Source organism: Phaseolus vulgaris, chromosome 8 (genome assembly GCF_000499845.2).
Source record: "Phaseolus vulgaris cultivar G19833 chromosome 8, P. vulgaris v2.0, whole genome shotgun sequence".
Classification (NCBI taxonomy): Eukaryota; Viridiplantae; Streptophyta; class Magnoliopsida; order Fabales; family Fabaceae; genus Phaseolus; species Phaseolus vulgaris.
The window spans coordinates 47,742,036-47,814,124 of NC_023752.2; the positions used below are offsets into that span (position 1 = coordinate 47,742,036).

Sequence of the window (72,089 nt, forward strand, 5' to 3'; positions counted from 1 at the left end):
AATTCCATGTTAATTTGGTGAATAAGTTAGTTTACACTATGATATAATTCTTACAGTATAAAGTTTTTCTCATTTCTAATACAACCTTGTCCAGTTATATCTCTTTTTAAGCGTTAACCCACAGGAAAACTTCAATGAAAAATTAATGTTATCTCAGATATTAATACAGAAAATTCTCATTCATAGCCATGATTGTAAAGAATATTTTAAAACTATGTATACAAAGAGTGAGTGCTTTCAAGGAATATGAGGTGGTTCAACTATTTTTAATCGTCGAGGTATTCATATATCACTTGACATTTTATTGAAGATGAGGCTTTTATTTTTTGAAGATATGTTATCATTGGAATCATTCATTTTATTTTAATTTTGCACAAAAATTATGTTTTTGGTTGATGCTCAGAAGTTTAAACAACATACACAATACTCTTATCATTTTAGTATGCTATAAGATTAATTTTGCTGCACAACTTCGTATATTTTTCATTCAAATGTGAATGCTTTCTTGTGTATCAGTTTTTTCTTAGCTTCAATTATCTTGTATCTAACACCACTAATGCCATTATTTTGTATTGGTGTTTTATTATTCATTGTAATTCATAAGCAGACAATCAAGGAAAGACCTGCATTACCACCAGCTCTTCTGAGTGATTCTACTGTTAACTCAAACAGGGCATGGAACCCTATGTGGTGCTAATTCAGTACCTTTACGCATCCATTTTTATAATAATTTATAATTTGTATATGCTCTTTATGCTGTTATGGCATTTACAATACTGTGTTTCTTGAATCGCAGGCTCCAACAGAACCAATTATCTGCTGCTGATACTAATGGTTCACAGTACTATCCGAATTACCTGCAGTATGATTCTTGTACTTATGTGGAATACATTATGTTAATCAGTGATCCATTAATTAATAAGTAAACAAGTAATACCTACATAAACCTTTCTTTTTTGGGATACCTTGACAATTCACCACTTTAATGAATCAAAACTATTCACATATACTACACATACGTAGATGTATTCTAACTTATTTACCAAATGAAATCCTAGGTATTCTATGTAGTATGTGTCCAATTCTTTCATTAAATTGAATCTGCTGCATTTTTTTGTATTATGAAAAAATTGGTATGTTTACATGCAAAAAGAAGTTATTATTATTTTGTGTAACTCAAGTCTTGATTCAATTTAATATCTAATCCAGTTATAATTGAGGTCAAATTTTGTGATTTAAATTCTGTAAATAGAAATGTATTATCATCCATAACAGTTAAAAAAATGCCTTTTAATTGAAAGACTCCTAGGTATCAAATCAAGCTATATATGGTTATCTCGTTGTAGGTATGCCCCTGCATATAATCCAAACAACCAATACCATGTCCCTGTCCATCATGCTTATGGGGATCAAGTTGTTGGTCCTGCTCAAATCCCCAGGTAAGCAATCTTTAGCTGTGACTGTTATATATTCGTTCTCATAAAGCAAGATATGACATTTTATGCCAATTTCATATTTGGAATTGCTAGGAAAAGTGGGTCCTTTGTAAGTGATTCCATATCAAGAACATGAATAATATCCATTATTGTAGTGGTCCACTATGCATTGACCTATATATTTGTCCGTATAAATAAGTTTGCAAATATTAATAACAGGGGTTTTGGAGACCTATTTAACTGTAGTCTCTGAAGACATATTTAAAACAACTTTTCAATCTTTTGTCTTGCAATACTTACTTTTACTATTTACAGTTTCCCTGCACAGCAAATTATGAGTGTTAGCACTGTGCTTCTTTTTTCGTTTAACTGAGACATTCAATCGTTTAGGTTTCATTTTTCTAATAGCTATATCGTTTTAATGTGTTTATTTTCTGGATTGATGTAGGCTGGAACAATCAATGCCTTTACAGATGCGTCAACTTGCCCCTGCTAATGCCAACAAGAGCACCACACCCTTTCAGCAGGCAACATTTCCTGAATTTTCAACTCCAAGGTAAGCATTTACTTGAACTAGTTTAAAAAACTTTCCAACTACGTGGTTCTTTTAATAGTATATTGTTGTCTTCTTATAAACATGTACCATTTTGGTTTTAGAAAATTTAATAGCAAAATATATTTTTATTTATTTGCTCCAAAAGTTGTACTTTATTACTTATTCTAGAGCTGACACTGAAGATATGTGTGAACAATAACTTAATTGTTTGGGTCATAGCTATCATGATATAGTATTAATCTCTACTGTTGCATTGTTCATGTTTCTAACTCAAATAATTCTTAATTAGGTGAAGAGATATATTTGATAAATAGTATTTTTTTTATACCACCACTTATCTTGATCCGTAGTTCAATAAGTTATAAGACATAAATTGTAAGTACGTGAATTTTGATTTCTTATAACATGTCTACCTCTTAATTTCTTTATTTCCTTATAACTTGGGTTGAAATTATTGAAATCTAGGGTGGGATACTTGATATTTTTATTCATTTGTATGGTTGATTTCTGCATAGGGCACATTTTCCAAATCCATTTGCGAATCAGAATGCCAGAGGACTTCATTCAGCTGAGCAACATCAGGCTATGCTTTCTCTGCAAAACCAGACACAAAACTTGCTGGGAAGGGTAAAATTTTCGAAATCACCTTTTATAATTCTTAAGCCTTTGATGTTGAGATACAATCAGTGTTAAAATATCCGATTCTATGGTTCTAACACACAAAACAAGGATTATGGAACTTGAGAGGATCTGAGGAGAGAAGGATCAATCGAAACAGAAAAGAAATGAAAATATAGCTTTGGTTAAAATATAGAATTTAAAATGAAACTTGCACTGCAGGGACGAGTAGAACGACCATGGGATGCTACAAGTTTCGAAAGTGGGAAAGGTTCATCTTCCAAACGTCAGAGGGTACCTAATTTTATTGTTCATGCATGTAGGATAGGAACCATAGTATGATTGGAAGTAGCCATAAAGTTTATAAATTTAACATATATATATATATATTATGATTTGTAGTTGGATAAAATTATAAAAAATAAGTTATAATGTTTGAACATATCCCTTTCTCAATTAAATTATTCACGTCTTAATATTTTTTTCTTTCTTTAATATTTTAGAGTTTATAACTTCTATGTAATCATGGTGAGAACTCTAAATCAATTAAAAATCAATAAATATATCATATACAAGTATAATTGTAACTAAACGTTTAGTTTGATTTTCCTGATAAATATTTTCCATACTCAGTCATCTTTTGACTTTATTGCTTCATTTTCCTGTTGCAATGGCGTTAGAGGTTGTTAATTAGTTAAGAGGATTAGTTGATTAATTAATTACTAAAAAGGTTGTGTAGAAACATGTACCTTTGGGCTCATTTAATTAATGAAATTGGGTTTTTTTTTTTCTTAGTTTTCTATTAATCTCTCTTTGGGCTTAACCCTAGCTGGGATTTTTGAGGTTCTTATGTTTGGTTTGTTTTTCTATTGCAGCAGACAAATTCATCTCCACCAAACCAAGGACCTAATGCAGGGCTTGCACTCCCGGGACCAAGCAATGCACCTGCTGAAAATCCAAGGCTTCTGGATCTGATTAATAGCTCTGGAAATAATCGGGAATTTATGAGGTTTGGTTTTCCAATCCTCATAGTTCTCAGCTCCCTTATTTCTTACAATATCTCTTGTGATTTTAACAGTCATGTTTTTGTGAGTTTCAGTAATTCTCTCTATGACCCTGCTTATGAGACTCTTGGCCTACCAGTTGACCCTCATCTCAGAATGTTTCAAGCAATGGCTGGTAATTACAATCAACTTCCTTTTTTAAGCTATCATGATTATAACCTGCACAAATTCATAGCAGTTCACTTACTTTTCACTGTCACATGTCAAAGAAAATTTACAATACTACATGCAAGCATTACACTCATCTTAAGCCAAAAATCTTCAAGTTTCTTAAAAGAATCTTCTTGTTCTGAATGCAGCTCGCGGGGAGAAAGGGTATCGCATGTACGATTGAAAAGTGCGTGGGATTCTCATGTGGATTCTGCTGTTCAATCAAATCCTCAAACTTGAGACTTTGTTGGCTTGCTTTTAGTATACATCAAGAGTGTTCTTGATGAGACTTATCTTTCTTATTTCTGTTTGGTAGAGACATAAAACTGCTTAGTTGTTGTGGTGTGTTTAATCATTAACGTACTATTATACCTGCATGGATCCCATATTAACTTATATGGCTTGGTTTATAAAAGTAAACAATCATTAGACTATTATATTGGGCTTATATGGTTTCAATTATTTATTGATAGATATGTGGTAAAGTTAAACTATTTACAACCTTTATATCATATAGTGTTTTTTTCAAATCTTTTTTTTTTTAAATTTATGCAAGGTTAACAATTTCAACTTACGAAAACAATTTTTAACTTCTACGTCTGCTTCTTCTTCTTCCTCATCTTCCCTCTTCTTCCTCTTCTTCTTCCTCTTCCTTTTCTTCTTTCTTCTTCTTCTCTTCCTCTGAATTCTTCTTCTAAAATCTTCTTCTGAAATCTTTTTTTTAATTTATTCAGAGGTTAACAATTTCAACTTAGGAACACAATTTTTAACTTTTACTTCTACTTCTACTTCTTCTACTTATTCTTTTACTTCTTCTTCTACTTTTTTTGAAATCTTCTTCTGTAATCTTCTTCTAAATTCTTCTGAAATCTTCTTCTTCTACTTGAATCTTCTTCTTCTTATGAAATATTCTTCTGAAATCTTCTTCTAAAATCTTTTTCTTCTTTTGAAATCTTCTTCTTATGAGATCTTCTTCTTCTGAAATCTTCTTCATCTTCTTATGAAATCTTCTTCTTAAATCTTCTCCTTCTTCTTCCTCTGATTCTTCTTCTTCTCAAATCTTCATCTGAAATCTTTTACTTCTTCTTTTGAGATCTTTTTCTTCTTCTGAAATCTTCACAAATCTCCTTCTTCTGAAATCATCTGAAATATTCCACTTCTTTTGAAATTTTTCTCTTCTTCTTCTAAAATCTTCTTCTTCTGAAATCTTATTTTTCTTTCAAAATCTTCTTCTTCTTCTGAAATCATCTTCATCTTCTGAAATCTTCTTCTTCTTTTGAAATATTTTTCTTCTTCGTCTTTTCTGAAATTTTCTTCTTCTTCTAAAATCTCCTTTTTTCTGAAAACTTCTTCTTCCAAAATCTTCAGAAATCCTCAAAAATCTTCTTCTTTTAAAATCTTCTTCTTCTTCTTATAAAATCTTCTTCTTCTTCTGAAATTTTCCTCTTCTACTGAAACTTTCTTCTTCTGATTCTAAGATCTTCTTCTTCTTCCGAAATCTTCTTCTTCTGAAATCTTCTTCATATTCTTATGAAATTTTCTTCTGAAATCTTCATCTTCTAAAATCTTATTCTTCTTCTTCCTACAATTCTTTTTCTTCTTCTTCTTCTTCTTCTTCCTTCTTCTTCTTCTTCTTCCATCTTCTTCTTCTTCCATCTTCTTCTTCTTCCTTCTTCTTCTTCTTCTTCTTCCTTCTTCTTCTTCTTCCTTCTTCTTCTTCTTCTTCCTTCTTCTTCTTCCTTCTTCTTCCTCTTCTTCATCTTCTTCTTCTGAATTCTTCTGAAATCTTCTTCTTCTGAAATCTTCTTCTTCTTAAATCTTATCAAAACTTCTTCTTCTGAAATCTTCTTCTGAAAAGTCCTTTTTCTGAAATCTTCTTCTTCTTCTGAAATCATCATCATCATCTTCTTCTTAAATTTTCTTCTTCTTAAATCTCCTTTTTTTGAAAACTTCTTCTTCTTCTGAAATCTTTTGGAGGAAGGGAATGATGCGGACATCCAAGTTCAAGGGCAGTTAATCTTTTAAAGGCCCACCAGTTTAAAAAGACTAAGTTAATTACACGCACAACAAGTTTGGAATATTAAAATAAACTAATATTATTATTTTATTTGGAATTGGGATTTGAACTGAAGACCAAGTACAAAGTATCTAACCACTGGAACAAATGATCATTCTTGAAGTATAAAGATTGTAGTTTCGTCTTATTTTCTTACAAACAAGAAAAGACCTCTAGCTAAATTTGTAATTTATACACTATTGGAACTCAGAATAGGGGACAGATATTTTGACAATTTTAGAGAGAGTGTTTATCTGCTAGGATTTTTCCCTGCATCTTGCGATCTTATCAAGAATCCACCAATTCTTGTGGCGATCATCCTTAGGCTTATCAAACTTTGTTTGTGGCGCCTTCCTTTATCTAGGTTTCTATTGTTACTGTTTTGAATTTATTCCGTTCCGTAACCCTAAATTCCCAATTTTAATGTCATTTCTATTTGGATTCATATCAATTGGTATTTAGAGCAAAGGTTTGAGTCATAATATAATTGTGCATCCTGTTTTTGTTTTTTTTTTCCTCATTATTGTTCACGGATACTGTTCACGGCGCTACTGTTCATGGTATTGTTCATTTTTTTTTTTAAAGAAGAAACAGAAAAAAAAATAGAAAAAAAAAGAAAAGAAAAAAAAAGGAAGAAGAAGAGGAAAACAAAAATAGAAAAAAAAAAGAACAAGAGGAGAGATATGAGGAGGAGAAGAAAAAATGAGGGAGAACAAAGAACTCTGAGAATTGATGGAATAAAAGTAAATATTCCCACATTCAATGGGAAAAGTGATCTTGATGCTTACTTGGAGTGAGATATTAAAGTAGAGCATGTGTTTGCTTGCAATGAGTATAATGTGGAGCAGAATATGATCATAAGTGTCTTAATTTTATCACAATAGATACTACAAGAAACAAGGTAAATAGCATGGGTTTGAAGTTGACACAAATAGCCAAAAACCTACGAAAATCATTATTAGTGTAGGCTTAGCATCTTCCAAAAAATAGAAGCTAATACCCTGGATGCTAACATTTTCGTGGGTCCCTGACACAATTTGTGTAGGCTAAACCTACTAATGTGGACGCAATTAGACTTATTGTCATTTTGGCCGCCACAAAGTTAAAACTATTATTTTAAACTAGTGTAGGTTTTAGCCTACACTTCTTGGATGTTAAATTAAAGTTATGAATGAGGTTGACCAACACTAAGTGGATATAATTTAAAATGTTAATGTCTGCTAAACCCACACAAAATGTGAAATAAAAGAAAATGTTAGTGTGGGTTAGACCCACACAAATTGTGAAATAAAAAGAAAATATTCAGACTATAACATTCTGATTATTTGTACCTATAAATGTATTTAAAAGTGAATTTAAATCTATTTTTCTAAATTCATACTAAATTAAATTTGAATTAATTTTCAATGAATCCAAATCCAATTTAAATGAATGTAATATCTCTAATTCATTGTAATAATAAATAAATAAATTTACCAATAACATTAAATTCAAAATTGAAATGAATATTAAAATAATAATAAAAAATTTACAAATAACACTAAATTCCAAACTGAAATCAATATTAAAATTGAATTATAACATATACTCACTAATTGAAATCCACATCAAATTTGAATTAAGCATAACAGGAAATTAAGAAATAAATTTACAAACACCAAATTTACAAATTACACCAAATTAAAGTTTTGAAACGTAGCTGGAAACATCAATTGGAATTTGAACAAATTTCAAGAACCTGCAAACAAAATTAAAAATAAAATAAATTTAGCATTCCTGGCATTAAAACTAATGAATAAAATATTATATAAATCAAAATATAGTTAAATTAAAACTCACAATTCGTATTACATTTATATTTTGTTAATATATAACACTTTTTTAGGCTCAATTCCCTATTTAGCACCATTTGCATCTTTATTTTCCTATCTAGCACCCTTTTGTTTTTATTTCCCTATCTAGCACCCTTTTGTTTTTATTTCCCTATCTAGCACTCTTTTATTTTTTATTTCCCTATCTAGCACCATTTTAAAAATAAATAAATAAATAAATAATAAATTATTATTTTTTTAATAATTTTAATTTTGAATGCATTAAAAAATAAATATTTTTAATGTTTAAAATAATTAGAAATATAATTAATGAATAAATAAATGAATTTTTACAAAATAAAAATAAAAAAGTAATAAATTAAAAATGTTTAGTTTAAAATTATTTTTTTAAAAAATGAAGAAAATTAAAAATTAAACTATACAACAACATAAAAGTTGAATCTATAAACATAAATTAGTATTTATTTTTATTATTATTGATGATATAATCATGTTAATTTCAAGTAAAAAATACAGGACATAATTATTAAAAAACCAAAGTCAATTCGTATTAATTAATAGTGAACACATAAATAATATTGAAGTGTCTACCCTAAATGCAAAATTCTAAAAAAAAAGTTAATGCAAATGCTACACTTAATGCATTAAAAAATAAATATTTTTAATGTTTAAAATAATTAGAAATATAATGAATGAATAAATAAATGAGTTTTTACAAAATAAAAACAAAAAAGTAATAAATTAAAAATGTTTAGTTTAAAATTATTTTTTTTTTAAATGAAGAAAATAAAAAATTAAACTCTACAACAACATAAAAGTTGAATCTATAAACATACATTAGTATTTATTTTTATTATTATTGATGATGTAATCATGTTAATTTCAAGTAAAATATACAGGACATATTTATAAAAAAAACCAAAGTCAATTAGTATTAATTAATAGTGGACACATAAATAATATTGAAGTGTTTACCTAAATGCAAAATTCTAAAAAAACTAATACAAATGTTACACTTAATGCTTAGAAATGAGAAGAAAAAAATGCAAAAATAAATAAGTCTAGAAAATAAAAACAACAACAATAAAATAAAAACAAAAACCATAAATAAATAAATAAAGATTGCAGAAAAAATAATAATAACTAAAAACATAAAAAGGTATAAAATAAAGGAAAAACAAAATAAGATAAAGATAAAAGATATAAAAAAAATCAAATAAATCAAAACAAGATAAATATAAGAGATATAAGACGATACTAAATAAGTATATGTTGATCATAAAAAGGAAAATAAATGAGAGATGATCATTCATTTAATATGTTTCTAGTTATTATTATTTTTTCTGCCATTCTTTATTTATTTCTATTTATGTTTTTATTCATTAATTATATTTCTAACTATTTTAAATACTAAAAATATTTTTTTAAATGCATTCAAAATTAAAATTATAAAAAAAATTACTGGATTGTGCAATTCTCGTCATTAATTATGTTTCATTTTGCACAAACTATTTAATGTACCACTGAAGAAAATATCAAATTAATGATCATCTTTTATTTATTTTTCTTTTTATGATCAACATATACTTATTTAATATCGCCTTATATCTCTTATCTTTATCTTGTTTGAATTTTTTTTATATCTTTTATCTTTATCTTATTTTATTTTGCCTTTATTTTATATCTTTTATGTTTTTAGTTGTTATTTTTTTCTGTCATTCTTTATTTATATTTATTTTTGTTTTTATTTTATTGTTGTTGTTTTTATTTTCTATACTTATTTTTTTGTCTCATTTTTAAGCATTAAGTGTAACATTTGTATTAGTTGTTTTTAGAATTTTGCATTTAGGTAAACACTTCAATATTATTTATGTGTCCACTATTAATTAATACTAATTGACTTTGTTTTTTTTTTATAAATATGTCCTGTATTTTTTACTTGAAATTAACATGATTACATCATCAATAATAATAAAAATAAATACTAATTTATGTTTATAGATTCAACTTTTATGTTGTTGTAGAGTTTAATTTTTTATTTTCTTCATTTTTAAAAATAATAATTTTAAACTAAACATTTTTAATTTATTACTTTTTTATTTTTATTTTGTAAAAACTCATTTATTTATTCATTAATTATATTTCTAATTATTTTAAACATTAAAAATATTTATTTTTTAATGCATTCAAAATTAAAATTATTAAAAAAATAATAATTTATTATTTATTTATTTATTTTTAAAATGGTGCTAGATAGGGAAATAAAAAATAAAAGAGTGCTAGATAGGAAAATAAAAACAAAAGGGTGTTAAATAGGAAAATAAAAACAAAAGATGCTAGATAGGGAAATAAAAATGTAAATGATTCTAAATTGAGTTCACTTTTTTATCAACAAAATATAACACTTAAATTAAAACCTTATATTAAAAAAAATTGATATCACTGGGAGCATGATGATAGTGTGTTTGACTAAGACATGTGTGCCTCACTCTCTCTCACGTGTGTCCACTTTCACTCAACTCATGCAGTATATAACTCATTAACTTACCAATTTCTCTTACAAAAAACATAATTATTTTATTCCATCACTTACCAAAAATTCCACAATGTGTTCTCACTTTTCTTCTTTTCAACATAATTTGACGCACTATATATAAGCAAATGTTTTCTTTCCAGGTTTCTATGTCTGTATTTTTTTCTTTACAATATAATATAAAGCACCTAATTGATTAAGAGCAGTGGATTGTGATTCTTTGGTGGAATCATCGTCTTCCTCATTCAACCAATTATTAGACAAAGATTGACCTTGACTGGATTCTGAATCGCCATTAGGGCATTCAAGTGAAGATGAATTTGATGCATTCACCTCTGACATTGCTTGCGGAACAGAATTGTACTAAATACCCTATTTATCAGTTAGGTGGGTCTATAAATAAAATTGTTTCTGCAGACAATGAGCATGAGACTAAGTGGTATTTTGAATGCCAAATCCTCATATTTTATCTTATAGACCCATTTTTTATATTCTTTTTAATTGCAGAAAGCTCTGACCCCCTTATTTTGGTTGCTTAGTTAAAACTACACTATAAGTGAGCATCTTTTTAACACCAATACCCTCTTTATAAAAGCTTTTTGTGTTAATCATGGTTTTAATCATAGCCAGCAAATGTTTTCACTTTCTACCACCATATTCTACATCTTCATACATACATGTATATACATAACATACTACATAATAGAGTTTAACAGATATGTGGTAAAAGATAGTTGTTATAAAAGTAAAAAAAATTCTACTTGTACAGAATAATATTAAGGATATATACTGAAATAGAATGTATATAGTAACTCCTAAAATTTGGTGTAAAAATTTAATAATGTATAAAGTGTGTTGTGTTTATAAGAGTGACACCTGAAAACTTACTAGAATAAAGCACATATATAGTTTGATAGAGTTGTATACCTGATAGTGGAGAGAGTCACAGCGACAGAAACAAGTTGACAGCAATCAGATTAGCAGAAAGAGAAAGCATATGAAGGCTACTCATATTCATATATCCTTGACATGCACATGCACCCCATCTTTACATTTTCCAGGTGAGTGAATGGGTTCCCATCTCTTATGTTTTTTCACCTGCAGCAGATACAGTGATGTTTATGAATAGATGTCAAAGAACAAGTTTGAGAGAGAAACATAATGCACAAAAGCTCATCTTATTCTCTTATTATTCATATATATTCTCTTCCTAAAGAATGGCATTTCATTGTAACAGGGGTATTCGGGGAAATGTTGTGGGAATGGAAAGTTAGGGAGTTGACATAAGTCTTTGGGAAGATGGAGTTTTAGTCTGTCGTAGGTACGTTTTTGCCTCAGTGAGGCTATGCATTCAGCTCTTTCGAGAACCATGTGGGGTACCCCTTGTTCTTTTAGACATGCTGGTGTGGTTAGTCCTGAAGGACCTGCAACTACGATCACAAGACCGTTCACCCAAAATATCTCTTCGCAATTAACTAGGCGAAACATGTCTTCCATTTTTGTTTCTGAGTTGTGGCCTCTTGGATCTGAGATAGAAAAAGGAATAGGTTTTAAGAGTTGAGAGAAATGATTGTTTTTAAGGTTTTGAAAGATGAGTTTGGATTGTTGGAAGAGAGGAGTTGGAGAGGCTCAAATAGAGGATTTGAATCTGTGATGAAAGCAGGGGAGTTAATGAGCTTTTTCACTAGACAGTTAAATAAAAAATAATAGTTCAGAATTTATAAATGGCCTCCAATTTTGAGTTGTAGAATTTTGCTATACAGTGCTTTCCAAGTTATGTGTAACTACCAGCTTGGTCTTTAGTCTTTTTCTGAGCTATATTGCTTTCATCTTTCCGCTGCATAATTATGACAATAGTTTTAACTGGACAATAAGAACTAAGTTAATCATGGATAACTTCAAATTTGAAGTTTTTTACTACACCCTTAGTATCTCTTCATTCTTTTGCTACTTGTCTATGTTGTGCATTAATAACACATATGTCTTAACTTGTTTACTAGGTATTGATGGGGTTAAGCTTAGACATGGTCCCTTATTGATTGCTTATAATACTAAATCAAGGGTGTGCTTAAAGTGGCACAACTTGGATGCATCAAAATATGGTGACTTGGTCAGATGTTTATATTCTAACTAGCCTAAACCAATAAATAATGGTCAAGATAGAGGAAGAGAAAAACTTTTCCCAAGAAAACATTCACTATGCCACACTTACAACTCCTTAAGAAAAATAAAACTAGGTTTAAAGGTGTCTAGTGAGTGTAGCCCATATGGTTAAGGTACTCAGGAGCAACAGAAGAGGAGATTTTGGTGTGTTAAAGTCAAAAGTGATCGTTATCTATACATAATACAAATAGAGAGAACTCTCAGGGTAAGTTTAAACACGTGTCCTCTTCACAAAATTTTGAAAAAAAAAATTAAAAACATTTAATACTAAAAGTAGAAAAACTTCCACCAATCAACACAACACATCCGGGCCAACCAGAACGTGCCACGTAGCACATTTTCAAACTCACTTTTTTTTTTTCTCTCTCATCCCGTTTAATTTCCTCATTCTCTCTCATTTTGCTTTCTCAATCCTCTTTCTTTAAAACCTTTTTCCTCTCTCATCCCGTTTTTTTTTTCTCAAACCCTAATCACATCTCAATCTTTTGCCCCCTTCTCTCATTTTTCCCTGTACTCTTTTTCAACATTTCGGCAACTGCAGAGCTGCTGTATTGGAAAGCATTTTTGCCTAAAATCACCATTAGACATCTGTAGAAATGGCGCCTTCTTTTGAAATTTGAAATGGGAATGACGATTGTTTTTTACTATATATATATATATATATATACGTTGTTGTATAAATCAATTTTTCATTTTTGTTCGGTTTTCTTATTTTCATTCTCCATGGAGCAGGTAATCTTTTATATTTTTGTTCCTCTCAATCTCACATTTCTGGTGCATTTTTTATACTTTTTGTACTCTGTTTGTTACGTTTTTGCATTTTTTGGGATTTTCTGATTAAAGTTGCTTGCTTTTATCTTTTCGACCGATACTCTTGATCTGTTTTATGGTTTCTGGCTTTTCTAGGTTTTCCTGATCGAAGTTTCTGATGGAGTTTTGTATTGTTTTATGTTCAACATTTTAGCTCATCCTTAATCTCCATTTTTTATTTTTGTTCGAGCTATGTTCGAGCCATTTTTTATTTCTTCGTTTTTCTTCTTTTCATTGTCCATGATTCAGGTGATCCATTCTATCATTTGTTCATCTCCTTCTCACATTTCTGTTGTGTTTTGATACTTTTTGTCTATTATCTTTTCGAAACGATACTCTTCATCTGTTTTATGGTTTGTTTCTCCACTATTTTTGACATTCTTCGTTTTCTGTTAAAAGTTTCAGGCATTTATGTTCAAAGTTACTGGCTTTTCTAGGTTTTTCCCATCGAAGTTTCTGATGGAGTTTTGTATTGTCTTTTATCTTTTTGACGGATGTTGTTTATTGGTTTGTTTTCTCCTTCTCACATTCCTGTTGTGTTTTGAAATTTTGTGTCTATTATCTTTTCGAACGATACTCTTTATTTGTTTTATGGTTTGTTTTCTCCACTATTTTTTACATTCTTCATTTTCTGTTCAAAGTTTCAGGCTTTTTTTTCAAAGTTTCTGGCTTTTATAAGTTATTCCGATCGAAGTTTCTGATGGAGTTTTGTATTGTCTTTTATCTTTTTGGCGGATGCTGTTTATTGGTTTGTTTTCTCCAATTTCTTTTCTCCATTCTTTTTTACATTCTTCGTTTTCTGTTCAAAGTTTCTGACTTTTTTAGGTTTTTTTTAATCGAAGTTTCTGATGGAGTTTTGTAGTGTTTTCTGTTCAAGATTTTCTGTCCTGTTCAAAGTTTTCTTGATGCATTCTGTTCATCTCATTTAGGGTTTATTGGTGACTTTGTCATTTTTTTTTCTTCATCTAATTTGTGCATTTGATCCAACTTTAAAAAGGTATTTTTTGTTTCCACCCATTTATATTATTTAATTATTATTATTATTATTATTATTTAATCTGAGCAGCGTAATTACCTTTTTGCATTATATATTCTGAATGTCCTTATAACATGTTATTATTGTTTTATATTTTCAATGGTTCATTTCTAATTCCAATATAATCTATAATTATGTGTAATGATGATCTCTGATTCTTAGTCTTTTATGTCATATCACTCCATTATATATTTTGAATGTCATTATAACATGTTATTATTGTTTTATATTTTCAATGGTTCATTTGTAATTCCAATATAATCTATAATTATGTGTAATGATGATTTCTGATTCTTACTCTTTTATGTCATATCACTCCATTATATATTCTAAATGTCATTATAACATGTTATTATTGTTTTATATTTTCAATGGTTCATTTCTAATTCTAATATAATCTATAATTATGTGTAATGATGATTTCTGATTCTTACTCTTTTATGTCATATCACTCCATTTTAATTTAATGTATTAATATTTTAAATTTTAATATATGTATATTTGTAATTTATTTTGTTAATATATTTTAAGTTAACATATTTAAATATTTAATATATTTAAATATTTCATATATTTTAATATATCAATATTAATATATTTAATTTAATTAGTAATTAAATTTAATTAGTAATATATATCGGTAATTAGTAAATAATAATTTTTTTTTCTAAATTCTAAACAAATACGAATCCTAAATTATTTTATTTTCTACTTACATAATAATTTTAAAAAAATAATTTTTTTTACTTAATTTAATTTTTTCAAGCTTATTTAATTTAATCATATTAGCAGATATTATTTCCAATTTCCAGACTATTATTATTATTATTATTATTAATCTTCAAATATTTAATTTTTCATATTTTCAAATTTTACAATTCCAAGATCATTAATTACCTTTTGATTCATATCTTCTTTTGCTGACTTTTTTCTGCACACTTATAATTTCAATATTATTATTATTACTAATAATCTTCAAATATTTAATTTTTCAGATTTTCAAATTTTCAAATTTTCAAATTTCAACAACATTAATAACATTAATTACCTTTGTGATTCTTATCTTCCTTTTCTGACTTCTTCTGCTACGCACTATTTCCAATTCCAAGATTATTATTATTATTACAAATGTTCAAATATTTAATTTTTCAGAATTTCAAATTTTAAATTTTAAATTTTAACAACATTAATTACCTTTCTGATTCATATAAAATGTTCAAGATTACTATTATTTAGCATTTCATTCAAATTCTTAAATAAATACAAAAATTAAATGATTTAATGTTTTACACAAATAAAAGTTATTTTAGTTTATAAAAGTTAATTGAAAATTTATAAATATCAAATACCATTAAATAAATGAAGTTTTCACTCATTTAGATTTTTCAACTCATGAATAGTTTATTAATTGGGATTTCTCTGTACTTCTTTGATTGTGTTTTTTTCAGCTCCATGTAAACACATTAAAAAAAATCAATTTTTGAATAGAACTAAAGAAATGATAAAATTAATTTGTGTATTATGTATTTTAGTTTAGGATTTAGCTTTAAAAAATACACATAGTAATAAAAAAAATAGAAATACACATGTTAATAATGTATATTTTTAAAATACATGTACAGAGATTATACTTATAATAATATGAAATTATAATTTAATGTTTACGTTAAAATAATGTAATAGTTAATTTTTTATTCTTATAGTTGTTTAAGGTAATTATTTCGTCATTTGTCTTCTCATAGTATAATCTTTTATGTGTATGCGTTTAGGTTTTGTCAATTGAAACAAATTTAATTACAATAGTAAATATTTGCAGTCTTTTTATTAGCGGAAGATTTTCTAATATTTTTTGCACAATTTATAATAATAAATAAAACAATAATAAATAAAAGAAACAAATCAATTTTAAAATAAATAAATATTAAATATCAAGATATAAAAATAAATTTAAATATAAATATTAAATAATTAAATAAATAAAATAATTAAAATTAATTAGATTAAATATTAAATTAAATATGAAATATACCCTATATGAATGGATATTTGAATTGGAATTGATTGAAATTACAGTGATTATGATGTGTATTGATATGGGTAATGTTTATGTGTATTGGTATTTAGAAAAAATTGTAAAATAAAATTATAGGTATAGGTAAAGATAAAATAATTACAGTGCATATAAAATAAAAAAATAACAATAATAATAATAATAATAATAATAATAATAAATATTAATAATAGTAATAATAAAAATAATAATCTCTTAATACATACTAGCACAATTGAATAATAAATAAAATTTTAAATAAATAAAACTTTTAAGTTTTTCAAAATTTTAAATAAGTACAAAATCTTAAATTACTTTATTTTTAATTTAAAAAAATATTAACTGAATAAAATTTATAAAATTTTCAAAATCTTAAATAAATATAAATCCATAATTTTTTAACATTCCTACTTAAATAATAATCTAAAATAAATACCAAATCTAAATTTTACTTAAATAAAAATCCAAAATCAATAAATTTTCTAAATTATTCAAATTTTAACGGAATACATATCCTAAATTATTTAATGTCATTATTAACTAAAAATATAAATTAATTAAATTTCTAAGTTTTCCAAATTTTTAAACAAATAAAAATCCTAATTTATTTTATTCCCTACTTAAATAAAAATGTAAAATAAATATAAAATCTAAATGATTTAATGTTTTAGTTAAATAAAAATCTGAAATAAGGTTCATAAAAAAAGAAACCTACATTTTTATTCATTCAATTTAATTTAATGTATTTAATTTTATTTTTACACTAACATTATAAGATTATATTGCTGGAAATACTACGAGATATATTAAACTCTCATATAATAATGTACTGGACATACTTGCTTGCTAAGAGACGAATATAATTCTATTATTTTTTGGAAACATTTAATTAAATAGTACATGAGACATTTGGAAATTATTTTAATCTTCACTTGAGAAAATTAATTCGGTTTACTTTGGTTTAGTTATAAAGTTTTGTTTACCTACATGAAAACATGTTAAATGTTATTATGGAATGTTATTTTATATTTTTTTATTTCAATATATTATTTTTATAATAGTTGTATTATATGTATTATAATTTGTTTAATTTAATAAAAAATATTTCAAAATTTATAAATGTCAAATATTTCTGAATGATTATTATGTCAACTATTTTTTACGTAAACTCTTTCTTTTATTTTTTTTTTATGTAGAATAATAATAAAAATAATAATCTCTTACTACATACTACCTTATCACAATCGTATAATAAATAAAAAAAATTTGCACAACCATATAATAATAAATAAAATAAACAAATAAATTTTAAATTAAATGAATATTAAATATAAAGATAAAAATATAAAAGAAATAAATAAATATCAAGATATAAAGATAAATTTAAATATAAATATTAAAGAAGTAAATAATTAAAATCAATTAGATTAAATATTAAATTAAATATGAAATATTAAATAAGCAAGGTATGAATCAACATTTGAATTGAAATTGACTGAAATGACAATTGTTAAGGTTATGATGTGTATTGGTATGTGTAATGTTTATGTATATGTGTATATATGTGATGTGTATTGGTATTAAAAAAAATTGTAAAATAAAGCTATAAGTATAGGTATAGGTAAATTAATTAGAATGCAGTGTAAAATAAAAAATAACAATAATAATAATAATAAAATATTAATAATAGTAATAATAAAATATTAATCTGTTAGCACGTACTGTCACAATCGTTAATAAATAAAATTTTAAATATATAAAATTTAAAGGTTTTTCAAAATTTTAAATAAATAAAAATCTTAAATTACTTTATTTTTAATTTAAAAAATATTAAATAAATATAATTTATAAAATTTTCAAAATCTTAAATAAATATAAATCCATAATTTTTTAACATTCCTACTTAAATAATAATCTAAAATAAATACCAAATCTAAATTTTACTTAAATAAAAATATGAAATAAATTAAATTTCTAAATTATTCAAAATATGAAATAAAAAAAAATCAAAAAATTTATAATGTCATTCTTAAATAAAAATCCAAAATCAATAAAATTTCTAAATTAATCAAATTTTAACTAAATACATATCCTAAATTATTTAATGTTATTATTAACTAAAAATCTAAATTAATTAAATTTCTAAGTTTTCCAAAGTTTTAAACAAATAAAAATCCTAATTTATTTTATTCCCTAATGTAAAATAAATATAAAATCTAAATGATTTGATGTTTTAGTTAAATAAAAATCTGAAATAAGGTTCATAAAAAAAACCTACATTTTTATTCATTTAATTTAATTTAATGTATTTAATTTTACTTTTACATTAATATTATTTATTTACACTAACATTATAAGATTATATTGCAGGAAGTACTACGAGATATATTAAACTCTCATATAATGTACTGAATATACTTGCTTGCTAAGAGACGAATATAATTCTATTATTTTTTTGGAAACATTTAATTAAATAGTACATGGGACATTTGGAAATTATTGTAATCTTCACTAGAGAAAAATAATTTTGTTTACTTTGGTTTAGTTATGAAGTTTTGTTTACCTACATGCTAAAGTTATGTAATTTAATGTTAAATGTTATTTTGTATTTTTTATTTCAATATGATACTTTATAATTGTTGTATTGTATGAATTATTATAATTTGTTTAATTTAATAAAAAATAATTCAAAATTTATAAATGTCAAATATTTGTGAATGATTATTATGTCAACTATTTTTTTACGTAAAGTCTTTTTTTTTTGTTTAGAATAATAATTAGTAATAATAATTATAATAGTAAAGTATTAATAATAGTAATAATAAAAATAATAATCTCTTACCACATACTATCTTATCACAATGGTATAATAAATAAAAGGAATTTGCACAATCATCCAATAATAAATAAAATAAACAAATAAATTTTAAATTAAATGAATATTAAATATAAAGATAAAGATATAAAAGAAATAAATAAATATCAAGATATAAAGATAGATTTAAATATAAATATTAAATAATTAAAATCAATTAGATTAAATATTAAATTAAATATGAAATATTGAATAAGTAGGTATGAATGGACATTTGAAGGAAATTGATTGAAATGACAATTGTTATGCTTATGATGTGTATTGGTATATGTTTATATATGTGTATTGGTATTCAGAAAAAATTGTAAAATAAAGCTATAAGTATAGGTATAGGTAAATTAATTACAATGCAGTGTGTCGAATAATGTAAAGTTGGAATAGTGTCTAATTTAATTATAACAGATATTTAATCTAAGTATACAATACATAATGAGAAAAATATACACTAGATCTTTAAAATGATGAGTTATCTTTAATCTATTATTTTTTTTGGAACATTTAATTAAATAGTACATGGGACATTTTGTAATTGTTATAATCTTCACTGGAGAAAATTAATTATGTTCCGTTTAGTTTAGTTTTGAAGTTTTGTTTACCTACATGGTAAAATTATGTAATTTCATGTTAAATGTTATTATGAAATGTTATTTTGTATTTTTTTATTTCAATCTGTTACTTTATAAGTTTTGCATTATATGAGCTATTATAATTTGTTTAATTTAATAAAAAATAATTTAAAATTTATAAATGTAAAATATCATAAAATAAATATGTAAGAACTTTGAAAAAAGACATAAAATGTGTGTTATTTTTTTAAATAAAAAAAATTCCAGAGCTGAATCAAATTGTAACTTTAAAGTTCAAACCCATTTTTATTGAATAGAACACGTGATTGACTAACAATCCAATTACCTATGTCTCTGTCATCGTAGAAACAAACAACAGAGCTGAGCTCAACCTTGTGAACCAAAGACCTTGCAACTTGCAGATTACTTTTTATTAGGAGAAATGGGGTGTTTTAATCATATGCAATAGACAACCAAAATACGACCACAAGAAACATAAATTCGCATAGATTTTGTCCAATCATTATTCAAGCTTAGAACAAGATATGGAACGATTCAATAGTTCATCGATTCAAACATGCATGGATTTTTACCAAGATTAGATACTTACAAGCTAGGTTTTGGCGATGACGACCGCTTTTGAGAGGGGATTTGGGACAGAAGAACGCGCGCCAAAGTTAGGGATTATGTTCATATGAGAAAGAATCCGCCATTTGAAGTGCCTCCACCTTGAACATTCCAGCTTCGAACTCCCACCAATTACAAAAGCCTCACCTGCACATATTGGGGTTTCTTAATACTTCACTAACTCAAACATGCACCATTTGAAAAATTACTCACCAAGTTCCGAACCTCCCAACAACGATGAAGGATTTGGGAACAACGACGAGGACGAGGGATTTGGGGAGAGATTATTGGAAACAAGGTTAGGGGTTTTGAGAGGGGAGCATGGGTTCTGAGCACTGATTCGTGAGTTACTTATTTCAATTGGTACTTTATTTTTATTTTCTTTTTTCTTTTTCCTTTATTTAATAGGTGTCGGCTATGCCAACAAAACATAACCATTTTATTTATGTGTCCTCGTTTGTGTTTTCCACATGTAAGATAATTATTATTATTAAAAAAAAATTCAACTATTAGGTGGGCTTATTGTGTCTTTAACGGACATTAAAATATTTGTGAATCTTTTTTGTCCAAATAGCATGGGTTTAACCTACACAAATAATGTTCATGTGTTTGGCTTAAGCTTTTTATGGCAGCTAATCTTCAAATTTCTTGTAGTGAGATCTTAGGTTGAGAAGTAGGAACTCTCAACTCTTGAAGCAAAGACTAGATCTAAGTTTGATTCAAGGTAAACACAATAATCATTAGTTGATTTTGTATCATCTTTGTCATTTCCTCTAATTATTTGTCTATTCATTTGTTGCAGAGGCCATAATAGTTTCTTGTAGATACCTTAGAAATTGTGAAATTCTCTATCCAAACACAATAATCATTAGTTGATAATATGTTTAGTTAAGAAATTTTAAGAGGGTGATCAATACTTTTTAAAGAACTTGAAATGTTTTATGACAAAATATTTTGTTTAGGAATTTAAAACAAAATAGAAATTCTTAAATTTTATTAAAGTAATTAGATTGCATAAAATTAGAGAACTTTAAATTTCACCTAAAAATTAAGAATTTGAAATTTCTCATATTTTCAAATTATATTTTGTTCTTTGCGGATTTTCCTTTGCTCAATTTTGATAGAGATGTCATCGACTTGACTAAAACTTAGAAATTAACATGATGACTACTTTTTGGTTTATGTTGACTAGAGTTTTTTTTATTTATGTTAATAGGAGTTATTTTGTGAGTGAAGTTGTTAGAATTCTATTGTTGTAGACCACTATTATTTCTTACTCGATTTTGGTTAGAGTTTTATTGACCAATCAAGGAGACTAATTTTTTGCAAATGTGAATTAGATTTTTTTCAACAATCGTATTTCGTGATTACTTTTATCAATATCTAGAGTGATTTTTTTAGCATCAACATATATGTTATTTTTTGTCAGTAGTTTTCTAGGATTTCATTTCTAATGAGGATTTCATTTAGCCAACATCAAATAGGATTGTTATTTTTCCCATTGTCAATTGGGAAATTTTGTCAATCAACATTGATAAAAAAAGACAGCAAAAATCCCTCCAACCATTAACATCGTAAAAATAACCTTGATTGTTGTCAAACTTAAATAATTGTAGTAAAACTAAAAGCAATCTCGTTTAACATTCATTCAGACAATGATTTGTAAATATATGATGAATTTTTTTTGAAGAACTTTAATTGCCTTGTCGAAACGAAATATTTGAAAATGAAACAATTTGAAATGAGATCAATTCAAATTCAATGTTTTTGAATGACATAGAAATTGTAAAATTCTCTATCCAAACATAAGGTAAAGAAAAACATTTGGAAATTTCTCTCAAGGAATTTCTTCCTACACCCTCATAAGTTCAACCCATACCCTCATAAATTTGAAAATTTCAAATTTACCCTTTGATTTAGAATTTTCAGTTTTAGTTCTAGATTCTGTACTCCCAAAAAATTCTAGATTATACAATCTGAAACGATAAACATACATATTTTTGTATTTCAGAATGTACAATCCGAAATACAATTTCTATTAAAAATTGTACATTTTGCAATACAAAATTTATATTTCAAATTGTATATTGTGGAATAAAATATTTATATTTCACCATATACATTCCAAAATATTAAAAAGTAAAAAATGCATTCGGGAATTCCGCTATACGACCATATGTTTCTCTTGATAATGCATTTCAGAATACCATTGGATCCTAAAACGATATGATGCCTTTATTTTCTTAAATAGTTTCTAAAGGAGCATGGCCAATAGCATATAAACCTTTTTTTTTATAGATGCTACTAGCCTATTGGATATGAACATGTCTTGTCTAACATGAATGCTCCAATTGTATTTTCATGAACTCCACTACACAACTGTCACATCAAATTGCACAATAACTAAAAATCATTATAGAAACAGTAGTAAATTCTTTCTTAAATAAGATAAAAATGGCTAATAGAGCGTATCCTCTCGTACACATGAAAGGGGTCTGATAGTTTGAAACATCTATGGATTGGCTTGGTTCTTGGCTTGATGGAGTGATGGGTGAAAGCAATGGAGAATGGAGATCAAGGAGGAGTTACAAAGAACCCTTGGCTCGTAGGAGTGTCGTGAGGAGTGTGCAGAGTAATAGATTAGGCCTAATCACTTGAAGAATTTGGGAGAGAGATCAAAGAGGTGTCTACCCTAGAGATAGGAGACAAGGATAACTTTGCTTGCAATATGGACAACATAACTCTATACTACTTTTGCACAATAAATTTTAATTCCTTTTCTAGGTTATACCACTAGGTTATGACTCTTTCAAACATGTATAAAAGAATGTCTCTGCTTGGAGTAGCTGAGTCTCACTCTTCTTGAATTCTTCTAGTCAGTGCCCTAGTGGTTGGTCCTTTGCTGAGGGTTCTACCATCAGGGTCTCAATTCCAGAATGCATTATTTACTTTGTATTCTAGAATGTATATTCCAAAGATAAATTTTAGAATAATATTTGTATTTCAAAAAGCATAATTCAAAATACAAAATTTGTATTATGGAATGCATAATCTGAAATACAAATTTGTATTTTGGATTGTACATTCCATAATACAAAAATATTGATATTTAATTTTTCGAATTATACAATTCAAAACTAAAACTAGAAATCCTAAATCGGATGATAAATTTAAATTTTTTGAATTTATGAGGGTGCATGTTAAAACTACGGGGATAGGAAGAAATGCCATTTCTCTTTACTTAAAATGGGCCTATAAGCCAAGTAATGCACATGAGGTGGGTTAAAACCTCATCCAATATAGTAAGATATGATTACTCATAACATAGTGTTACCTGGAAAGGTTTTAGATATTAAAATTTAAGATTTAGAATTTAGAATTTTAAATTTTAGATACATGATTAATTTCTACAAATACCATTCATTATCGAACCTTATGGGTGACTAGGATAGACTCTAAATAAACCATCTTAGTAGATGAGTGTATACGTAACTCAATCTTATAAAATTAATTTGGTCACATCGTTAGTCGATATAAGATTTTTAACACATCTTCTTATAGTGAAGAATAAACATGTCAAACATTAAATTAAATATTTATGAATGATTTAACAAGAGTTCGATAGTAGTGACACAATAACTCTCAATGAATCTTTCTAACATAGACTTTTTAATATGTCTCTAGTATCATATTAATAAATAAATTTATATATAACTTAACCTTACAAAATCAAATTGTGAAAATAAGATTTACACTCTATTTATATATTATAATTTTGCCATATCAGCCTATGAGATTTCCAAGGCTACTAAATACTAAAAATAACATAATTTCATAACATTTTATCATAAGAATCAAATCAATATATCATAAAATTTATATCTAAAGTTCAACAATGCACATTCATATTCATATTCATTAATAATAATAAATTTAAATATAGAATAGAAAAAATTTAACAAAAGCTTTAGAATAATTCAATCTTTTTATTAAAAAAAAATTCAAAAGGACACTATATTAGATTATTTATTAACTTGATGTAAACCAACTTTTGTTAACCCATTCTTACCAATATTTTCAATTTCTTATTAGTTCACCGGTTTTTATATTAGTTCCATTATAAAGCTGCTTACGTACTCAAATGCATCAATACCTCTTCACTAACTTTTGAGTTGAACCAGCTAGTTGGGTTTTTTTTTCTTAATTCTCGTCGCTGTTAGTGAATATTTTCAAGGTTTGGTTCTCTCATTCTTTAGTCACAAGCATCTCGTGTTCTATAAAATTTAAAATCTAAACTGGTAAAGCGGAATGTCGGAAAGAAGAGAAAGTATAATTGAAATTAGTGACATGAAAAGAATATTTGAATCATTGCACATTATGCACCGACACATTTGAGATCGTATCTCGAGAGTGTCTTGAGATTTTAAAAAACTGATACGTTCCGAATTCGCAAGAAGTCATTTTACGCTACTTTTGGGATAGAAAATGTTTAATTTTCTATTTGAAGTGGACGCCGTGAAGGTTTAGTTTTTTATTTTAAGATTCAGTTTCTTATTCCTTCACCACTTCCTCAAATGATCAAATCTAGTTGTTTTATTTTTCTTTTAAACAGCGGTACCATTGTACTTATGGTGACTGGGTCAGTAAAAAAAAAATGTAACACCAAACTTGTGTAACTCAATTTCCAGTATTAACTTATGTTAATTTCTTAGACAAAGGAGCAAAAGGAGGTGAAAACAAGACATGATGATCTTGTAATTTTTGTAAGACTTTTTGTTAAAAAGTTTTTATTCTAGAGTAACAACTCAATTATTGAAAATTAGTAATATTGAATTAGAGTGTGCTCAAATGTCAATAATGAATAGTCAATTGATTTAAAATTGATTGGTGAATTGACTCAAAATTGAGGGGAACTAAACACTTTCTCTTATCCACCGAAGATAAACACAAGGAAGAAAAATGATTCCCTAAAGAGCGCATTTAACAGAAGTTAGGGACAATCTCATAGCTACGGTGTTATATTCTTATGGGTTGCCTATTAACGTTACAAGAAGCTTAGACAGAATCAAAATCGTTTGAATTGTAAGATGATTTGTCTTGGTACAAGCAAAGATGTACTTAAAAATAAAATACTTATATAAAAAGGAAAATGAAATGCAATTGACGAGCCACCATCCCAGAAAAAAGCATAAATAAAAATACTTCCTTTACAATAAAAGTCTTCAAAGCATGACCACAGCTCTAAAAGAACTCAATATTGTGAGTTATCAAACACCCATGGCTCATGTGCAAACAACTCACGGCCATTCATTTGAATTGTTCCTGCTGCAATATCTTCCGCACGTTTCCTGGATACTTCAGCTTTGTTGGCTGATACAGCGGCATCCTGAAACAAAATACACACACAATCAATTTAGAACCTATAACAGATTAAATTGGTGATTCTCTGCATTAGATTAAAGTCTCTCACAAAATTAGCTTGAAAGAACTTCAATCTGTTCAACTGAGACCTTCACCTGGGCAGTTCAATATATTGCTTGCAACATTATCCCCAGTAATAAATGACTAGCCCTTCAATCAATCAATTTCTCAATGTGAAGAAATATTTGCACTTGACCTCAAAAAAATTGTACATAAATAAATACCCCAGCCCCTTTCCCTACTCTCATGATAAAAAGTTATAGAAAAAAAAAATCCCAATACCAAATCTGTACATTGAAAAAAGCACATGTTGGGACAGGTCAACCTCTACATGGATGTCCTTCACCCCTGCCAAGGGATACCCAAGCTCACCAAAAAAAAATTCAACACACTCATGTTCTTATTTCCTTTGTCTTGCCATTTTTTTCTCAGATAATTTTCAATGTAACCATTTAGTTTGAAAACACTTCTCATCTGCATCCTTCTACGTGTCTACTCTTAAGGGATAGATGAACTACTTCTCTACCAAAATAATCACATCTAATCAAGGAATCCATCAGGAACACAACATGGTCAATCACATCTAATCAAGGAATCCACGACACGATTAAACTATTGGATAGAAATGATAAAATACCCTAATTTCGAACTCGTGAAGTTGAAATAGTTTCAAAATAAAATAACAGTAGAAAAAAAACACAATCCGAAACCGAATAAGGAAAGAAAGAAAGAAAGAATAACCCTAATTATGGAATTGGGAAAACTGAGAGATGAAGAGACCTTTTGGCGCTTCCATGAAAGGAACTGTTCCTGTGTGATAGTAGACTTTGGCCTCTCTTGTGTGCGTTTTTCCTGTGATTCATTTTCAGCTCCCATCGTTTTGTTGTTATACCGATCAGATCTTCTGATTCTGTACAGAAGACTCCGACCCAATGAACTGTTTCTCACAATTATATTACAAAATTACAATTTCCGTCTTCTTTAATTTTTCATTTACGATTTTAGTTTTTAAATTAAAAATTTCATAATTTTAATTTAATTCTTTTCTTTTCTTTTGTTCTATTCAATCAATATATCTAACATATTTACTTTTTTAGAAAAATATATTCATTTAAAATGCTATTAAACACAATTTAATTAACTAAAATAAAAAATAAAAATTTGTTTGGGAACTAAATCTAAATTACTAATTCTTTAAGAAAAGAATACTAAAATCGCAATAAAAAATTCAAAATCAAATATTATTAAAGAAGATCAAAATTGCGATTTAAATTAAAATATAATATATAAAAACGAATATGTTTGGCTTAATATAGAGGGATATAAACGATGGTAGTGAAAGGAAGGAACACAATATATGTATTATTCATTTAAATCATTAAGGTTAAACCATTTTTAATATAAAGTCTTAATGTGAGATTCTTTTTTTTTTTAATTCTAAGTCCTATCAGCTCAGTATTTTTAAGAGGGTTTTATTTTAACATAAGAGTCTCATAAAATTTAAATTTTTATAAGTTTTTATTTATATTTTTTGTAACTTAAAACAAAGTTATTATGTTTTATTAAGACTTATATTTTTTATTTTAAAATTCTTTGCATGTGACATTAGTATGTTCTAATAGAAATTTGTTTATAAAATTAAAATTTTAAATTGAAGACGAATAAGTATCATGCTACATTGATAATGCTTCTTGGTTACGATAAAATTATATTATTATTGGAAAATTCTTTCAGCACCATATCAATTTGAATCTGTATTTTATTATTTTTTAATTTTTTCAAAATTATTCTCTGGACTTAAAAATTTAGAATTCAAATAATACAATTCAAAAATCAAAATCTCATACTAAAAAAGAAAATTCAAAATGTAAAAATACAATTCAGAACACAAAATCTAAAAATGCATTTTGAAAAAAATTATCCAAAATTCTGAGATGTGTTATAGAAATCCAAATCCAAAAATATATTCTAAAAATTAAGTTATGAAAGTATTTTTAATCCATACCCTCCTTTCATCTAAAGTCATTTTACAGGATATTTTCGTTATTTTTGTGATAAATTGGGTGTGAATATAAATTGATAGTGTGGATGGTGGAGGATGAGTTTGCCTACATTATATGAATATGGACAATTTGGTATGATGACTTTACGAGGTCAAACCTTCGTAGCATACACAATTTACTGTGATTATCCAATTAATGTATTATGCAGGCGATACTTACTCATTATTGTGTTACTTGAACAAGTTGGTAATCTTATCAAAATCCCTACATGTAACTCAATTAGCAAAAGAAACATCACTCCGTGTCCAAAATTGAGATGTTATAACAAGGTGGTTTAGAACCCTTATCCAATGAAGGATGGCATGATCCCTTTTTCGGTATAGATGTTCAGTTTGTATAATACAAAATATATCAGCAAATTTATGTGCTAAGATATCCAATTATGCACTAACATTTTAAACAAAAGGCAAACCCTGTGCAATAGATAAAGTACAGAATCGGTGCACAGACACATGATATGAATCAAGTTCTTGCAATTTTGGCAGAGAGGCATGCCTCAACGGCTTCTCCAACAGTGAGGAAAACCCATTCTTTTCCAATCTTGTCTACAAAGTGTGCAAGCTTAAGCTTGTGGATCACTAGCCACCTTGGGTTCACCATGGCTAACTGTTAAAACAACATAACACCAAGTGTTAGAACATAAAGGTTTAATCATACTTTTCTGTTTTCTTATCATACTAAATTGGAGACATTTGGGGTAAAATTGTACAATGCAAGTAATGAGTTGAAGTTAAAATAAAATGGAGACACTAAATTCAAAGAATGTAATTAAATCCATGGTGGCCTCACTTCTACTCCACGGGAAAGCAACCTCTTGTGCAGTTCCTCAAGTGCTAGAATTCCAGAAGTATCAACATTCATGAGGTCTGTTAAACAGAATATGAAAGGGTCAATGTCATATTATCAAATTTTGCTGCGAATGTTTCGTGATTAAGGTTCTTTAGATCTGAAAAATGTAACAGAAACTCACTTGTCATGTCCAGAATTACTGCTTGGACCCGACCCTTGCTGGTTTCTTTAAGGTCATCTTCATCTTGTGAGACCCACTTGAGTATTCTGGAACAAGTGAAAAAATTCATACATGGTTCTATTTTGGGCTAAACCCCTCTGAAAATCATTTGTAAATTGCTTGCCTTTCTCTGACAAAGTTAGCATTTGCAAAACAAAGTGAGCCAGAACTTATGCGAATCACTGTGATGCCTGGAGTGCTTATGGCCATGGGATATTGAGTAACATCACAGAAGGCTTCTGTTCTTGGAACTCTTCCGAGAACTTCTATTCCAGGTCGAACTGATTGAATTAGTATCTTTGCAAACGAAATTATCACCTGGACAACAACAGGAAATTATTACATTATTAGAATACATTGTGTAAAGGCTTCTTGCATTTGAAAATCATTATCTGTTGTAATAACTATTAGTTTAAAAGTCATAATGACTTATTTTTAGTTGAGAGTACAAAAATCTTCATATTAAAATCAATTTTATGTTGCTTCCTGCTCATAAGATGGTAGCTACTGTGCAAGCAGGATGAAAATCACTTGCCCATTTTCATTTTGTTTTACACCTCTCTACAACAATAATGAAGTCTTATCTGACTGAAGTCGATTTTATGTCTCCAATAAAAGAAATAACATCACAGAAAATAAATCAAATTAGAGAGAGAAATTTGATTTGATTTTTCAGAAGGGTAATGAATGGAGAGAGGTGATTTCCATTGGTGCAGTAGTTGAAAAAGTTTAAATGGTCAATGACTTACTGCAACAAGAAGGCCAATCTCTACTGTTGCAAACAAGACCCCAAGAAAAGCACCAAGACAGGCAAGAAAGTCCAACTTGTCAACCTTCCAAATATAGCAAGCCTCACTTAGGTCAATTAATCCAGGAAGAGCAGAGAGGATGATAGATGCAAGGATAGCCACAGGGGTGTAGTATAAGAGCCTTGTAAACAATTCTAGGGCCAAAAACACTGTGACAGCCATCACAATATTTGACACTGCTGTTTGACATCCAGCACTAAAATTCACTGCAGTCCTTGAGAATGAACCTGATATTGTTCACCAAGAAACTATAAACAACTTTGGTACACCTCAAACCTAAGTGGAGCGTTACAAATTAATTGGCTAAAGAAATCACCAGTTGCTACATAGCATGAAGTCAAAGATCCTGCAATGTTCATGAAGCCCATTGATAACATTTCCTTGTTCCCATCTAGATGGTATCCCTTAATGGAAGCAAAAGATCGACCTACCGCTATAGCTTCCTGAATCAGAACATTAAGTTTCCATCAGGTTCACATAACTCAACTGGGAAAAACTTAACAATTTGGAGAAAAGCAGAAAATGAATTAACATACAGTGAGTGCGATAACTGCACAAATCAAACCAATTTTAGCTGCTTGTCCAACATGTGGACCGTGGAGTTGCAATTGGTGCAGTGAACTTGGATTCATACCTCCTTTGACATGCTTTATTATATTAACACCGTGTTTATCAGCTCTTGACAAATATACGATCAAAGTTGATAGTATAACTGATAGAAGGGGAGAAAGAGCAGGCAACCAGAAAAACTTTCTGTTTCTTCTGCCCTGAAATGAGATACATCGCATACATCATCAAAACTTAAAATTTATCAAAAAGGCAGTGAGGAGGTTAAATAGAAGAAATATAAGTACTTACAATAAAACGGGTAATTAGAATGAAAATCAAGAATGAACACCCGAAGACAAAATTTAGAGGATTCCACTGTCAATTAAATAAACAAAGAATGGTGTCAGATATTAGCTAGAAGTTCAGCTAACTATAAAATACAAGGATTCAAGTTTATGAATAAGAAACAGTAACTTTTATATGATTGTAAGTGAAATTTATCAGAACATGAATAGTAAAAGTAAATTCAACTCACTTTTTCTCCAGAGGCAATTTGATGATGTAGTGACTTATAAACAGATGCCAACACTGATACTGCATCTGTTTTGGAAGTAAAGTGACTAATCCCCAGCAAACCTTTGAGCTGCTGAAGACCTATAATGACGGCAGCGCCTGCCATGAATCCAACTAAGGCAGCATGCGAAAGAAAATCCACAAGAAAACCCAACCTGCAAGTGTTGAAAGATAATGAAAAGTGAGAACTACTAAATAGGGGCATACTTAATTTCTTTCTCATGTTTTTATATTTAAAAACTGTTTTCTAGCACAATTTCATGTTTTTTTTTTTTTTATCAGCAATGAATAAATAAAATTAAAGGAATACTTCAGGGTATCCCAACCCATATACAGTGACCAGAAGAACTCTCCTTTATGGTTGGATCATAACAACCTTAAAGTGAGAGAACCATACCCAAAAAATAACCAACAAATAACCAACAAATAACCAACAGGTTGCCTCATAGCATCATTCAGCTTTACCACAACATCCAGAACCGAGGCCACCTACATTCACCACGCCACACGCACACATGGAGATCGCCGTTTCATTGACTTGACACAATTTCATGTTATTCATCAATGATTTGAAAATCGATTAAGTTTTGAGAATTGCTTCTAAAACAAGTCTTTTAAATATCAAAAAGTATAAACAGCTTAGGGATGTTTTCTCGTTTTCTTCTTTTTGTGGTCTTAGTTCAAGGGTGAGTTATCTGATATTACATGCGATGAGGCATGGACTTTGGTGTGATAATAGTTTCTAAAACAAATTTTCATAAACTGATGAGAAAACCACCTGAAAACACCAAATGCAGTTTGGAAAATTCCAGTGAAGAAAGTCACAGTAAAGACAAGATTTCTATAGGCATGAGGATTGGCAACAGGATCTTCCACTTTTGGAACCAGAGAAGATAACAGCATTGAAACTACAGCCACAGGTCCAATTGCAATTTCTCTTGAGCTCCCCATCAGAGCATAAATAAGAGGAGGAATAACACTGGTATCTGAATGGAACAAAACAAAACCAAACCAACAGTGAAATTTAAGAAAGTAAATGTTGATCCAAAAACGAAAAGCACATTTTTTTTCTATTCTGGTTATGCCAGTTTCTAGGGTGATATATCAGTAACAGTGTAGACTTAAGCCAGGTACTTACACAGGCCATATTCAGGAGCAACTTTTGCTAAGGTAGCATACCCTATGCTCTGCAGTAGTGAAATAAGAAATTAAAGAATGAAGGGACAACATCTAGGGGAATGTATTCAATTTCCCATGCATGCATTGCACTGAAGAAAGGGAAATAACAATGGTGAACTAAGTACCTGAGGTATGCTGAGGCTGGCAAGAGTTAAGCCAGCTAAGAGGTCATCTTTGAACTTGGAGGCTTTGTAATCTCTTAACCAACTAATGATAGGGAACAGATTCTGCAAGCATGAGACAGCATGTCCACGGGAAGTTTTCCTCTTGGATGAGAAGCAGAATTTGTTCCCACGAGGCAGAATGGTTTCCTTGACAGAAGTAAATATCTTCTTCCAAAGAGGGGGTGGATTGGGAGAATCAAGCACCCATTGGGACCTCTCTGTCTGACCATGTTCCTCAAGATGAAAGACTGCTTGTTCTCTCATATTGGAAGTTGGAAGCTTCAATGCATGGTTGTTTGAAGTGTTTGGGTGAACTTTGGTGAGCTGTACTTATTGTACAATATTGTCAGTTAAATAAAACCAACACCACTCCTTCTTTTGACATAGGGTCAATTTATTTTGATGATCGCATGAAAGGGGTAGCAGAGAGGTGATAGAAGCCTATTCTGGAAGAGGCATTGTTGTGACAGCACCTTCATTGGTTTGTGTCAAAAGTTGTGGTTGGTTGGTTCATAGTATATAGAATATAGACCCCTTTAATATGAATCCATAAGAGAGCATCTATTCCTACTTATGGGTAAAATTGGCTCTCAGGATCTAGCTAAATTTCATTTCTTGCATCATTTCATTTTGCATGTAATGGAAGGGGAATATAGACAATTATATGTGGTTGGTACCTCAAGCTCTAGGATAATAAAGCTAGTAGTTATCAGTATATGGACTCCAATAATTGAAATAAGAAATTCATGTGAATATCAACAAGTGGTCGATTTTAGTGTATGGATTTAGATTTTTTTCATTAAATGGTCAGAATTTTGAATCCTAAATTATGTATCAACCAATTAATAAAGAAAAGATGATTATTTTTAACTATATGTTTGATTAAGGTGTGATGGCAGATGATGGTGTTACTTGAGGTGTCAGCATAGCTGAGATGTCAAGTTGCATAGTGATGTTGAACATGAAAGTTTTATGTGAAAAAAAAATATGTTTGATTAAGATGAAAGAAAATATATATAAAGGAAAATTCAAACAATTGTGTTTTATAGTTGGAAAAAATAAAAAGGAAGAGAAAATTTAACTTGTAGCTACTTAAAATATATTTGTAAGAAGAGATTAAAATGAAGAATGAAAAGAAGAATACTCCATAATGCAAGTAATACGACTAAACCATAAATAATACTATTCTTTTAAAGTAAGGATTTGAATCCAAAACCAATTTAAAAGTATCAACTAAACCACTAGGACAAATGTTCCTTTCTTGAAATATAGGAATTGTATTTTTATTTTATTTTCTTACAAACGAGTCAAGACCTATAACTAAATTTGTATTTATACACTTCTAGAAATTCGAATGAGAATGAATGTTTTGGAAATTTAAGAAAAATATATCTTTGCTAGGGTTCTTTCCTGCATCTTGCGATCTTATTAAGAATTCACCCATTCTTATGAAGATCATCCTTAGGCTTATCAAACTTTGTTTGTGTTGCCTTCCGCTATCCAGGTTTTCATTGTTACTATTTTTAATTGATTCCATTATGTAGCCCTAAATTCGTAATCTACTATTAGTTCTATTTGGAATCATATCATTTGGTATTCAGAGCAAAGGTTTGAGTGATAATACAATTGTGCATCCTGGTTTTTTTTCCTAATCACGGTTCACGGTACTATTCATAGTTGTTCACGATATTGTTCATCATTGTTCATGGTATTATTCATCATTGTTCATGGTACTGTTCATAATATGGTCATGTTATCAAATGGACAAATAGGAAGTGAACTTTCAAGTGAAGAAGAGAAGGAAGAAGTAGAGGTGAAGTTGGATGCATTGGAGGGTGATTTGTTGATGATTTGAAGGCTTATGAGAAGCAAAATGCAAGCTTTGGACTAAACCAAAAGGGAAAATATTTTCCATTCTAGATGTTCCATTTAAGGGAAAATATGTTCACTCATAGTTGATGGAGGAAGTTGGACCAATTTAGCTAGCTCAAGACTAGTTACCAAATTGAATTTGGAGACAAAATCGCATCTAAGGCCATACAAGCTTCAATGGCTTAGTGAAGATGGAGAGATGACAATGAGCAAGCAAGTGGAGGTGAACCTATCCATAGGATAATATAATGACAATGTCTTGTGTGATGTTGTTCCAATGGAGGCAACTCACATTTTGTTAGGAGGCCATGGTAGTTTGACACCAAAGCTATTCATGATGGTTTCACCAATAAAATCTCTTTCATGCAGAATAATAAAAAGATCATTCTAAAACCCTTATCTCCTAGAGAGGCGTGTGAGGATCAAATGAAATTGATAGAAAAGAGAGATGAGTGAAACACCTCAACAGAGCAAGAGTGAAACACCTAAAAAGAGAGAAACACATGAGAGAAAAATGAGTGGATTACTAAAAGTGGATGAAGTGAAGAAGTTGCTACTTTCTAGCAAACCTCTTTATATACCTTATTGCAAAAATAACCACTTTGGGTGCTGACCATTCTAACCAAATTAATTATCTTCCTAGTGTTGATTCTCTTTTGTAAGAGTTCAAGGATATGTTTCCAAGTGAAATTCCTAGATGACTCCCACCTCTAAGGAACACGACATTGACCTTCTTCTAGGAGCATATTTTCCTAATAGGCCAGCTTATAGAAGCAACCCTCAAGAGACAAAGGAGATCCAAACTCAAGTTGAAGAATTGATGAACAAAGGATGGGTACAAGAGAGCATGAGCCCATGTGCTGTTCCAGTTATTTTGGTGCCTAAAAAGAATGGTTCTTAGAGGATGTGCACAAATTGTAGAGCACTAAATAACATTACCATCAAGTATAGACATCTTATTCCCAGGTTAGATGATTTACTGGATGAATTGTATGGTGGTTATATATTTTCAAAAATTGACTTAAGAAGTGGTTATCATCATATTAGGGAATCAATGAAGGAAAGGTTCAATTTTTTTGGTTGTTCACAGATTTTCCAAAATGGCTTATTTCATTCCTTGTAAAAAAATTGATGATGTTTTCCATGTAGCTGACTTGTTTTTCAGGGAGGTAGTAAGACTTCATGGACTACCAAGAAGTATTGTGAATGATAGGGATACAAAATTCCTAAGTCACTTTTGGAGGACATTATGGGGTAAGTTGGGTACTAAGATTTTGTTTTCAACTACTTGTCATCCCCAAACATATGGACAAACAAATGTAGTGAATACAACTTCGGGTACCTTAGAACTGTTTTGAAAAAAAATTGAAAGCTTGGGAATTATGTTTACCTCATATTGAGTTTGCTTACAATAGGTTTGTTCATAGCACAACAAATCGTTATCCATTTGAAATTTTGTATGGATTAAATCCTTTAACTCAATTAGACTTGTTACCTATGCCTAACATTTCTGTTTTAAATCATAAAGATGCACAAACTAAGGTTGACTACGTGAGAAAGCTACATGAAAAGGTTGAAGCACAAATTGAAAAAAGAAGTTGAAGGTTATTGTTATTGTTCTTGTCGGTTGACTTCCTCGTCAGTTGACCTTGGCGGCAAGCTCTAGCCCTGGTCTGCCTCTTCTGGAACCTGTTCTACGTCTTGTTACACTGAAACTCCATTGAAACAAAGGGGGCCCTACCTGTTGATTACACTCCGACGATCAAGTTAGTAGCTTACTAAATATTAAGAAGTATTCAGTTTCAGTCTAAGAAACAACGTACATTTATATGGGGTATCAAGCCCCTTTTATAACTATTCGTGTAACAACTTTCGTTCACGAGAATATAATCTCAACTAAAAGCATAACTGAAAATATTTAATCTTTTATCTCAACAGAAAAACCACCTGCGACGGGCACCAATTATCTTCAGGTGCTAACCACAGGCTAACATTCTGTTTTACATGTGCACCTTTATCTTTGGGCGCTCCTCTTTTATTCTCAATAACTATTAACTATCATGTAACTAACATGCAACGTATTCAGTTAACAAACTTATGTGTATATGTATTTAACTAACAACCACAAATATGCATATACTTATCTATAGGACAACTTATTTAATTATTCCCCACCGAGCATACAAATAAAATTGGGTCAAACTCATGACCCGCACCCTGGGCCCATTAGCCGAGTTGACCTACCTACTCCATGCACCGAGCTCCGACCACTGAGCACTGAGCCCTGAGCGCGCTGTCCAGTACACAAGCCCTTCAAGCTTGAATCGAGCTTGACTAGGCGAAGAGGCTTACGAGAATATAATCTCAATTGAAAACATATATAACAGAAAAATATTCTGCCTACGGGAACCTTTACTCACAGTGCTAACAACAGAAGAGAATCTTGTGCACCTTTATTCACGGGTGCACGCTACTTAACTTATCATATAGCAAACTAGCTCAAGTATGACTGTTTGAATATATAGCCTTTAAGCAAGAGGGGAGGGGAGGGGGGGGGGGTGGTGAATTGTTTAAACGAGATTTTCGAAAACTTTTGAAGGTTTAATGAAACTCAGTGAAGAAATCTAGAAAAGGAACCAAGTTAGCCAAGAATACAATCTGTTTTAAAGTGAAACACAGAAAAAAAACCCGGTTATTTCTTCGATTCAATCGATTGTTTATACCAGCAAAATTTAAAACAACTTAAAAACAAAATCTAAAAGAGATCAGAGCAAGAGAAATGCACACAAGCAGTTTATATTGGTTCACTCTTACACCAAGAGCTACATCCAGTCCCCAGAAACTTCTGGGTTTCTACTATGCAATCAAAACTAGAACACAAACCACCAAAAGAGTGACCTTGAGCCCTTTAAGAAACACACTCCTTTTGGCACAACAATCCACAGAAATCAGATCACCCTGTGATTTTGCACTTATACCCAATTACAGAAATACAGTAATCAAGGAAGAAGAGAATAAAATACACCTGGGTATTACAAAGCTTAAAGATCAGAAGTACACCCCAATCCTATTCCATACACTTGAAAATCCAAAGCTTGATGTGAATCTTGAAAACTTGAAATTGAATTTGCACTATGATTTCTCAAAACTGTTTTTCTTACTTTCCAGGAGCGTATAACTAACTTTTTATACTCCAAAGAATAATTAAAAACATTTAAAACAGGAGCGCATTTAGTTAGAAATTATTTAAGAGAGATTCACAAATCAGAACTGAATTCTGTTAGGATTTTCAAAGAAACAATCGGTTGAAAACACAAAACAACCGATTGATTTAGTTTGACAATTAAGTCAACCAACTCAAACAACTTTCAACCTTTTTCAAAACCTTCTAAGAACAAAACAACCAGTTGATTCGATAAAACAACAGGTTTTTTTTCACTTAGTTAAAAAACATTCCCTTTTAAAAAGGTTTTCAAATCAAATCAGTTATGGATTCAAACAAGGAGTGGATTACACTTTAATCTACCCAGATCCCACCCATACACAACAGCAACACCAACCTTTCATCAAACACCTTGGATTTGGATTCTTCAAAGCTCTTATTCTTGATCAATAATGATAACTACTATCACACACATGCGGACACTCTATTACTAACCCATCTCTACCTCTTAAGCATAAAATAATAAAGATAATAAGAATGCAACTTAGGAAAAATCTAAGCATGAAAAGTCGTGGAGTCATAAACTAACAAAGATCCTTTTGATGCACTACACACCCTTAGCCACATATCTTGATCTCACTAAGCTTTGTTTCGCAGAGCGCCTACTCGGCTGATCATTTGATCATTCACTCATCGAGATAGCCCAACTTACCATGCACCGAAACAACTTAACCATGACATCTCCTTGCCTATAACTCGTTCTTATGCCAAGTTAGGTTGTCTTACCTTGCCTCAAATCAAACAACTTAAGCATAACAAATAAAACTGCAGAGTGCCTGAACTCGGGTGGTCATACTTGACATCGGGCTAGGTCGTTTCACCTGACAACAAATAAACAAATTACACACAAAGCACTTACTTTAATCATTTTACCGAGGCAGGTCGTCTTACCTGAAAATAGAAAATCAACTTACATGCAGGGCGCCTACTTGGATCATTTTATCGAGACAAATTGTCTTACCTGACAACAAAAAATCAACTTACACGTAGGGCGCCTACTCAGATCATCTTTACCGAGCTAGGTTGTCTTACCTGACCTAAGCCAAGGAATCTTAATTATGGTCGATTAAGCTTCAAAGCGCCTAAACTCAGAATCTTACCGAGAAAAGGTCGTATCATCGTGCCTTAAGCCAAACAATCTTAATTATGGTCGATTAAACTTCAGAGCGCCTGAACTCAGAATCTTACCGAGAAAAGGTCATCTTACATGACTTAATCCAAACAATCTTAGTTATGGGCAATTAAACTTCGGAGCGCCTGAACCCAAAATCTTACCAAGAAAAGGTCGTCTAACCTCACTTAAGCCAAACAATATTAGTTATGGCAAATTAAACTTCAGAGCGCCTGAACTCAGAATCTTACCGAGAAAAGGTCATCTTACATGACTTAAGCCAAAATATCTTAGTTATGGCCAATTAAACTTCAAAGTGCCTGAACTCATAATCTTACCGAGAAAAGGTCGTCTTTTATGCCAATGGATAATCGGTTTACAAATAGGGCACCTACTCGGATAATCTTACCGAGAGAGGTCATCTTACCATGTGTTATCTTGCGTACCTGTATTGTATGAATGTATGCATAAATGCTTTGCCAACTATACCGACCTTACCCTGAACGTTGCATGGCTCACATAATATGAACTTACTAACTTGGATGAAACGAAGTGCATAAATTAATAAAATTGGCTCTTAACAAATAGGCTAACCTTTTGATGATCGACACGCTTCTAATCGGTCAAGCAGCCTATCACTTCAACTTGATCGGGATAATCTAAGCCCGAGCTTGGTCGGACGATGAGCTTTGACTACACTTGCCCCTGAGTCGGGTTGTCCTACTATGTGATCACTGCATCTGTTCCAGGTTAACTCCCCTCACAGGGCGCCTGCTCAAATAGCTACATCTACCCTGAGCTAGGTCATCTTACCATGTGCTCAATCGGATAACTTCACCCCCGTAAATTTCCCAGAAACAAACTTATTACTTGGTGACCTCATTAAAAAACCCCTGAGGCTTGCTACCTTCCACGTTCGTGGGATGACTCCACTGTCCTGAATTTCCAGTCGTTAAGCTCAGTCACCTAACACTTCTATGATCTTGTATAGTATAAAAGTTTGGTGTTATACTGCCTTTTATTGTCGAGCTACGGTAGAAAATAATCCTTTGTCATTCTTGACACATCAGTTATGACAAATTTGTCAAAGTGTTTGATCTTTGTTGCATGTATCTCCTTTTTTCTTTTGCCATAGAGTTAAAATCAAAATATACGCTATGTATAATAATGTTTACTAGAACAATCACTAGTGCAAAATGAAGAAAAGAATGCTCTTTATTTAGCGTGGCTTTGCGCTTAAACGCATTTGTAAAAAATGTGGTGGCATTTTTGAAATTAATTTGATTTTCAAATGCGGTTTTTACGTTTAGCTGCATTTGTAAATCCTTTTTACCATAAATTTCTTTAGTGCGCCACACACTTTCGTAGTTTCTTTCTCTTCTTGCCTCTCGTTTGCACTGTTTATGCGCTAGCGTAAGAAGTTCATCTGTTTTTCTACATCTTCATTATAAGTTTGTAAGTTTCTTGGATCGCTTTCTTCCTCTCCATCTTCACAAATGTACGTTTTATAAATTTTGTTCGTTTCCTTATATTTCTTTTTTATGCTTGCATTGGTGGTCTAAGGTATTGTTCCATTGGCTACTCCGTCGCAGTTCCACCACCACTTCCGCTGTCGTTGTTGTTGCTGGCGCTCCCCTGCCACTCTTCACCACCAATGTTGGTTCACACACAAGGTTGGTGTGTTGTTTTAAATTTTTTGATTTTTTCTTTAATTTTTTGAATTTTTTTTTTGTATTATAATTTGTATATTTTAAATTTTATATTATTTAGTATTTATTATATTTTGAATTTGTATGTTTTTTTATGTATTATAATTTGTATTTTTTAAAATTTATATTATTTAGTATTAGTACTTATTATATTTTGAATTTGTTCCTTTTTATGTATTTTATATTAAAATTTATATTATTTAGTAGTTAGTTGTTACTTTATATGTTATATTCAGCAATAATACGTTATGGTATTGAGTCTGGGGTGTTCGACCCTCGGCAAACGCGTGAGATAGAACACTGATTGAAAAATCCTAACCATTCCAGAATATATAATGGATCGAAATTGGATGAATTATGTTCGTATAAGTGACGAGTACGAAAAAGGAGTAGCAGAATTTATACAATTTGCACAACGTAACGCGATTAATAGTGGTCATGATGGAGCAAAGATCAGGTGTCCGTGCGTTAACTGTTTGGATGGAAGGATACTGGATGTTAATATAACGAGGGAGCACCTGCTATGTGATGGGTTTCTCCGATCTTATACAACTTGGACATGGCATGGTGAGTTATTAAATTTACCACGTGTTTCCGTAACTGAAGAATACGTGGGGTCCACCATGGATGAAGCAGTACACGATGATGTAGATGATGATCAATTGGAGGACATGATTCGTGATGTATTTGCTGATTCTTTTGCAAAAGCGCATGGATATGGAAGTATGTCAAGTGATGCAGAGACTCCATTGTATCCTGGATCAACTAACTTTACACGGTTGTCGGTGGTGTTAATATTGATGAATTTGAAGGCAATAAATGGATGGACTGATAAAAGCTTCACGGAATTGCTTCAGTTGTTGAAGGATATGCTTCCAGAGGGAAATACTCTACCTAATCGTAATTATGAGGCCAAAAAGATTCTTTGTCCAATGGGTATGGAGTATAAAAAGATACATGCATTTCCTAATGATTGTATATTATACCGGAAATATTTTGAATTGTTGAAAAGTTGTCCGAAGTGTGGGTTATCACGTTATAAGTTGAAACAAAAAGATGATGATACTATTGAAGATATAAAAAAGCATGGTCCCCCAATGAAGGTTGTGTGGTATCTTCCCATCATTCCAAGGATGAAGCGTTTGTTTGCAAACCTAAACGATGCTAAGAATCTTAGATGGCATGTAGATGAGAGGAAATGTGATGGTATGTACCGACATCCAGTTGATTCTATTCAGTGGAAGAAATTTGATGATGAGTTTCCAGAGTTTGGTAAAGAATCAAGAAATATCCTACTTGGTTTAGTTACAGACGGAATGAATTCATTTGGTAATATGAGTACAAATCACAGTTCATGGCCTGTTTTACTAGTTATTTACAACTTACCTCTTGGATTGTGCATGAAGCGAAAATACATGATGTTTTCTATGATGATATTAGGTCCAAAACAACCAGGGAATGATATTAATGTTTATCTAAGTCCCTTAATTGAAGATTTGAAGTTAATGTGGGACCAGGGTGTTGAAGTATTTGACGGATTTGCTAATGAAACTTTCAAGCTTCATTCCATGTTATTTTGCACCATCAATGAATTTTCGGCATATGGTAACTTATCAGGTTATAGTGTTAAGGGTCATAAAGCATGCCCAATATGTGAAGAAGACACTGTTTCTCAACAATTGAAACATGGAAAAAAGATAGTATATCTTCGACATCAGAGGTTTCTTAGAAGTCATCATCCTTACCGGAGGTTGAAAAAAGCCTTTAATGGACACCAAGAGGCTAGTGGTCCACCAACTCCATTAACTGGTCTTGAGGTTTACGAAAAGGTAAATAACATAGACCACACCTTCGGTAAGTAAAAAAAAAGTCATATGTGACAAACATTTGGAAGAAGAAATCAATCTTCTTTGATCTTCCGTACTAGTCGAGGTTAGAAGTCAGACATTATATAGATGGAATGCATGTTGAGAAGAATGTGTGTGATAGCTTAATTGGTACACTTCTTAACATTAATGGGAAGATAAAGGATGGTCTAAATGCTCGTTTAGATTTGATTGAGATGAACATACGAGGCGAGTTGGAACCCATAGAAATGGGTAAGCGTACATATTTGCCCCTAGCCTGTTACAAAATGTCAAAAGATGAAAAAATTAGTTTTTGTCAATGTCTAAAGGGTGTCAAAGTGCCACAAGGACATTCCTCAAATGTGAAGAGCCTAGTGTCAATGCAAGATTTGAAGTTAATTGCGTTGAAGTCTCATGATTGCCACATCTTGATGCAACTTTTGTTGCCGGTAGCTATTCGTGGGATCTTACCAAAAAATGTTAGACATACCATAACCCGTTTGTGCTCATTCTTCTCTTCCATCTATTGTAAAGTCATTGATCCATCAAAACTAGATGAACTTCAAAATGAAACTGTTGTTATCTTGTGTTGGAGATGTTTTTTCCTCCATCTTTTTTTGAGATCATGGTTCATCTAGTGGTGCATCTGGTAAGAGAGGTTAGATTGTGTGGACCAGTGTACTTAAGATGGATGTATCCTATTGAGCGGTATATAAATTTTTTGAAAGGTTATGTGAAAAATCATTATCATCCAGAAGCTTCAATGATTGAAAGGTACATAGCTAAAGAAAGTATTGAATTTTGTTCAGAGTACATGTCAAAAGCAAATCAAATAGGTCTTCCAGCTAATTCATGGCACCACAAACATTCTACAAGTAAATGTTTACGTGGTGTGAATATTGTAAGCAAATCTCGATCAGAAGTCTTGAAAGCACATTTGCATATATTGAATAACACAAATGAAGTTATACCTTACATAGAAGCTCACAAAGCCATTGTGAAGGCAAATAACCCAAGACAAGTAGAGAAATGGGTCTTGATGGAACATAATAGAACTTTCACGCCTTGGTTTAAAGACGAGGTGTTGAAGGATTCAACGACATCAGAGACCTTGACCTGGTTGGTTGTTGGATTGAAGTTTGATGTCATCTCATGTACAGCGTACGAAGTGAATAATTGTATATTTTACACGAAGTCTATGGATGAAAAAAGTACAGTTCAAAATTCTGGTGTTACTCTTGAAGCCAAGTCAATGCAGTTTTCGACTTCGAAAGATACAAATCCAGTACTTGGATCAATGGCATATTATGGGTTTATAGAAGAGATATGGGAGGTTGACTACACTAAGTTTTTCGTTCCAGTTTTCAAGTGTAAATGGGTTGACAATAAAAGTGGAGTTAAAATTGATGAATCAGGATTCACACTAGTGGACTTTCGAAAGATAGGGTATCGAGATGAGCCATTTATAATGGTTCAACAAGCATCTCAGGTTTTCTACGTGAAAGATCCTACGTCAGAACATCGGCCTGTCGTTTTACACGAGAAAAAATAAGGGGAGGCCATAGATGATATTCAAAATGGTGACCCCTGTTCATTCACACCAATGATAATTAATAAAGATGACGATGTACTTGATGATGTACGTGCAACCTGTAAAGACCACAGTGAAGGAATTTACATATGAACAATCAACCTACATGCAACCCGTAAATAAGCATTTAGAATTTTATGTATTATTTTTATATGATTTTAATTCGATACAGATTAACCAATGTTTGTTACCTAATTTTTTTAACAGAGATATGGATGACGATTAGACTCCAATAAGACCTCGATCCGATCGAGGCAGTAGAAGACCTATTAGATTGAAGCGTCTCGCATTGAAACGTGCTGCTGGTGAGAAGACACGTGTTGACATTGACGTCAACATTGGAGTGGCTTTTGGTCCTAAAGCAAATCAGTTTATGAGTTATCTTGGATTTGTTTCTCGTGATAGGCTCTCCATTTTGATTAATTCATGGGATGAGGTGTCAGAGGTCGATCGGAACATGATCTGGGAGGATGTTCTGGTAAGCTTTACATTATTATTGTTATCATATAATGCTTTTTAATATTCATTGATTAATTTTAATTTGGTGATGTTATTTTCCAGGCAAACTTTGAAATTCCTGATGTGGAACCGCTTCGATCAAAGATTATATCCAATACCAGACTTAAATTTCGTCACTTTAAGTCAAGACTGACTTCGAGATATGTTTTTGGCGACCTTAAAGACGAAAATCCATGTTTAAAGTACAAACATATTAATGAAGAGACATGGTGTCTTTTTAAAAAAAACAGTGAAAATGAGGCTTGGATGGTAAGTGAAGTAACTTAACTATTTTTATTTATATAACATTAATAAGTTTATGTTGTTTAATTCACTTTGTTTATTTCAATTATGACAGGATCGTCGGAAGAAAGCTCAAGAGATAGCTTTGAAGAATGTCACCCCGCACGTACTCTCTCGTTCGGGGTATCGAAAACTTGAGCAATCACTGAAGGTGGAAAAGGAGAAATCTAGACAAGGGACGTCGTCTGAGAATGTGGAAACAGGGGTCACTTCTCCTCCATCACCACCTTTTCGCCATGTAAAATGGAAGAGGGTCCGAATTAAAAAGTTAGGTGCACCAAGTTTTTGAGCAATTTGGGGTCATCATCAAAAAAATTGTAAGTTATTTTTAGTTTTTTTTTTCATTTATTTTAAAGAATTAATTATATTAAAAACTTATATGATTTTTGTCTCTTGCAGGATTCCTTGGAATTCCAAGATAATTTTGTTCCTGAAGGTCGTCATGATATCTTGGTTGAAGCAATTGAACGACCTGAGCATTGTGGTCGTGTTCGTGCAACTGGACAAGGGGTTGGAATTAAACTATATTTTGGAGTTTTACAATGACATTCATCCTCCTCCCCCAAAGAGAGCGAAGCTCAAATGAAGACTAAGATACGTGAAGAATTAATGGAGGAGATGAGAAAGGAGACTGATTGGATGCGGCTAGAGATGAGAAAGGAGAATGATCGAATGTGACAAGAGTTCATATCGCAACAACTTTGTGCTGAGCCGATTCAACCCCTTGTTAGTCCCACTTCCAAGAACACAAAGGGGAGTTGTGCGGCTCCTACATCATCAGGGGATGATATCATTGGGCAGACGAGGAAATGTGAGCTACTAGTAGCGGTCGACAAGCTTCCTCAAGTGGTGGCCCTTGGAAAAGTCTATGAAGAGGCCACCACCTTACATAACGTTCTTCTCTCCCCTGATGTGGCGAAGGTAACAGTTGAAAAAATACGAGTACCTGATGCTCGTGTTCCACTACCTTCATATGAGATAACCACTGTGGTCGATGCATTTCAGACATTCGTTGTCTGTCCCAGACACCTCATTCGATTTATGCCACAACCTCATGTAATAATTTCATTTCATTATATTAATTTATATTTATATTTATATATTACATATAATTTAATACAAATGTTCTTTATTTTGTAGAAACCTCTTCGCAAACCAAGTCCGAAGATAAAGCATGAGGTTCCAGTTGACGATCCTATAGCTTCCTTAGGTCTAGTTGCTAGTCAGATTGGTCATCAACCTTTTGAAGTTCCGTGGGATGATACATTTTTTCAAATAAACACTGAATTGCCACTGTTCATGTACAACACAGATTCATTAGAATTTGTAGCTGGGAATCAGGAGCTCAATATAAATATAATTCAATTTTTTATGTTGTAAGTATCTTTACCTATATTTCAATTTACTTTATGTTAAATTATTATTGATTATGCTTTAATTAATAACTTGTAGGTTTTTGCATGGAGTCTGTCTCACTGAGGAGAAGGAAAATGTGTATGGATTCTTAGATTTTGTGATAAGATTCCAATAGCAAGATATAGATGATTCTTTGACATTTTATGGAATCAACTTGAGTTGGAAAGGTAATAGGCACTTTTCTAGAATTGGATCAATGTTCTTTGATTCAAGAACTCACCAAAACTTGAGCCACCACACCAAAACTCATATGGAAGTCCATTTCTTGTCAATTGAACCGGTTAAAAGGCATAAGAACTCAAATGAACCGTTTAAAATGCCTAACAAATGAATTGCACCAGACAAAAGCAAGAAGAAAGAAGATGAACCGAACAAAACAAGAAATAAAGCTAAAGCACCGAATAGAAATGCAAGAAAGGACCTAAGACATGTTTTAAGAGTTCATAAGGACATGGAGATGGAAGAAAAAGATGGAAAAGAGAGAAGACTTATGTGGTTGTAGTTCTTGGTTGATGAACACGCCACTTGAAGTGTGATTGCTCCAAGATAAGTGTGAATTGTCGCCACTTGAGGAACCAAGGCACTCAAGATGAGACTAGGAAGAGGAGAAGACAATTCTCACTCACTCAATCACCAATTTTGGAGAGTTTCATTACTTCAAAAATCAATTCTATTATTTGAAGGACCTAAGCCCTCCTTTTATAGGGGGAGAATCGGTCATGAAACTTACAAAGCAAGCTAACCAAAAGTCCCTTGCATGCTACCCACTTCTAGTGCCTAAAGTGAGACATGAAGAGTCACCTTCTAGAAAATTCTAAACTAATGCCTAAAGATGCTTTACAAAAGAGGTATCTAAGGTTTCCCTCTAAGCACCTTCCTAAAATACTATATATTTAAACATTCTTCTTTTTATACAAAAGATACTATAAAAAGAGAAAACATTCTACCACTACTTCCTAATTCTTTAAACTTGCTCCTTGTAAGCCTTTGAGGTAAACTAATATCTTCTTGAGCATCTTCAACTTCGGCCTCTACCTCTTCTTGATCTTGATTTTCGGCCTCTACCTCTTTTTGATCTTGATCTCCATCATACTCCCCGAGTTGGAGAGAATTCGACCACGAATTCTGGAGACCTACAGAAAAAGGAGTTAGATCACTGATATTAAAAGTATGACTACCAAGGTATGTATCAGACATATCTAACTCATAAGCATCATCATTAATCCTCTTTAGGACTTGGAAAGGTCCATCACTACGAGGCATTAGTTTGGACTTCCTTTGAGTAGGAAAACGATCTTTCCTCAAATGAAGCCAAACCCAATCACCTTCATCAAATAATAATGCTTTTCTCCTTTTGTTGGCAAGTTCAACATACTTGCCAACCTTCTTCTCAATTCTCAACTTGATGTCTTTATGCAAATTTTTAATAAAGGAAGCTTTGTCATTACCATCTTTGCACAAGACATCATCAAGTATGGGAATAGGAAGAAGATCAAGAGGTGTTAAGGGATTAAACCCAAAGACAACCTCAAAAGGAGAATGTGAGGTGGTAGAATTTACTACACGATTATAAGCAAATTCAACATGTGGTAGTAAATTCTCCCAAACTCTAGGATTCCCGGAAATAAAGCATCTCAACAGTTGTCCCAAAGTTCTATTTACCACTTCGGTTTGACCATCGGTTTGTGGGTGACAAGTGGTAGAAAATAAAAGTTTAGTACCAAACTTACCCCACAAGGTCTTCCAAAAGTGACTCAAGAATTTGGAATCTCTATCGGACACAATAGTTCTAGGAATACCATGTAAACGAACCACTTCTTGAAAGAAGAGGTTTGCAATATGACATGCATCATCCACTTTGTGGCAAGGAATAAAGTGAGCCATCTTTGAAAAACGATCCACTACCACAAAAATGGAATCCTTACCCTTAGATGTCTTAAGTAATCCTAAGATGAAATCCATAGAAATGTCAACCCAAGACATTGAAGGGATAGGAAGAGGAGTATATAAACCATGGGGATGTATTCTAGATTTAGCTTTATGGCAAGCTATGCATTTTTCACACAAACTATGAACATGTTTATGCATATGAGGCCAAAATAAATGTTCATGTAACACATCCAAAGTTTTTGCAACCCCAAAATGGCCCATTAATCCTCCCTCATGTGCTTCTCTAACAAAAGATAATCTAATGGAGCTTTGGGGAACACAAAGACGTTTTCCTTTAAAAAGAAAGCCATCTTGTATAAAATTCTTTGTGTTCACCTTTGATACACTCTTGATAGATAAGAGAAAAATCAAAGTCTTCATGATAAAGATCCTTAATGTGATCAAAGCCAAGAAATTGAGAACCTAAAAGATTGAGCAAGGCATAGCGTCTAGAAAGAGCATCGGCCACAATATTATTTTTGCCTTGCTTACGTTTGATCACATAAGGAAATTGCTCAAGGAATTCCACCCACTTAGCATGCCTCTTATTGAGTTTGTTTTGGCTTTTCAAATATTTAAGAGATTCATGATCACTATGAATCACAAACTCTTTAGGAAAAAGATAATGTTGCCAAGTAAACAAAGCTCTAACAAGTGCATATAATTCTTTATCATAAGTGGAATAATTGGGATGAATTCCTTTCAATTTCTCACTAAAGTAAGCTATGGGGTGGCCCTCTTGAAGGAGAACAACCCTAATGCCTATACTTGAAGCATCACATTTAATCTCAAATGTTTTAGTAAAATTAGGAAGTGCTAAAATGGGAGCATGAGTCAATTTTTCTTTTAAAACATCAAAAGCATTTTGTTGTGCTTCTCCCCATTTAAAAACCACATCCTTTTTTACTATACCATTGAGAGGTGCAACTATGGTACCGAAATTGGGTACAAATCTTCTATAAAAAGAAGCAAGACCATGGAAACTTCGGACATCATTCACATTGGTAGGCGTTGGCCAATTTTGAATGGCTACTACCTTAGATTGATCTACATGGACCCCTTTTTTACTCACAACAAACCCTAGGAATTCTATATGATCAAGTGCAAACATACATTTAGCAAGGTTAGCATACAAATGTTCTTTCCTAAGGGTTTCCAAGACTTGTCTAACATGCATCTTATGGTCACACAAAGACAAGCTATAAATGAGGATATCATCAAAATAAACAACAACAAACTTGTCAATGAATGGTCTTAAAGCATGATGCATGAGGCGCATGAAAGTACTTGGAGCATTAGTTAAACCAAATGGCATAACCAACCACTCATATAAACCAAAGTTGGTTTTAAAGGCCGTCTTCCATTCATCACGCGATTTAATACAAATTTGATTGTAGCCGCTTTTAAGATCAATCTTTGTAAAAATTTTGGAACCATGCAATTCATCCAACAAATCATCAAGCCTAGGTATGGGATGCCTATACTTAATTGTAATGTTATTTATAGCTCTACAATCTGAACACATCCTCCATGTGCCATCTTTTTTTGGGACAAGTATAATAGGCATAGCACAAGGGCTCATGTTATCTTGAACCCAACCTTTAACAATTAATTCCTCAATTTGTTGGCGAATTTCCCTAGACTCACTTGGATTGGTCCTATAGGCCAGACGATTGGGTAAAGAAGATCCTGAAATTAAATCAATTTGGTGCTCAATCCCTCTTAAAGGTGGAAGGCCTTTTGGAGGATCTTGAAACACGTCATGAAACTCCTTTACCAAATTATCCAAACAATGAGGACTATCTACAAGTGGTTCTAACTTAAGACGTCTAGGAATAGCTAAGAAGATAGGATTGTGAGCCACTATATCCCTTTGGACCTCATGCCTAGAAATAAGAAGCGTAGGCTTAGGACTCTTTACTTTTTCATTCTCCCTCTTTTTCTTCATAAGAATTTGGTCCTCATGGACTTCTCTTGGAGAGAGAGATTTCAAAATGACCTTGTGACCATGGAAATCAAAAGAGAGTTATTGGTAAAGCCATCATGAAAAACTTTTCTATCATATTGCCAAGGCCTTCCCAAAAGAACATGTGTAGCTTCCATGGGCACAACATCACATAAGACCTCATCCTTGTATTTTCCAATAGAGAAATTAATGAGGACTTGTTTATTCACAATGATTTCGCCTACTTCACTTAGCCATTGCAATTTGTAGGGCTTTGTATGAGAGATAGTAGGCAATCTAAGCTTATCTACTACTCTTGTACTAGCCACATTAGCACAACTACCACCATCCATTATTAAAGAACAAATGTTGTTTTGAATAAGACATCTTGTATGAAAAATATTTTCCCTTTGACTTTCATGAAAAGGTTGTAAAACTTGTCCAAGAAGTCTTCTCACAACCAACAAATCTCCTTCAAGTGGACTCTCACTCTCATGCTCACTAGATGATCTAGAATGTGAAGAGTGCTTAGGTGAATCCGAATCATGCTCACTAACTACAATGCCATTATGCACATATTCCTTTTAGAAGGACAATTAGCCGCAATGTGACCATAACCCATACACTTAAAGCATTTCTTACTAGACGATTTGATTGGAGATTTAGGATTAGAAGTTGAAGGCCTAGATTCCTTAGGTTTGAAAGAAGACTCTTTAGAAGGGTTTTTGGAAAAAGATTTTCTATTTTTCCAAGAGTTGTTGTAGTAACCATCATTGGGAGAATTTTTAAAAGCATGTCTTTTAGCAATTTGGGCCTCAACCTTCATTGCAAGATGAACCAAAGATCCTAAAGATGAATACTCTTGAAGCTCAACAACATCTTGAATATCCCTCCTTAGACCACTTACAAACCTAGCTATCAAGGCTTCCTCACTCTCTCTCAAATTAACCTTAAGCAAAAGCGTTTCCAACTCCTTGAAATATGCATCCACACTTAGCATGCCTTGTTGAAACCGTTGGAGCTTTAACATGAGGTCTTTCCTAAAGTGTGGTGGTACAAACCTAAAGCGCATACACTCAACCAAATCGTTCCAAGAGACCACGGGAGGTCTCTTGTTATAGCAAATGTCCGTTACATAGTTATGCCACCATTTCATGGCATAATCAACAAATTCTAGGGTGGCTATCTTCACCTTTTGGTCCTCCTCAACCTCATAGGTGTTAAAGATTTGTTCACATTTAGCCTCCCAATCTAGATATACATTAGGATCACTATCCCCATTAAAACTAGGAACTTTTACAAAAGGAACTTGAGGCTTGGACTCATGGTGAGGTCTTTGGTCATGGTGATGGCTTCCCTCATTGGAATGACGATGATGCCTCCTTCATCTAGGATCATCTCTATAGCCATGAGCAAATGCAGAACCTTTTGAAGAATGCCTAGGAGAAGGCTGTCTCTCATGCAAAGAATGGACAACTCCTTCTTGCTTCAATTCAATCTTGGCCATACGTGCTTCTAATCTTTGTAACTCTTCATCCTTTTGAGCAAGAGCCTTCCTTGCTTCTTTCAATTCATTAAGAACATAAGCTCTATGAGTAGAGCGTGGCTTTGAAGATTCAGCACTTGAATAGGTATCCATTAGAAAAGAAAACAGCAAACACAAGAACAAACAATGTTAAGAAAACAAAGTTAGCAACAACAATTAGAACAAAATGCCGAAGGTAGGAGTCACTCAAAGCACTCCAAAGAAGGAATACTTCCCTTTACCAATATGATCTTGAGGTCTTTAGTAACCTCAAATGAAATATGCCAAAGCAATAGCATACAATCTCAAAGCTAAGCACCACAAAACCAAAGAATCAATGAAAGACAAACAAGAAAAGGTATAAACAAGAAAAGGCTATAACAAAAGGAATACAAGATATATGACAAACACAAAGATTAGTGAATAAAAGACAAGCAAGAAAATAAGGTACTCAATGAAAAAATAAGGCACACAAAAGACCTAAAGAAAAGCACTAGAGTAGAAGAAGAAAACAAAAACAGAACTATTGGACAATATTTTTGTGCAAACTGTGCGTGATGTTTACAGATTTATCTAGAATGATATAAAGCGAACTGGATTATGAAATTGTAACCACAGAAAGTTCAAGATCTTATCTCAATAATGGCACTGAAATTACTCAAAAACAGTAAGCCAATTAATTGTGATAAATTTTCTAAAATCACTGCCAGATTACCGTATTTTTTTCGGCAGAATTACACACTGTTTGTATTTCATTTATCATTTTTTTTGTACTTTGAATTTTGAAGTACTTCTTTTTTCTACTTTTTTATAACACTTTGACGAACTCAAATCCAGAATTTCAGAAATTTCTAGTAAGCAAATCAATTGCAATAAATCGAAACAGTTAGCACGTTTTCAGAAAATAGAGGAAACCTAACAGGAATGAAAAACATAATTAAGAACTAGCAAAGACATAATAGAAATGATGTTTAAGAACTTGTATACGTCTAAAATACAAGTATGAACTCAATACTAAAAAGAAAATGCATCAAAGGATAAAGAAACAAACTCAGAAAACTACACCACACAAAATTAAGAAACAAAAATTACAACAAAAGGACCACAAAGAATTGATAACATTGTTGGAAGCAACATGACTTGACAAAACTTTATAAGGATTCACAAATCAAAAAGACACAAAAACAATGTAATATCAAAAAGAAAACAACAAGAAAACTCAAAAAAAAATAACCTAAAACAGAAAGGAAACAACAAGAATAGAAAGTTCTTGAATTAAAGAGCCTACAAACAACTCAAAACACAAACAAGAATAAACCTAAACTCTAGATACCACATGATAAGATTCCAATAGCAAGATATAGATGATTCTTTGACATTTTATGGAATCAACTTGAGTTGGAAAGGTAATAGGCACTTTTCTAGAATTGGATCATTGTTCTTTGATTCAAGAACTCACCAAAACTTGAGCCACCACACCAAAACTCATATGGAAGTCCATTTCTTGTCAATTGAACCGGTTAAAAGGCATAAGAACTCAAATGAACCGTTTAAAATGCCTAACAAATGAATTGCACCGGACAAAAGCAAGAAGAAAGAAGATAAACCGATTAAATTTAGCAAAGAAGAAGATGAACCGAACAAAACAAGAAATAAAGCTAAAGCACCGAATAGAAATGCAAGAAAGGACCTAAGACATGTTTTAAGAGTTCATAAGGACATGGAGATGGAAGAAAAAGATGGAAAAGAGAGAAGACTTATGTGGTTGTAGTTCTTGGTTGATGAACACGCCACTTGAAGTGTGATTGCTCCAAGATAAGTGTGAATTGCCGCCACTTGAGGAACCAAGGCACTCAAGATGAGACTAGGAAGAGGAGAATCCAATTCTCACTCACTCAATCACCAATTTGGGAGAGTTTCATTACTTCAAAAAACAATTCTATTATTTGAAGGACCTAAGCCCTCCTTTTATAGGGGGAGAACCGGTCATGAAACTTACAAAGCAAGCTAACCAAAAGTCCCTTGCATGCTACCCACTTCTAGCGCCTAAAGTGAGACATGAAGAGTCACCTTCTAGAAAATTCTAAACTAATGCCTAAAGATGTTTTACAAAAGAGGTATCTAAGGTTTCCCTCTAAGCACCTTCCTAAAAAACTATATATTTAAACATTCTTCTTTTTATACAAAAGATACTATAAAAAGATAAAACATTCTACCACTACTTCCTAATTTTTTATACTTGCTCCTTGTAAGCCTGTGAGGTAAACTAATATCTTCTTGAGCATCTTCAACTTCGACCTCTACCTCTTCTTGATCTTGATTTTCGGCCTCTACCTTTTCTTGATCTTGATCTCCATCATCCTGCATATACTAATCCCGTTGGAACAAGGGCATATGAGACCCAAGCATACATCACTAACACCTTGGAAAAAGAGGGAAAAGAAATTTATTTATGCCCTTATATTAATGAGTAAGTTTAATTATATGTCGTCAATTATTACTATTTCATGTTTTAAATATTTAGTAACTCTTTTCATGGATGATATAGGCATCATTGGTAGTTACTTGTGTTATCAATGGTTGATAAGACCGATGTGTGGTTCTGTTCCCTACACAAGAAGATACCCATAAATTTTAAGAATATCATTGATACATAAGTACACCATAAACTTAACTTTGTATGTTACTAATTAACCATCTTCAAACGAGGTTTTTTGTATTAACCAGTTCATGGGTGGATATAACATCCTAAAAGGTCGATCTAGTTCAAATAATTTGAACTGGATAAGAATAAAGGTTTGTAATTTTTTCTTTCTCTTTTGATTGTTTATGAATATACTAACTTTTACTTTTTATTGAATTAGTGTAATAAACAACCAGGAAGCTATGAGTGTGACTATTACGTTATGCAATGGATGATTACCATTATAAGACTAGGTGTTAAAACTGGTTGGAAAGAGGTAACATGATATGCTATATCATTTTTATAATTCTTGAACATATATGTATCTTCAAACTAATTTATGTCAACTATATTTTGAAATGCAGTTATTCACGGAAGAAATACCAATGAGTTCGGAAGCCATATCATATGTGAGACATTATTGGTCCACATATTTCATAAATATTTATAACTCTAGGATAGTTGATCAATAGTGTAAGGATTATATGTAATTTGATTAGTGTTTGTAATGTACATTTTGATCAATATATATTTGATTCTCTGAATTTATCTGAACTTATGTATTTGTCTAGCTGGGTATATATAATTGAACAAGTTAATTTATATGGGATTAGCACTAAACAGATTGCACTAAAAAAAACCACTATTTACAAGTGTGGCTATTTACCATAGCCGCATTTATAAATCCAACGTATGATTTACAAATGTGCATTCATATATGTGATTTACATATGCAGTTATTACCAAAGCCGCATTTGTAAATCACATTTACGAATGCGGCTTTGGTAATAACCACATTTGTAAATCACATATACGAATGCGGCTATGGTAATAGCCGCATTTGTAAATGCTACCCCTAAATCCTGTCACTTGATTCAGAAACATATACAAATGCGACTACCAGAAATAATAGCCCTTATAAATAGTATTTACAAATACAGCTATATAGCTGCATTTGTATCTCTTTGATTTACGAATGTGTGCTGATCAAATGCGGCTCTATAGCCGCCATTGTAAATGTAAAATAGTTGCCCTTATTTAGCATTTATGCGCTAGTGAATGATTGTAGACTGTGAACTAGTACACCAGGTAATTTCCTAGGAAAGAGAGGTGGGTCTCCAACGAATGAGCTTAAATACCAAGTATTTCCTTGCCAGAACTTTCCTATACATGTACTCTTACACTACTACGCTTTATATCCAGTAATAAGAATAATTTCTCTCGTGTGAGAAATCATGATAATGATGATGATAACAATATCACAACAGACTTAAAAGATAATAATCATTTATGTTATCTTCATAATAACATGGTAACAAATTTACATATATCTGTTGTTTTCATAATAATATGATAATAGATTTAAACAATAACAATGATATCCTTCATCTTAACCACTATGACAAATGATCCTTTCTTGAAATATAGGAATTGTATTTTTATTTTATTTACTTACAAATGAGTCAAGACCTATAACTAAATTTGTATTTACACACTTTTGGAAATCAAAATAAGAATGAATATTTTTGGCAATTTAAGAGAGAATATATCTCTGTTAGGGTTCTTCCCTGCATCTTACGATCTTATCAAGAATTCATCCATTCTTGTGACCATCATCCTTAGATTTATTAAACTTTGTTTGTGGCGCCTTCCACTATCTAGGTTTCATTGTTACTATTTTTAATTGATTCCGTTTCGTAACCCTAAATTCCTAATTCTACTATTAGTTCTGTTTGGAATCATATGATGTGAAAGAATCAGGATTCTCTATGTGTTTTCAAATAAATAACGAATACCAGGTCTAGAAGGCATTCACAATCATGTTCATCATATTTAATTTGTATTGTAGTATTTGAAATTTTACTGTGTAACAGAGAACTTTAAAATTTTAACAATTTCTAGATATATTCAATTTAAATTATTTTTATTTTAAGTTATTTAATTTTTTAAATGATGTATTTTAATAAGATAATTGAAATTTATTAAATTTTATATTTTTATTTGCAAAGAATATTTTAATTACCATTAAAGATAAAAATATGAAATACAAAAACACGAAGTATATAAAAATGAATATTTCAACTCTAAAAAATCTAATTAGCATCTATCGGAAAATAGTTATATTGACATAATTGAAAAGAATATAGTAAATATCAACCCATGAAATAACATTAACTTACGACAGGTAAATAATACTAGCAATCTTAAAAAATAGTTCATTTTAATGAAACTAAGAAACTTTCGGTCTTATACCAAAAATAGTCTCATTGGCATTGATAAAAAAAATTCTTATTTGACATTGACTAAAAAATAATCTTATTAATGTTGATAGTAAAATAACTTTAACCTACATTTTGATTGTTATTGGTAAAAAATAATCTCAAATGACATCAACTAAAAATAATATTAGTTGATATGTGTTCGTACTAAAATGAACTCAGAGAGTACAACTCGTCGAGGACCGTGTGTTCCTTAGGAAAAGAGATTTCAGTTGATCTCCGGTGAGAGGGGGAGGTCCACTTGCAAAAGACTCTTTGATGCTTAAGTTAGTAGGAGCACAAAGATGATGATAAATTCTTAACATAGAGCTAAGACTAGTATAGAATAGAGTTTTGTGTGTCCTCTTACTAAGAGAGTCATTACCTATTTATAGGTCTTGTTGGACTCAGACCATTAATAAAATCATTGAATGGTTATCATGAGATATAAAAGAATTTTATAATAGTAACTATAACTGCTAGTAACTTGTAACAAATTTACGATTTGATTTATGTGTCTTAAAAATAATATTAAATAAGCAGTTATTGTATGAATGTACCTTGTCGTAATTGGGGTTATGTACACAAGTTTCAACAGCTTGAAATCCGAGAAGATGGACATGTGGATCAATTTGAAGGATGAACGAGTTCGGCTTGGACCCGTTTGGATTTGGTTTTTAGCTATGCTTGTGATTGAACATGCTTCGTTCTTGATTGAACTTGCATTATTTTGCTTTGCTCTTGGTTGAGCATGTTGTCATGCTTTTGGTTAAGCTTTTCTAGTTCTTGATTGAACTTGCATTATTTTGCTTTTCTCTTGGTTGAGAGTTTCTAGTTCTTGATTGAACTTGCACTATTTTGCTTTTCTCTTGGTTGAGCGTGTTGTCATGCTCTTGGTTAAGCGTTTCTAGTTCTTGATTGAACTTGTATTTTTCGCTTTGCTCTTGGTTGAGCATGTTAGTTCTTGATTGAACTTGCATTATTTTGCTTTTCTCTTGGTTGAGTGTGTTGTCATGCTCTTGGTTAAACGTTTATAGTTCTTGATTGAACTTGTATTTTTCGCTTTGCTCTTGGTTGAACATGTTAGTTCTTGATTGAACTCGCATTATTTTGTTGTACTCTTGATTGAGCACGTAGTTCGTGTTTGAACTTGCATATTTTGATATGCTCTTGGTTGATATAGTCCTACATCGCTCAAGAGTCGAGGTCGAAGACATTTTATATACTCCTTCCTCCTCCAACCCACTGAGACATCTTTTAAGGACAAAACCGTGGTAGAGCACCAACGCCCAAAGCGGACAATACCTCGGATGCGATGATTGACCCTAGCGATGCTATCTCTCGAACTTGAGGTCGGAACAGTGGTGTTGTCTGTGGGAATGAAAATGTGTCCCAAACCCTTCAGCTCTAGGGAATCCACTCTCCTTAGGCCTCGATTGGGGGGCTTGTTCCAGGTCCGCTAATATAGTCCCACATTGATACAACCCTATTAGGCAAGGAGATGAATAAGGACACAAGAGATAATTCACACTGTGATTAGTCATCTCAACATTCAAGACAAACCTCCACCAAATATCGAAAGGACCTCAGCAGAAGAAGAACTGGTAGACCAGAGTATCAAATGTTCTTCATTCTGATCTTCTTACAAGAAAACAATGTTTGTAAATAAATTGGGCTCACTTTGAGGGTCCAAATAGAAGAATAAACTAGAGTAGGGTGTGCTTAGTAATTTGGGCTTGTGCCAAGCCCACTTTTCATGACAAATGCTTCTAGGTTTAGGGTTTCTTTGACCTACCTTCTAGAAGGCTTCTCACAAATGACACCCCTACCCCTCTATCTTGTTCTCCAAGACACTCTGTCCTATAAATAGAGTGTTTTGCCTCATGTATTTCATATATTGAATTTTTGAAAGTAAACAAACTTTGCAAGAGTGTTTTTGTGAGACTTGAGAGTTCTCATAGTGGGTCTTATCTTGAGTGTGTGAGCACTTCAACCGGCGTCTCTTTCACCACTCATCTTGGAGTGCCTCCTTATCCAATTGGTGTGACGTCCCTTTGTCTTCCATAAACTTTGTTCATCCCTTCCTCTTTTTGTCTTCCTTTTGCACCATTCATTCCATTCCTCTTTATATTATTATGCATGTATTTTATTTTGGTTATCACTTTTCATTCTTCATCTTATGTTCTTTCCATTTTCGTAATTTACCTTCATCATGATAATTACCATATTGTGTTTTTCTCTTTGCCCTCTAGAAGTGAACCTTCACACTTACTTAACCACTTGGTTAAGTTCGTGTCCAATGGGAATCTTCTTTAGGTTCTCACCTTAATTGTTAATCTAAAAATCATAATCAAAAGAGTAACCTCTAAAATGTGTCAATCTAAAATCAAGTCACATCACACATTGTTCAGGAGTCGAGGTCAAGGGCAGTTTATATACTCCTTCCTCAACAAACCCGTTGAGGCGTCTTTTAAGGATAAAATCGTGACGTAACACCGACTTCCAAAGCGGACAATACCTCGGATGCAGTGATTGACCCTAGCGATGCTATCTCTCGGACTTGAGGTTAAAAGAATATGAAATGAAAAGGTCATGTTTAACATGAACTAAAAAACATTGTTAATGTTGTTAAAAAAAAAAACATAAGAAACAATAACTGAAAAATAAGATTATATTGAAGAAAAATAACCTTGGTGATGACAACTAAAACATAACCACGATTGACTTTAACATGAAAGAAAGTTATGCTATAACCAATAAAAAAAAATGATTTGATTCAATGACGTCTCAAATCCAATCAAGCCAATAATGTCCGAACCAAAGTTGAGTTGATGATATCCAAATTTCGGTTGCCCTAAAGAAATTATATGAAAAAAAAAGATATCGATTAGACAGGAAAGAGTATGAAGAACTTCAAATTATTACTCTTAGTTAGGTAGAATTTGAAATTCTTTAATTTTAAATAATCAAAATTACTCTCATAAATTCCTAAAATTCAATTTATTTAAAATTTCTCATCAAAACAACATATTTTTTTTTCATAAAAGCATTTCAAATTATATATAAAGCTAAATTACCTTCTAAAGTTTTCTACCAAAATAAAAGGTTAAACTTCATAATATTTGGACTAATTTCCTTTCTTTATTAGCTTTCTTAATTGTTCTTGTTGGTTGACTTGTTCGCCTGTTGACTATAGTGACAAACTCTAGCTCCGTCGGTCTCTTCATAAATCTGTTCTATCTCTTGTTGCTCTGGAACGTAGCTCCGTTGAAACAGAGGGTGATGTGAGTTGATTTTAGGATTGTTCATTTGTATGGTGACACTTTACTTAGATTTGGATTTTAAGACAATTATAGGTGAGACCCTAAGGAAAATCCCCACTGGACATTAACTTAACCAAGTGGTTAAATAGATGTGAAGGTTCATTTCACAAAGGCAAAGGAAAAACACAATTCAATGGTGAGAATGATGACAATTATGGTGCGGAAATGAACAAAAAAACAAGAACACAAGAATGAACCAAATTGTAAAGCAAAGAAACAAAGCTAAGAACAAGAATGTAGAAACCGAATTGACATAAACATAATAGGAATGGAATAATGGAAGAGATGATGAAAGAAGAACTTAGGAATGTGAAGCTAGGATGAAACACGCCACTTGATGGGATGGAATCACCAAGATGAGTGCATGGAAGGCCACCACTTGAGAGCTCATTTCTCACAAGATAAGACCAATTTATGAGGAGAATCACTCACCCATAAATCACACAAATATTGTGTAGAGTTTCTTTACTCTAATTTCAACTTGTGAATACATGAGGTAGGCCTCCCTATTTATAGATTTAGGAGCCTTGGAAAAGAAGAAAAGAGGGTAGAATGGGAAGACACAAAATATGGTGCGGTTAGGTGTTGACATTGGTCAATGTCGCACCATTCCACATGTTCTAGAAGGTAGGGTTCCCTTCCTACCCTAATGGACATCTCAAAGGTCCAATCTTATGTCTTCACCTCCTAATTATGCTATTTAAACCTACTCTATGGAAATTACAAATAGAGAGACCAATTGATTCTCAGCTCTTAGAGTCTGTGCTCTGCTCCTTGTAATCCTCTAAGGTATGGGTGCTGAGGTCATGGCTCGGGCTTGGTCTTCATCATGGGTAGGCGCCCTCTCTCCTTGGGTCTCATCAGAGGGGGCGCTACCTATTGATTGCACTCTGATGATCAAGTCAGTAAAAGGCTTACTAAAATTAAGAAGTATTCAGTTTCAGTTTCAGTCTCAGAAACAACGTACCTTTACCTGGGGTCTCAAACCCCTTTTATAGATTATCTTTTGTAACAACTTTCTCTCATGAGAATCTAATCTCAACTGAAAGCATACTCAATAGGAAAACATTTTGTTTATGGCCCCCTTCTCTCAAGGTTCTACAACATAAAAAAATCTAATATCTAAGGAGAGCATAAAATAATAACAGAACAATCACCTACCAGCAGGGTACCAACTTATGTGCCAACATCAAGGGAATATTCTGCTTACATGGGCACCCTACTCATGGTGCAACGTTATCTTTTACCACACATGCAACTTAACCACTATGTGCCCTAAAACACACGTACTCAAGTTAAAAGAAACATTTACTTGACCTAGACACCATATGTACCATATCCCTAGGTTCAAAAACATCCTTTACTAGTAGCCTTACACTAACATATAAAAAGGTTATTTTAATTATGGCACGACGAGCTTACCAATAAAACTGAGCCAAAATCATGACCCGCACCTTGGGCCCAATATCCAAGTTGACCTGCCTACTTCATGCACCGAGCTCCGTCCATTGAGCACTGAGTCCTGAGTGTTACGTCCAGTACATTAACTAACACGTCTTTTTTAATATTGAAATAGATAAAAAAAAATGTAAAATAAGATGAGTGATATTGTAACTACTCAAATGCACTTGGTCTCATTTCAACTTATTATACTTTTTATACTTTAAATTACAATTTTATTTTATAATTATCCAACTTACTTGATTGTAAGAAAGTCATTCGCAAGTGGAAAATCATTTATTGTTCGATACTTCATTGATAAAGCTCTTTCATCACATAAATCTACAACTCAAATCATAAAGTGCAAAGGTTACACTTCATTAAGAACTCATATAGAGACATTTTAATTTTCGGTAAGAAGATTTGATGCCACCATAAACCTTAGTAAAAATATCCTCAGGCACACATGTTTATGGTTTTGAAAAGAAGTCAAAAGATATAAAATTCTTCTAAATACGAGGTGGACACATTTTCAATAATCAACAATCCAAAAACTCACATGAAAGATATGCAACAATATGCAATAGAAGAACAATAAGAACACGTGGATGAATATTGTGGTCCTGTAGCATAAGAATGATTTTCATCAATCTAAATTCTAATACATAAAATAAAATAAAATAAGCCAAACAATATGGGTAACACAAAGCAACTGAAAAGTAGTCATTGTCACCAAAAGACAAAGAGTTCTCATGTTGAGGGGTAGTAACTAAATCTAGTGCACTTTCTTGGCTTGGAGTTAGTGTCACACACCAAACTACTTTTCATTACAATTTGGAAGATGATGAAAATCATCATTATACATACATCATCATGGATGCATCTCTTGATCTGAGTTGTTGAACTCCAACCATTAAAAGATACAATAGTTCACTAAACCCTAATGAGCATGTCAAAGTATACATGACACAAACCTCTAATCCAATGATAGTGTGATTCTTTGTGGGGCTTTTCCCCATAAACCTTAAGGGAGAAACACTTCAATGGTATTATGAATTATCTATAAACTTAATTAAATATTTTCAAACTTTAACTGCAAGGTTCAAAGCCTAATTTGCAACAAGACGATCTCATATTGAAACCTTAATCACAATGCATAATCACTAGGCTAGAAATTTGACCCTTTTAGAAAATGTATACATTAATCGCCCAAGAGATATTATTAAATTAAGAGCATAAGCATCCAACTACATTTAGTTAATACTAAGATGAGAAAGAAAGAAAGTAAAGGTACTTAGCAACCTGAGTCAATCAAAATCATAATTTCAAATGAAGAAGGATTGATGGTCAAATTTTGTCCACATCTTCATAATATAATCACTGAGGTTCAACTGTAGATATTTATATTATATGAAATCTTAAAGATGTTGTTAAGACTCTAGATGATCTAGTCACCTTTAGACAGTCTAGTCATCTTATACACGGTCCAATAGACAGTTCTTTGAGGATAAGAAAGTTTATGAGATTTTGATAATAAAAAAAAACTATGATATGTATTAAGGTTTCTAAAAAAAATAATTTCATATGCAGTGTTTAAATCAAAACGTATTAGAAAATCTACAATTTTAACTAGTTAGACGGTCTGACAATGTTAAACTTGTTAGATGGTCTCACATAAATCAATATGTTAAATGATATTGTCTTTGTTTTCGTTCTACATAGTCTTTAGAGTAAAATATTTCAGAATAAATTTATTTTTTTTACATAAGTTTTATAAGCTCTAAAAGATTATTTATCCTAAATGAGATTCTGAATCTTTTTAATAATTTTAAAATAAACATTTGCTTCAATGTTTTAAACACGTATAGGTTTGGAAAGTTTTCAAAATTCAATGTTAACAAAAACTTTCAAATACGAAAGTTTTCTAATGAAGTCCGATGATTATTAAAAATATGTGAACCTCATGTTGATCTTGCTTAATGATTTAAATAAATTATATTCATCAACGTTAAAGATTAGACAAGTTTGAAAAGTTTTTAAAAATCAACGTTCAAAAGAGATTTGAAAAAAACAAAAAGGTTTTCGTATTCTTGATTAAGGTTATTTGATTTGATATGCTTTTATTACTACATATTATGAATATGTTTTGAATTATTTCCTTAAGCATAGTCAACATTCCACTCACGGAAAATCATAATACACCTTACAGTGTTTGTTATCATCAAAACATATAGACTCTCGTATCATGAGATCGTCTGATGGGTATTGATCGTTTGTTGTCTTAACGAAGAAAGGGCAAAGTGCAATAATTGCAACAAAATATATGTAATTGGTGGAATAAAATATGGTACTTCTCATTTGAATCATCATGTTATGAAATATGATAAAAGAAAAACGGAAGATGTGAATCAAATGATTTTAGATATGCAGGGAAAGTTGAAGGGAAAAAAGATAGATCAAGTTGTACATTGTGAGTTGTTGTCTAATTTAATTATTAGGCATAATTTAGCTTACAAATTTGTTTAGTATTACGAACTTACGGACTTGGACAAACTACTTGTGTCCTGATGCAATTATGGTTTTTAGAAACATTGTTAAAGCTGATATTGGGAGAATGTATATGAAAGAAAAGACAATACTTAAGGAATTGCTTGCTTCCATTCCTAGTAGGATTTACTTCACTTCTAATTTATGGAAATGTATTAATACTAAGGGTTTCATATCATTTATTGCTCTTTTTGTTGACCTAAATTGGAAGTTAAATTGCAAGTTACTTAACTTTTGTCATGTGCCTCCCCCTTACACAGGTTTTGAGTTGTGTAAGAAAATTAATGAATTTTTGCAAGATTGGAGACTAGAGAAAAAAGATGTGAGGGTTCAGAGAGTAGAATGGTGAAATTCAAACAATGCCTTGAAAGGTTTAGTGATATTGATGTATCATGTGGGTTTTGTCTTGATGTCCTTACAAGACGAAACTCAACTTACTTTATACTCAAAAGTGCTCTTAATTATCAATGTGCTTTTGGAAACTTGCATTTGATTGATGAATCTTATATATATTCCCCTTTAGAGGAAGAGTGGGAGTGAGTTGAAAAAATTTGTAGGTTATTGTTACCCTTTTATGATATCACTACCTTGAGTTCTGCTACAAGTTATTCTACTTCCAACTTGTATTTTTTACAAGAAATTCAATGTTTGTTTATGAAAATTTTGAAAGATGAGGATGCATTAATTAATAACATGGCTGAATAGTTGATAGTTAAATTTTAGAAATATTAGGATGAATATGTTTTTGTGCTTGCATTTGGTGCAATTTTAGACCCAAGTATAAAGTTAGAAACATTGGGTTTTTGCTCTGAAAAAATTGATTCACTTATTTGGGAGCTGAAATTGGAAAACATAAAGGAAAAATTATGCAAACCTTTTGCCAAATATTCTAGCAAAGGTTTGACAACATCATCAAATGTTCAAACCACAATTGCATCTGAATCTGCATTTAACATTGATTCTCAAATCCTTAACAAGTATAAGAATTGTCTTTTGCCTAAAAATGTAGAAGAAATTATTTGTAATTCTAGTTAGACGCATGGATTTTCTGATGGTGATCCAATTATTTTTACTAATACTATTTTTATCATATTATTTTAATTTTAAATTTATCCTTTCATTATCATTATTTAAATGTATGCAAATGATGGAAAATATTATAATTATCCAAAAGTGGAAGATAAAAGTTTTTCTAAGTCTCCATCCAATGTTCTTGAAATGGAAGAACAATGATGTTTTTGAATTGATTGTGTTAGATGTGATGATGGAGTTGTGCGGACTCCCAAGCCATGGTATAACAAATCCAAATTGAAGTCCAATAAGTGTTCATGTCATTTTGGTTGAAATAGATGTTAGTATGTTGTAGGAGTTCTAAGTATCTTTTATATATAATGGAGTATCTTTTATATATATAATTCTTTTAAGTAATACATTTGGGATATAACTATGATCATACAATTTAAAAAGGACTAAAACTACACATGACACAATCTTTTCCTCTATATTCTTAAAGTTATGCTAAATAATATGGAAATTGATTGCTCGAGTGAGGTTAAAGAGTAAATGACAGGTTTAAAGAGATATGAACCTAGCCTAAAGAGGTCCATTCTTCTGGTTAACCACCACGAAAATAAAATAGATGAACAATTTTAATTATTTTTAATCAAACCTTTTGACAAGCTTCAAGATTGAATTCCTTTATATTTTTATCTTACTTGAGTGAATTGAAATGGGGTGAAATTTTAATTTTTTAGCATCAAAATCAAGTTTTTTTGTTTTTTTATAATTAATAAAGTAGAAAGATAAAATGTAGTAGCAAACTGACATAATAACAAACTACAATAAACTATGTCTAACCAAGATAAAAATAGCCAAAACATAAGAAAACTATCTCGTAACACAATTTCCATATTTCGAGATTTTTTATGAACTTTTCATAAACATTTTTTTTATACAAAATGAGTTTCTTTCAATTTTTTCCATAAATTTTGTAAAGTTGAACAAAATATTCATGAGATCACTAAATATGAAAATATATAAGAATTTGTTTATAATCAATTATAAACACAATTGAATACATATAAAAGTATTTAAGTAATGTTTAACGTAATGGTCAAAATTGTGATCCAATCCCTTTTCATTTCATAATTTCTTAAGTAGTCATTCTCATTTCTTATTTAAAAACTCAAATTCATGTAATCTATTGTTCTTAACGTGAATGTGTTTGGAGAGTGTCAAGGTAGAGAAAAGATCCTTTATAATCAAGCTTCATCGAGTTGTCTTTTGTAAAGAGAGGAGGGAGGTCCACTTGTAAAAGGCTCTTTGATGTTTAAGTTAAGAACACATTAGTATAAGTTTTTGAGATTGAGTTTCCTTTTCTTCTAGGCCACTGACTTTGTTCGCGAGAGGACTACGAGCTTGTCACATATAAATTCAGGGTCAATGTTGGACATATCAACTAGATTCCATGCAAAGAGGTCGACATTATCAGCAGAAGTTGCTCGATCTCCTGCCGAAGTGGTTGATTGATTAGCATGCCAATTTTGGTACATTGATCAGGCTGACTGCCCAATTTCACGTTCTCCAAGGGCTTGTCAAATATAGGCAAGTTACCTACAAACTCATCTCAGGGATCGAACTTTGTTTCATTATTGTTGAAAATGAGCTCTACATGGCATACCTGCTAACTCAATGTTCTTGGATTGTCTGGTTCAATGTTATCTCTATACTCCTTCAGAGGGGCTATTTCATCCTTGCCTGAAGTTGGTGTTGGAGTCTCTACAGAGTAAGGGTTGACTTTTAGGCTTTGAGCATAACATTCCCTTGTTATTTTAGGGTTTACTTTAATAATTACTATCTTCGCATTGTTTCCTGGAAATTTCGTCGCCATGTGTGGTGTTGAGACCACTGCTCCAATTGATTGAGGGTTCTTCGACCGGTGATAACGTTGTATGGGATTCCTGCATCAAGTAGTATGTATGTAACGAGTAAAGTGCGATGTGCTTCCTTTGTTCAAAATGTCGTCAACAGGTCAATGTAGCCCTTGTATGTACCCTTTTTCCTATGAATCCCAGGAGTGGATCAGGATATGATTGGATGAAGGCAAAAGGGGCATCTAACTTCTAAAAAAATTATCATAACAGTACATCAGCCGAACTTCCTTGATTGATGAAGACTTTTCGTACTCGTTAGTTGGCTATTGTTCTTGTTACCACTATTGGGGCATCCTGTTTCAGGTCGTGTGACAAAAAATCTTTGTTCGGGAATGATACGATCGGTAAAGACTAGGGGGAGGCATGCTAATAGAGTTAATAGTACAAATGTTCCTTTTTCTGTCCGAACTCAATGATCCTCCCCTGCGAAGCCACCAACTATTTTATTCATGGTTCCTCTAGTCTTGTTGGGTTCTGGCTGATCCCATTTTTCTTGCCTGGGTTCTTCGAATTTTCCTTCTCACGAGATTGTTTGTTGCCGAAACCCCCTTCCCCAACCAGTTCTCCACCTTCTGCAACCTTGTCCTTGTCCTTGTCCACAACTAGACTGAGCTTGTTGCACGAATCAATTGAGAGCGGTTGATCAAATGAGCTCTTCAATCAAATTTCATACTTTTAAGCGTTCTTTTGTAGTGTGGCCCATTTTCTAGTGATGATTGGATTTCTTTGTGAATTCGGCGGTTGGGTGACTCTTAGATGGTTGTGGAAGTCAGATCAATTTTAAATTGCATGCCTCGTGCAGGATTGTATCTCAGCTGGCGTTCAACGGGGTGTAGTTTTCAAATTTGCCTATTTTTTTCCTTTTGAAAGATTTTCGTATTCATATGATTGTAGTTTTAATTGTTCTTCTTCTCATATTGACATTCTCTTCGATACTAATGTACCAAGCAACTTTATTGTGAAGCTCGTCCATGTTGATGGGAGGATCAACATAAAGAGTATCGAGGAACTTTCCTAGACGTAACCCTACAACATAGTGTGCATGGCTACACTAGATAGATATCGGGAATAACGAATGATGCTTTGAAAAATCTGGTCATGTATTGCCTTAGTGTCTCATTATCTCCTTGCACCACATTATGTAAGGAAGCCGATGGGTTTGCAGTTGACAAACCGAGCCATAAACCGAGCACAAAATGTGTCAAAGGATTCTATTGATTTTTTTTTTGCAAAGAGTAGTACCACTCGAGGGTTGAACCCGATAGTATAGAACAACCTATAGTGTACTACAAGATGCTCTAAGAACAAATTTGCTATGTGAGATATGCTTTAATGTGAGCTTTAAGATATGAAGTTCCACTGTACTTTTTCAGACTCAGTCATTTCCATTTGAGAGTGAGGTGGGTCTTCATGATGGTCAACTTGAAGGGATGAAATCCCTTCATGTTTTCTTTTCATGTTGTTATCTAGCATGGGTGTGGGGATCGCTTTGAAGGGTGTTCAATCATATCCCTGATCTTCACCTTCGAAAGAAGGCAGATTGAAGCCATTGGCTTTGGATTTATCCTCTTCTAGTATGGTCCTCATGGAATTGGAATGAGGATCCATAAATGTTCTTCCTTCGTGAGTAGGAGACCTTGGTGGACTTTTAGTGGTGTTTACAAATTTATCCTTAGTACAACTACGACGCTCAGGTCATTCGTAGAGCTCTTGCATCTCTATCTGGTGTTGCTCCCTCGGAGACTTCATATCTTTGTCAAATTTCCCTTTACTCGTTTCTCTTAGTAGAACCTCTATTTGTGTTGCAAGAGTGTTATTAGGAGACAGGTTCATCATTGCTTCTACTGATGATGATGATGATGCTATAAATTGGCTTTTGGTTAGAACCATTAACTTTGTGGTCTGGGACGAGTTTTACCTGGGCATACGGTGGACGCCAAAACATTTCCGTTGAGATGACATAACTAGGTTCACCACATACTAGGTATTCTCACTTTGGAGTTCAGAGGCTTGTCAGAATTTTGTCCTTAAAAGACACCTTAGAGAGTTAAGAGAGGAAAGTGTATTTAAATTGTCCTGAGTTTTACTTGGGCCCACGATGGATGCCAAATGTTTCCGTTGAGATAACGTCACTAGGGTCAACCACCGCATACGAGGTATTGTCCGCTTTGGAGTTTGGGCACGCCTCAGAGAGTTAAGGGAGGAAAATGTATTTAAATTTTCCTTGACCTCGACTCCTAAAAGATGTGAGACTATTAGGTGTACCAGAACAAGCGCCCCAATTAAGGGAGGGAACAATGGTTTGTCTTTGGAACCACTTTTCCATTCCCACAGACGACGTCAATGTTCTGACCTCAAGTTCGTTGAGATGACATCACTAGGGTCAATCATTGAATTCGAGGTATTATCCGCTTTGAAGTTTGGAGCTCAATCACGGTTTTGTCCTTAAAAGACGCCTCGAAGAATTAAAGGAGGAAAGTGTATTTAAATTGTTCTTAGCCACGACTTCTAAGCAATGTGAGACTATTGGACATATCATAAAACTACTAATAAGTATTTGGTCTAAGTATCAACCTATCATATGATTAAATACTCATTCACTTCATTTAACACATATTTCTTTATATTTTTAAATTGTGTTGGATGGTTATAAAACCCTAACTTCTATAACATCAATGAAAAATATTATTTATAGTATCCTTGTTAAGATGATTCTTTATACTACAATGATATATAACCAAGATTCAACACTTGTAAGATAATTAAGTGATTTAAACATTGTAATACAATTTTTAGTTTTTTTATTATATATGAAGAAGTGTAATTTAAACTTAATTCAACCATACTAAAGTGATTTGTACGGTTGATTTAAATGTATTCATATACTATAATTTAGTTATTTTGCGGAAAAAAACTATAATTTAGTTATAATTTTAAGTAGATGTATAATCTCTAATATTATATAGAAAAAATTGATTTAATCCAATTTTAATTGTTTTTATATCCGAAAATATTATTCTCATGATTTTGAATTACAAAAATCTCTTAATAAATAAACAATTAAAAAGATGATGGTGTGCTACCTAGTTGACAACTTCATGGAATTGACAATTTTGGTGTTTAGGGGGCTAGATATGTCAATGCCCTAAATTTCAAAGATGCGTTGCTTTATGAATGATTGCAGTTTTAGTGCAAGTCACATTCGTAAGTAGTAAACTGAAGTGGGCACTGATTCTGGATGCAATATGGAGCAGATTCAGTTATAGAGAGAAGTGAAAAAAAGTGTACCAAACTACCATTTTTTTCTTTAATATAAAGAAAAAGCTTATCCACACTTTTTTAGTAATAAAGTATAGACTTGATTTCTTTAACTAAGTTTTGAATTTCAATATTGTAATTAAAATAAAAAGTTTACTAAAAATATCAGTCAAATCTTTCCACGATCAAAATTAAAAAAAGTGGTTATAAAAAAGAAAAGAAAAAGAAAGCTACTTTAACTTTAACAGGATTATTTTATCTTGGAAAGTGATTTTGCAAAAGCGACTCAAGTGTTATTTTATAATAACATTTTCAAGTAGAATTTTAACGTGTAAGTACTACTTTAAGGAAAATTGCATTATAAATCTTCCTCATTTGTTATTGGTCATCAGGTGTGATGACGTGGCAGCAAGCGATAATATAGGCGTGTTGAACGGGACACCTGACTGACAGAAGGGAAGTAAATCGGGAAGTCAATATAGTCGCCGATCGCTGAATTGGCGTTCTCCGATCTCTAGTGTGCGTAACCGGCGGCCACCAGAGTTGCATCACAGTCGCCGTATGTGAGTACTAGGAGATCAGGTGGTTAGAGATCGCCGGGGAATGCTAGGAGATCGGGTGGTTTACACACCGCCGAAAGGGGCACATCGCCGAATGATCAGGAAAGCTTATTTAAAGGTTTTCAAGAGATACAAGTATGGAAGATGAGTGATATGTTTGTCACGTAGCAGCAGAGGATGAGGTTATCAGATGATCACACCCTAGCCAGAGGTCGGGTCGAGGGAACAGTTTCCCAGAACATGCATGGTGTGCAAGTAAGTTAGATCGTGATGGCGGCAGGCGAGACTACAGAGATGGTGTACGTGGTGGCACTCAGTACTCGCCACTTAAGGGGTCGCGCTCCAAGGAAAGCTGTGCACCAAGTTACTCCCTGTATGGATAACTTAGTCGAATGGTGAAAAGAGTAGAAGTAACGCTCAAGTTGTGGAGGCTCCAGATGGTGACACGTGTACAGCTGGATGCGAGCCACGTGTCAGGAGAGAGAAAAAGCTCAGGTATATAAGGAACACTTAACAGACTTTTGAGATACGCTTTCAGAATACTTTCTAGTACACTGAGATTCACTACGCACGGTTCCTTGAGTTGAGATATTCTCTATGAGTTTTTGGTGATTCTTCCACTGACTTGAGCGTCGGAGCACGATCGGCCGCAGTGGCGCCACTTTGTTTTCTTCAGGTTCTTGCGAGGAATTAAGACCTGAGGAGCAAAAGCTAACGTGGTGCGAAGCTGAACAAAGGAGAGATCTTTGACGTGGCAAGAGTCTTGCACTCAAGTCAACCGGTTGGATCAGTTATTACTATTTTTGAACCAGCTTATGAGTATTTGTGAAATAACAATTATAACTTATAAAATAATAATATATAATTATATAAGTAAATAAAATAAAGAAAATTTTAATTGAGATTCTTTGTAATTTATTTTCTTTCAAGATACTCATATTTCTTTGTTTTATTTAAGAAAATAAAATTTAAAAATTGTGAAATAACTCACTATAACATAATTTAAATAAAAAAATTTAAAAATAAGAATATTAAATATTAGTTTATAATTTTAATGTTTCTTTACCTAGCTTGTATTGTGTATAAGAGATTATAACGTATAACTTTTTTTAAAGAAAAGTCATTAAAGTTGAAAGTTATATCTTCCATCTGTCTCTTATCACCGCATAGATTTCAAAATTAAAAGAAAAAAAGTCAAGACCTACAACCAAACCAAATCAGTAAACAAAGTAATTTTATTTTTAAAAAATTCAAAATTTCTAAAATAAATAATGTATGAGAAAGAAAATATTAATTTAAGTTTTGTAAGCAAAGACAACTTTCACAATTTATTGATTATTTTGCGTAGATTCTCATACGTGAAATAAATTATTATATACCACTATTTTCTAGAAAGTTCTACTTCGCCTACCCTTCTCAATTTTGAAAAAGAGCTTCTTACTGAAATCAACGTCGCCCCAGTCCAGCTACATCCAAATAACTGGGCATTTGTTCGAGGTTTCTCTATTCTTTGCACACATTTTGGCCTTTTGCCATATGTGGAAGTCTTCTTATATTTCTTTGAGGCCAAGTGTTTGGGTCGTCAATTATGGGTTTCATTCAATGGAGTGGATGGGAGGGCATTGTTGTCGCTCTTCCAACAGTGGTATAAGGGCTTCAAGGGCAAATTTTGAAGGTGCGTTGCAACAAGAGGGACCCAACTCTTCTAGATGGGTTCCCTTTATACTTAACCCAAAAATCGAGCTTCCAGAGTGTTAGATGCCTGAAGAGCATGCCACAATGGGACCAGGAAGTGTGTCACTTCTTCTCTAACCTGAAGGTGGTTTTGTTAGAATATATGGCCTTAAACGAGAGGGGGGTTGAATTGTTTAAGAGGGATTTTCGCAAACTTTGAAGGTATAATGAAAATCAATGCTGAATTACAGAGAAAAGAATCAAGGAAACAAATACCCAAAACTGTTTTAAGATGATATCAGAAA

General features: G+C 31.8%; 4 protein-coding genes across 4 annotated transcripts; 1 reads left to right on the forward strand and 3 right to left on the reverse strand.

Annotated features, from left to right (window-relative positions):
* The first annotated feature begins 1,852 nt into the window (after nucleotides 1-1,852).
* Nucleotides 1,853-4,183, forward strand: LOC137825960 (uncharacterized). Its single transcript, XM_068631780.1, has 6 exons — nucleotides 1,853-1,992; nucleotides 2,508-2,619; nucleotides 2,833-2,904; nucleotides 3,486-3,619; nucleotides 3,710-3,789; nucleotides 3,974-4,183. The coding sequence occupies exons 1-6, from the start codon at nucleotides 1,898-1,900 to the stop codon at nucleotides 4,006-4,008; spliced, it is 528 nt and encodes a 175-aa protein (XP_068487881.1). The 5' UTR covers nucleotides 1,853-1,897; the 3' UTR covers nucleotides 4,009-4,183.
* Nucleotides 4,184-25,427: 21,244 nt separating this feature from the next.
* Nucleotides 25,428-26,755, reverse strand: LOC137825708 (uncharacterized). Its single transcript, XM_068631446.1, has 2 exons — nucleotides 26,574-26,755; nucleotides 25,428-25,758 (listed from the first exon to the last, which is right to left on the reverse strand). The coding sequence occupies exons 1-2, from the start codon at nucleotides 26,667-26,669 to the stop codon at nucleotides 25,624-25,626; spliced, it is 231 nt and encodes a 76-aa protein (XP_068487547.1). The 5' UTR covers nucleotides 26,670-26,755; the 3' UTR covers nucleotides 25,428-25,623.
* A 1,343-nt stretch (nucleotides 26,756-28,098) lies between these two features.
* LOC137826177 (low affinity sulfate transporter 3-like) lies at nucleotides 28,099-32,775 on the reverse strand. Its single transcript, XM_068632054.1, has 12 exons — nucleotides 32,101-32,775; nucleotides 31,935-31,983; nucleotides 31,575-31,782; nucleotides 30,759-30,951; nucleotides 30,533-30,598; nucleotides 30,211-30,441; nucleotides 29,991-30,117; nucleotides 29,615-29,901; nucleotides 28,990-29,183; nucleotides 28,827-28,912; nucleotides 28,646-28,722; nucleotides 28,099-28,462 (listed from the first exon to the last, which is right to left on the reverse strand). Exons 1-12 carry the CDS (start codon nucleotides 32,401-32,403, stop codon nucleotides 28,319-28,321), a joined length of 1,965 nt encoding a protein of 654 aa, XP_068488155.1. The 5' UTR covers nucleotides 32,404-32,775; the 3' UTR covers nucleotides 28,099-28,318.
* Nucleotides 32,776-50,139: 17,364 nt separating this feature from the next.
* On the reverse strand, nucleotides 50,140-51,222 carry LOC137825260 (uncharacterized). Its single transcript, XM_068630932.1, has 2 exons — nucleotides 51,009-51,222; nucleotides 50,140-50,834 (listed from the first exon to the last, which is right to left on the reverse strand). The coding sequence occupies exons 1-2, from the start codon at nucleotides 51,220-51,222 to the stop codon at nucleotides 50,140-50,142; spliced, it is 909 nt and encodes a 302-aa protein (XP_068487033.1).
* Between the last annotated feature and the right edge of the window lie 20,867 nt (nucleotides 51,223-72,089).

Coding starts and splice junctions, on each gene's coding strand:
- LOC137825960 (XM_068631780.1), top strand. CDS start 1,898: ATGCCTTTACAGATGCGTCAACTTGCCCCTGCTAATGCCAACAAGAGC. Junction 2,620..2,832: donor CACAAAACTTGCTGGGAAGG/GTAAAATTTTCG, acceptor CTTGCACTGCAG/GGACGAGTAGAACGACCATG. Junction 3,620..3,709: donor AATAATCGGGAATTTATGAG/GTTTGGTTTTCC, acceptor TGTGAGTTTCAG/TAATTCTCTCTATGACCCTG.
- LOC137825708 (XM_068631446.1), bottom strand. CDS start 26,669: ATGGGAGCTGAAAATGAATCACAGGAAAAACGCACACAAGAGAGGCCA. Junction 25,759..26,573: donor TTTCATGGAAGCGCCAAAAG/GTCTCTTCATCT, acceptor ATTTTGTTTCAG/GATGCCGCTGTATCAGCCAA.
- LOC137826177 (XM_068632054.1), bottom strand. CDS start 32,403: ATGAGAGAACAAGCAGTCTTTCATCTTGAGGAACATGGTCAGACAGAG. Junction 29,902..29,990: donor TTCATGCTATGTAGCAACTG/GTGATTTCTTTA, acceptor GAACAATATCAG/GTTCATTCTCAAGGACTGCA. Junction 28,723..28,826: donor AGTAATTCTGGACATGACAA/GTGAGTTTCTGT, acceptor TCTGTTTAACAG/ACCTCATGAATGTTGATACT.
- LOC137825260 (XM_068630932.1), bottom strand. CDS start 51,222: ATGGATACCTATTCAAGTGCTGAATCTTCAAAGCCACGCTCTACTCAT. Junction 50,835..51,008: donor TCCTAGGCATTCTTCAAAAG/GTTCTGCATTTG, acceptor ATGTATATCTAG/ATTGGGAGGCTAAATGTGAA.